The sequence below is a fragment of the Leiobunum rupestre genome, chromosome 7, assembly GCF_980474605.1.
Source record: "Leiobunum rupestre chromosome 7, qqLeiRupe1.1.hap1, whole genome shotgun sequence".
Classification (NCBI taxonomy): Eukaryota; Metazoa; Arthropoda; class Arachnida; order Opiliones; family Sclerosomatidae; genus Leiobunum; species Leiobunum rupestre.
The window spans coordinates 51,275,276-51,347,364 of record NC_143390.1 but is presented as its reverse complement, the minus strand read 5'-3'; the positions used below and the strand labels follow the sequence as shown (position 1 = coordinate 51,347,364).

The 72,089-nt window shown below is 36.3% G+C and overlaps 1 protein-coding gene and 2 long non-coding RNA genes across 3 annotated transcripts; 1 reads left to right on the top strand and 2 right to left on the bottom strand.

Moving 5' to 3' along the window:
- Positions 1–18,633: 18,633 nt before the first annotated feature.
- LOC149936876 (uncharacterized) lies at positions 18,634–19,035 on the top strand. Its single transcript, XR_016472361.1, has 2 exons — positions 18,634–18,758; positions 18,820–19,035. It is a non-coding gene; the product is annotated as an uncharacterized LOC149936876 (long non-coding RNA).
- Positions 19,036–19,383: 348 nt separating this feature from the next.
- On the bottom strand, positions 19,384–20,242 carry LOC149936875 (uncharacterized). The gene is made up of 3 exons (XR_016472339.1): positions 19,911–20,242; positions 19,699–19,848; positions 19,384–19,607 (listed from the first exon to the last, which is right to left on the bottom strand). It is a non-coding gene; the product is annotated as an uncharacterized LOC149936875 (long non-coding RNA).
- Positions 20,243–31,641: 11,399 nt separating this feature from the next.
- Positions 31,642–57,248, bottom strand: LOC149936874 (uncharacterized). Its single transcript, XM_090153737.1, has 7 exons — positions 56,923–57,248; positions 44,513–44,642; positions 43,110–43,250; positions 36,516–36,692; positions 33,107–33,431; positions 32,715–32,879; positions 31,642–32,084 (listed from the first exon to the last, which is right to left on the bottom strand). The coding sequence occupies exons 1-7, from the start codon at positions 57,246–57,248 to the stop codon at positions 31,642–31,644; spliced, it is 1,707 nt and encodes a 568-aa protein (XP_090009863.1).
- Positions 57,249–72,089: the final 14,841 nt, after the last annotated feature.

The following is a 72,089-nucleotide window of genomic DNA, read 5'->3' as shown; positions in this document are numbered from 1 at the left end:
TTTCCACTTATTGAAAATCCAGATAAGTATGAAAAAAATGACGTAAAATTGAGAAAATATGTGGAATCTGGGTGCTATTGGCAATGTAGCGCTGTATGCAATATTAGACCTAGATCTATTGAAAGGCTTATTGACATGTTCAAGGCTATTGGTGGCAGTGGTATGAATTATTTAGATCTACAGATGAATGTTTTTGTTCTTATCAAAATAGAGAAGGTCATCCACTTCATTGTATTGAATCGCTGAAATGCCTTACCTATCTGAGAACGTGAGAGAGTTAGCGCCGCATTATAGTAGACCACGTACTATAATGAAAATAATTTATCCAATTAATTTTCATTGTGACTTGCATGAGAAACTTCGCATTGCCATTGACATTGGAAATATGGATTTTCTTAAGATGGTTATGGCTGTAACAATAATATCCGATGGAGTGATGTAGTTGAACCTGTAAGACCTTTGATAGATGAAATGGAACTGTTATCTAAGTACGGTGGTCAGTTAACCCGATGCTTTAAATATATGTACGAGTTTCATGATACACCTTGTGACAGTTGTGAAAAGTTGTTTAAAAAAAGCAAGCAGAAATCAGTGGGCAACATGTTTAGGAAGCAAGTTACTGGCAATGATGAATTTATGCTTTTAATAGCTGCCTGGAAATTTGGTGAGACTCCTATTTCGAATTCCGTTCAAAGTGTATAGAGGATGATATTGGCGATGGTGATATTACAGAAAGTGAATCAAACATAGTGCCTTCAATGTTTGAAGATAAACTTTTATGTAATTTATGTGCTCAGTACATTAAGTTGGGAAAAGTTCCACCTCAGTGTTTCTTGGCTTACAAGTAGACCTTGTGCCTGATGAAATTAAAAAGTAAAATTTTATTGATAAAATGCTAATTCAGAAAGTTAAAGTATTCCAAACTATTATTCGTTTGCAAACGCTATTGGGAAAGAAAACTGTTAACCATTCTGGGTTAACAAGGGCAATTAGAAGTTGTGCAGTTTATTTACCTCTTCCTTTGCGCAAAATGTAGAAATGATTCCCCAAAAATTTACCTGCTAACCAGGAATTAGTGATTATAGTCAACGGGCTTCCTACTAAAAGTAAAACCGTTTGGCTGTCATTAGTGGATTTAAATTCAGTGAGAAATGCTGCCTTGAAATTAAAATATATTAACCCACTTTACAGAGATGTAAATATCAGTTGCATTGCAACAACTGCTGCTTCAGAGGGAAGATCCTAATATTTCACTTTTGTAAACCTCTACTGTTAGAGGTACGCTTGACGTACGATTTCATGGAAATGATCAACAGGAACCAGTGGAATTTTTGATGAATTTGTTTTAAAAATTTGAAGGTGAAAATGTTCTTATTGATAATTTATGGTCATTTCGTACTATTCATGCAGTATCAAACATGATGTCCAGATTGTCCTAATGAGAGAGTTTATAATCAGCAACCTCAAGATGGTAATGTTTTCATCGTTTATGTACTGGCTGATAAAAAAAATTAGATTTTAATGAATTATTGGACTACTGGGAGTTGTTTGAAAACCCTAGCGTTCAGTGCCAAAATGAAATGAAGGAACGTCGAACGATTTTGTATTCTTCTAGGAAATATCTAATTTTGAATTTGGCCAGGTTTACTTACCGGAGGGCTGAACGAATTAAAATTCACACTCCAATTAAAGAGTTTAGTACTGATATAGTAAAAATTAATGATTTCTTGTTCAAAACAAAAGCTGCTATAGTTCATATTGGAAAAAATTGCGCAGTGGGGCACTACATAGTTGCTCTAAAGAATCCTGGATCTGGAACAGGGTGGACACTTTGCAATGACAGCCAAATAAGCCAAAGAAAAACTTTTTTTTTAACAATTTGACTGATGCCTATTGTTTATTATTAGATAAACTATAATTTCATAAATGGCTGCATGTATTGCAAATTATACTCGGTCGAGAAACTTCCATGTGGCCTGAAAATATGTATCAAAAATTTGGATTCCCTTGACATTCTGAAGTTGCTGATGGCAAAGTAGAATTCATATCAAATTAAGTGAAATTCATTGGTGATATTAGTTAGTTTCCAAAAATAGTGTGCACAATATATAGCTCCCAATAGTTTTTAGTCTTATAGATAGACCTATTTTTTAAGTTATGGGATAATACAAAATGGACTGGAATATTAGCGATGCTTGAGACAAACCCCGCAATCATTTATTCTTTTTAGAAAATGTAATTTATCAAATTAGAAGAATTTATCAAAAATTGGTAATTTAATTACCTAAATTAAGTAGCAGAGTAATAGGCTTATGGTTAACATATAATTTTTACTTTTGCTATTTGGTTTTTTAATGTAATAGAAGCCCCCTTACCCCTATATTGTAGTTTCTTATAATGCAGTTAGGTTTTTAATAATCTATTATTTTTATACATTTCCAAATTATCTTAAATTATGTTGAAAGTCTACAACTAGTCTGTAGAACTGCGAGATGCTGATAAAACGTTTGGCTTACTTTGACTAGACAACGATATTTCACTTCAAAAATACTGCCAAATATTCGTCTACTATATTCTACTGTCAAAATCAAGAAATAAAAATATTTCGTACATTACTGGATTTACAATGAAAAGCAGCTGTCATTGGACTAGTGCCGTATAATAGTCTAACCCTTGCGACTGAGGGGACCGTATAATACAAAAGATCTTGTTAAAACATTGTCTTGGTCGAAGAAGTTTTAGATATCATGTGGCTGGAGACCAGTTTATTTCCAATCAGTCCTCGATAATTCACTGTCCAAATACTGCCAACTATTCGTCCACTATATATATTATTGTCAAAATCAAGACAGAAAAAGGTTTCGTACTACGGCATTTATGGTTTTACAATGAAAAGCAGATGTCATTGGTCATTCGTCTAATTCATTCGATTGTGGGATGATATCAATTGGCTGCAGAGAGCGGTTTATTTGAACTCAGTCAGTCCTTTAAAATTCGCTGTGCAAATACTGCCAAATATTCGTCTAGTATACACCAGTTGGATATAAAAAGAAAAAAGGTGTATACACTCTTAGAAAAAAGGGTTCTAAAAGGGTGTCTTTTAAAACCCAAGGGTTCTTTGTAGAACCGTTAGGGTATTTCTTGACAGAAACGGTTCTTCTTAGAACCTCGGGGCTACTCTTGGAACCATAGGGGTTTTCCTGGAACTTTAGGGTTCTTTATAAAACCAATTTTGTTTTATGGAACTTTATGGGTTTTGTCCGGAACGCAAAGGGGTTCGCGTTGGAACCTATAGGGTTATCATGGAACCTTGCGGTTTCAACGTGAACACGAATAGGTTCTTCTTGGAACCTAGGGGTTCCACTTGCAGTCCCGGGCTTTTTATTGAAGTCAAGAGTTTTAAATAGAACTCCAAAAGGTTCTTTAAAATAAGGATTTATTGAAAATTGCAATGGTTTTATTTTTGGTTGTTAGAGTATATTACGTTTCCTGAATGGTTTATGCCAAAAGTGTGACAATCCCTGTACTCTCGTATACTAAAGGTTTAATGAATGCTCGACTCGAGATCGACCACATAAAAGACTATTTATTGTCGCCCTTTCTGGCTCTTTTTTTAGTCTATGGTATTATATCGTAGGTAGATGGCGATAGCATCTCCACAGAACGACGAAAAATCATAAAATACACTAGCTTTGACCAGTGCTACTTACAAGTTAGTTCCTCCGTTCCTCACTACATGGCGTTAATTCTTTGTTTTAACCTCTTCCCTCCCAACTTGTACTTCGCTCGTAACTTTCATTACGAAATAGGTCCGATTGACACACCTTTGGTAATTATGTCACTTTTGATTATATTAAATGCACTGTATACTACTTTAAAATATCTAATATATAAGTTTCTATAAAACGCCTGGCAATCTTCGTATGCTACTAGAGTTACATTTACTCTGTTCACTTCGGTGAGTTCAGTTTACAGACGACAATGGCACACGATATGAGAAGAATGTTTCGTGAAGCCGAAGTGTGGTGCACTCTCGTAATCCAAAGCGTCTGGGAGGGAGATAATGAGAATGACTGCTAGAGGACGACCACCAATTACCCAACTGGTGGTTGTTATGCTTCCGCCTCCGGTATCCCTTCCTTATCCCCAAATATAACCCCGTTTGCGTGGCCCTGACATATATCTCGAACTTGATTAATTGCATAGCGGTATAGTGGAATATTGTCATATCTACGCTATTAACGTTTCTCTAGACACCGTGCTCTTCTCTCTTGACTAATGGATCTTTAACATGGAAATTTACAGTCACTGTGGAGCGATTTATTAACGTTAAATATAACTTTAAAAAGATTTTAGTAATAAATGAAAGCGGAAAAGATTTAATTGACCGCACTTGACGAGAAGATCTGCGCACGCCTTTGAGATAGAGACCCCGGGAGGGAAAAGAGCGGTTGAAATGTCTTGAAGCTGACCGTTGTTTCCCTTTCGTTTCAAAACGAAATCCTTTTTTTTACCTCTCCGAGGGGACATAGTCCTCTAGGAGGGGTATTACAAACACCGTGTCTGAGAGGGTGTGTGTGTGTGTGTGTGTGTCTGTCTGTCTGGGCTGCGAAAGACAGACATTTTCGGAGCAAAGTAAAATCGCTGCGTAAACAGTTTCTTAGAATCAGGGAAAAGGTTTTTCCAAAAACACTCTCTTTTTGTCATTGGGTGTATTATAATTTTCTTTTGCGAATTGTGATTGTACGTGAAGAATCTTCGACGTTTGAGACGGACCGAGTGCTGATGGTAACGATAGACGTCTCAACGTCCAGATGGCAGGGTTTCCCCCAATTGTTTACGGTATTCGTCTTAGTATCAATTTGCGATCGCATCGGGCGGGATTCGAACCCGAGCCCTCCTGCATGACAGGCGAGTGTTCTACTACAGAACCACCGATACAAGTTGCACTTTACTGAAAGTTATAAGCTCAAATTAAGCGGAAGAGTATATTAATAGTTTTTAAAGTCTACATTTTTTAACGTTATAAAATTTAAAGGTCAAATCTGGTTTTAGCGCAGTCAGCAGATAAGATGGTTAAAGGGTAGAAACCGTGGGTGGTTCACCTAGTTAGTTTTTTGTAATTTATTATGTTTTTTCAGTCGTATATTTTTCGGCCGTATTCTGCATGACCCCGCAAGTAAGAAGGGATACGCCTATCTTGCTTCGGCCCTACCATTCGACGAGAGCTCACTGATTTCCCTCTTCTTTCCCCTCTTGCTTGGCCAATTGAAGGGCTGCTTTAGTGTGACGTATTACTTGTTTTGAATTCCAAACTTCCGGTTAAAATTTTCCGACATTTTTAATATCATTTGTAAAGTGAATTTTGCCGAAACTGCAATGGGAGTTATTGCTGCTGTCTTGGGAATTGAAGCGATAGGCTTAGCGGAAGAAGTAGAAATTTTTAACGAAGGTAGCATGGAATTGAGAATGTTGAGCTAAGCGCATCATTGGAGAAGCAGGTATTTAATATGTACGTTACAATCGTTGAACATAAGGTTTTAATTGGCGTTTTTTTTTACAGTTAAGGATCTTTTCAACGTGTTTTTTTCTAGTAACCACGAAACTGGGCTACGTTCAGTAACGCTCATCAACACATGCGGCTTTCCGGTACAAAATTATAAAATTGAAGAGCCAATGGTACAATACTCTTTGTAAATTATGATTACATTATTAATTTGGAAATACAAATATTTTTATTTGCAGATGCGTACTACCGAATGAACTCTGCGCACATCAATAATACACATTCGCATGTATATTTGGGTGATATCTTTGCACGTTGGCTTAGTGTCCTAACCCACAAGGGCTGGGGCTTAAAAATACGTCAATACGAATGATATTTACCGTAATGTTTTTTATTTACTGTTAGGGCCGATGTGTCGATGGAATATAATTTTATCCTGCTGTCTCTTGCATAATTTTTCGAACTTTGAAAAATTTCACCCGTCCTGTTACAATTGGCAAGAATATTTTTCAATCAAGAGCACTAAACTCAGTTAATTCATTAGCATTATACTTAAAGGTAATATTTATTTTATCACAATTGCTTTTTACTTAAATTTTTTTCCCTACTCCAGAAGCTTCATTAATCTTCCGAATGTCTCACTCTCTCTGGATGCAGTCAGACTGAAAAGGCTGAATGTAACAATTAACAATTATCTCATCCCATCATTACCACTCTTTATATATTGCAGATTTTTCACAGAAAGCCCCTATTCAGATGTAAATACTACCATGTACTCCTCCATACGACAATTATGCAATAATATGTAGAAGTGTTTTCTTTTAAGTGGTTCATTTTTAAGTATGTCTGGATATTATCCGCCACCAGTATTGTTATTTCTTGCAACAGTTTTTAGGTTGTTCCATTTTTGTAAAATCAGATGACGAAATTTTGTGGTCTAGCAAAGCAGATTAACCACGAGTGCAACTGTTTCCCATCGATTATTCTGCCTATAGTTATGAGCACTGCTTTTAAGCCACTGAAGCTCTTCACATTTGGGTTCCTTAAGATGGGGAATAGAGGCTTCCACTTCCTCCACAGTATAAGAAGGGTCTTCATCACCCATTTTTAAACAATTGCTTAGTGCTTACGAAAATATCTCACAAAACCGAACTGAGTCAAATATTTATTTCACAAATTTCTACACATTTTCCAAACAATACTAAAAAACTCTCTATTTTTGTGATTGGGAGAAAAAAACCTGTAGGGATGGCGAATGGGTGAGTAGTTATTTCCATAAGTTGATTTAAGAGCCATCCCTATTTGAATATAGCCAATTATAGCAACATGAAAGGTGTAATTATCACCACCGCCTACATTTGGCTGTTGGAAAAGAGCTCCAGCCGCTTAGTAACTACTGATAATACTATCACTAGTTCGTTACTCCTACAGGTTCCTATTTTGATATGGCTTATAGGTGCATAATTTTATATGGCCTACAGGTTCATAATTCTTCCTAGAATATAATTCCATAAAGTAAACGAACTAAAGAATATTCGTCACTTGTTGGTAACTTCATGAAGCTCTTCTTCCGTTTTCCCCGCGCAACTGAGTAATCAAAGTTGGCTGTAAATTTATGTAAATTTTATTCAATAAATTGTACACTAAAGCTGAATATGTAATAAAAATATTGTCAAAAGTAATTATATTTTTATTCTGTTTTAATTTCAAACAAGATTACCATGGAAGGCTATTTTTAATTATTGTTATTATTCTAAAAGATGTTAAAGTTAATGAAATTTAAAATAGATGGCATTGTTTTAGGGCTATTACTTTTGGTTTGTAAGAAGATGGCATTACAAAAGTTTGGAATAAAAAATGAAAAATAGATGGCATTGCAAATTTTCTTCCCTAAAATAACACTAGATGACACTGTACGCTTAATTTTGGAGTAGAGGGCGTTTTAACGTTATTTCCGGCACATGGGTCATCAAGAGTCACGTCACACTAGTGACGTCGCTGCAGCCCATCAATTGGCCAAGCAAGAGGGGAAGAAGAGGGAAATCGGTGAGCTCTCGTCGAATGGTAGGGCCGAAGCAGGTAGGCGTTTCCCTTCTTACTTGCGGGGTCATGCAGAATACGGCCGTTTATCTATTGTGTTACCTATTGTTTAGCGTATTTAGTTTTTAAGCGTAATGCTTCATTTATGAAGAAAATTTCGAGCTGTATACATCGTGCCCTTACATTTATGTTGGTCTGGTTTTTAACTGGGTCGTCATTACGACGAATTAAGATGTTTAATGCAGTTCATCAATTGGGTTTGTTTGTTTTTATTTTTAAAGAGCCCTAACTATTCCGTCTACGGTCATTTATTGTACGTTGTAAGCCGTGTATTGCTAACGGTAAGGTTTTTTTTCGATTTTCCTTTCACATAATTTTTTCAACTTTCAGTATTTGGGTTTATTTATTCTTGATTTCGAAGTATTTGGATTAACTTGTTTCTTGGTTGAATATTCTTTTATATTTTTCTATTGGTAATTTTTGTTCTTGTTTAGGACGTCTAACTCGCTGTTGTAACTACTTAATTTATATTATTCTGAATAAATTAAACTCGGTTGTTTCGTCTCAATTATTTTAATTATAATTAAAATTTTATACTGGGCGGGATTGAACCGGGATTACATTTTTAGTAAATAACTCTGAATTGCGGAGATATCTTTAAGGGTCGTCTCGAGAAATTAATACCACTAGGGACAATTCTTCCGAGGAGACGTAAATTTGACTTGCCAACTTGTTTAATTTTTCTTGTGTCCAAATTCCCGTCTACGGTCTACCATTTTTGTTTCGCGGTTTTTGTGTACAGTTAGATCGGCTCAGTGGCGTTTAAAGTTGGTGAAAGAATAGGCGATATAATAAAGTAACGTGGCCTTCCCCACCAAAGAGCCTATGAATTCATCCGTAGGCTTTAACTGTACTATTTCGTTATCCCATTTTACTAAGTTGAGCAAGCATATCTGACTTTATAATATCGCCTATTGAGGGGACGAAGAAGCATTTTCTTCTACGAGGTAAGTAATTTCCTACAAATCAAAATTTTTAAAATCAACGACACTAGGGCTAAACAAGCAGAAACTATAGTTGGTCTTGAACTGATTTTCATACTGTGCGAAATAAAGTACCGTCGATTTTCAAACTTTTAATAGGGACTTGGCAAGTTGGCAGCATGACGTCACACCTTTTGCTATGGCCGCCTGTTGTAACGCTAAAAGGAACTACGACAGCTAAACATAACCAAACGCTTTATTCATAGAACTCAAATTAAGACTCGCCCCTTTTAGAGGGAACGGGGAACTATATATATACAAGTTAAAAAACAATCATGTTTGTTTCGATTACATTCGGCTCAATTTATTGGAACCGTTCCAACACCTCCCTTTTTTTTAAAAAGTTAATCGTATGATGTTTTATGAGGTTGGATGGTAAGTGGAGCCGGTTTCCGTCGCCCCCCTTTCTGACCGCCGTATGGGAGGAACCTGAGTATCATCCTCCGGAATGCTGAATCTGACGTGACGCTCTCCGGCAGGAACAACTATGGGAGGGTGTTCTGGTTCTGGTATCGGCAGATCGAACGTGTCCATGAATACTGAATAGGAACGGTCGTTAGAGCCGGAATCTTCTTTATTCTGGAACCCATCTAGGCGACGATGAAGTTGGTTTACATGGAAGGTGTTTGCTGAACCATCATCCATCTGAACAATGTACACGACTCCACGGACGGCCTGAATTCGTCCGGGGTACCAAGTCTTGGAATTGTGCTGCCTGGCATATACGAGATCTCCAAGGGCGAACTTCCGCGGTTTAGCGCCATGCCGACGGTTGAACTGTCGTTCCATCTGATGGTCCTAGACTGCTGCTGGAGGTACAGGCGGGTGTAAGAGATCTAAACCAATTCGTAGTTTCCTCCCTAGAAATAGCTCGGCCGGACTTTTCCCATCGATACGATAGTTCGGAGTTGATCGGTACGTCAGCAGGAAAACATTCAGCATGTATTGAACACTTCCTTCACCCCTAAGTTTCAATAGGGATCTCTTGAAGGTATCAACAAACCGTTCGGCCTGACCGTTGGACTGCGGGTGGTAAGGCGGATAAAACATGTGCTGGCAAACATTCCCGAAGAGAATTGGGTTCCGTTATCGCTTACGATCACTTCCGGATATCCGTAGCGAGCGAAAATGTTTTCTAGCGTAGAGATAGTGGTTGTTGCCGTGGTGAATTTCATGTCAAGATCTCCGGATATTTGCTATAGGCATCCACGACGAGAAGATACTGGTGTCCATGGTGAGGACCCGCGTAGTCGAGGTGAATTCGCTGCCAAGGCCTTTCAGCTTTAGGCCAGGAATGTAGAACAGCCTTCGGTGGTAGTTTAGCTGCCGAGATGCATTTAGTACATTGCGCGACGTACTGTTCGATTTGAGTATCCAGGAATGGCCAGTAAGCATGAGCGCGGGCTAAAGACTTCATTCTGCTGACCCCTGGATGTCCATGATGAAGAAATTTCAGAACCGTAGGCCGCAGCTTGCTTGGAATGACAACCCGGTCTCGAAGGAGAATGCAATCTTGCTCGATAGTGAACAAATCCCTGCGCCGATAAAATTGCTCCAGTTCTTTTCCCTCCCGTAACGCTTGTAGGTCCTTGAGGGAAGGCCAATTAGTTTTTATATAGGTCATTACAGTCTGCAAGAGTGGATCTAGACTGGTCGCTGCTTTGATTTCCTGGAAAGTCACGGGCAGTTGCCGAACTACAGCTTGGATATCGGATACCACCTGCAGGCTGGCCAGGACTATGTCATCCTCGGGACAAGGTTGCGACGAGATTAACCTGGACAAGGCATCTGCCTGTCCAAATGACGTCGTCGAGCGATATTCGATTTTGAAGTCGTAGGCTATCAGAATGAGCGCCCAGCGTTGGAGTCTGTTGGCTGTGTGCACAGGAATTCCCTTCTTGCTACCGAAGATAGATAGAAGCGGTTTATGGTCCGTGAGCAGCGTGAAATGGCGACCATAAAGCATTTTGTGGAATTTCTTAACCGCGAAGGTAATAGCCAGACCCTCCTTCTCAATTTGACTGTAGTTCTTTTCGGCAGGAGTTAACGCTCTGGACACATGACTGACGGCCTGGATTGTCCCATTTGTTAAGCGATGCTGGAGGACAGCCCCAATCCCGTAATCCGAGGCATCGGCTGCCACGATGATATCGAGTGTTGGGTCGTAATGCGTGAGCAAAAGGTCAGATTGCAGAATTTCCTTAATTTTCTTGACCGCTTCGCTACATTTGGAAGTCCAATTCCATTTCCTCTTTGTCTCCAGAAGTTCGTCTAATGGCTGCCGAATAAATCTCATATTAGCGACAAAAACTTGATAATAGTTTACCATTCCCAGGAACGATCGAAGCGTTGGAATATCGGTGGGTGCTGGCATATGAGTTATCGCCTGCATCTTCCCTGGGTCGGGACGTCGGCCATCACTGTCAATGATAAACCCAAGATATTTAATTTGCTTCATAAAAAACTTGCATTTCTCGAGGCGAAGGTGGAAACCGAAATCTTTAATGCGGCCGAAAACTTCCTGTAGATGGCGCTTGTGTTCTTCCAGGTTCCGGCTCACAATGATAATATCGTCGAGATATGCCTTAGCAAATTCAAGCCCAGCGAGCATGCTTTCCATCATGGCCTGGAAAGCACCGGGTGCAGATTTGACTCCAAAAGGAAGTCGTTGGTACTGGAAATTCCCCTTGTGTGTGGAAATCGTACAGAGATCTTTTGGGTCATCATCCAGCTCCACCTGCAAGTATGCTTCGGACAAATTCAACTGCGAGAAAATTTTACCTCCATTTAGAGTGGCGAAAATATCTTCTGGGAGCGGTAATGGGTGCTGATTAAGTGCTATGACGTCATTTAACCCCGTAGAAAAATCTGCACAAAGACGAATAGTTCCATTAGGTTTCCGGATACTCACGATCGGAGCGGCCCAGTCACAGTGTTCGACTGCCTTCAGAACGCCTAACTCCTCAAGTCGCTTTATTTCGGTCTCGATGGTTTTACGAGCGGCGTAGGGGACTGGCCTTGCCCTACAATAGATTTGAACGCAGCCAGGCTTAAGAGAGCCTAGCCTTTGCTTTTGTACATCGCCCAAGACCATCGCTGAAAACGGCTGGAAATTCGTCCTTCAATGAGCGAATGAATGCGTCTTCTTGGACCTTTTCCGATTGTTCGGTCTGAGTGCCGCAGAGATTAACCGCTGGATCGGTCGGTCCAACGTGACGGAGACTATAAAGCAGACCAAAAGAATCCAGTGTCTCGACTCCAAGAAGATTCAATGCTCCCTCACGGGCAACATAGAAACTGTGTTGAACCTCCCTTCCTCCTAGCTTGAATACTGCTGTTCCCTTCCCCAGGAACGTGGCAGTCGTCCCATCAAAAAGGATTCCCTGTTCGTGACAATGGTTTAGCTTTGGCTTACCAATACGCTCATACGTTGATTGATTGATAATGTTGCCTTCGGCGCCACTGTCCAGGTAGAACGTGACGGGTACGTTATTCACCAGCATTTTGCGTGTAATGAGCTTCGAGGAGCGCATTGAGTTAAATCGAACCGTGGGGAAACGAATGGAATTGAATTTATTCGTAGATCGTTTCTTCGGTTGTGGTCGTCGCTTTTGTTGATTCTCACATTGAGAAGCGAGATGACCAATTCTGGAACATTTGTGACACGTAGTCTTGGCGTGCGAACAATCCTTGACCCAGTGCATCTCTCCACATCGGAAACAAGCGTATGGCGGTGGTTTCGCAGACCGGGATGCTGAACGCGAGCGACGCTTCCCCGCTGGTTTGGACGAAGGTTGCTCGGCCTCCTGATTGCGGAATAGCGTTTCCCTGGAATACGATCTGTTCCGTTCTTGTGGCGACGATGGTTAGGACTTCTTCGATTATCTCCTTGAGTTTGATGCCAACCTCGGCGTTCAGACGCCGCAAGATCCTCGTTCGTATTGATTCATCTTCTGGCCGCGACAAACCACACAGGGCAACTAGGATTCCAAATTGGTCTTCGGTCAAATCGGCAAACGTGAATCGCTTTAGCAATAATTTGACTCGGTTGAAGTACTGGCTGTATTCTTCGCCCTGTTGCCGCTGAATACGCATAAAATTGAAACGTTCAATGAATAGAGTTTGCTTCTTACCGAAGAGTTTCTTGAGGTTTGTTACGGTCGTGACATACGGGAAATCCGTCGCCTCTTTGGGCATACACGACTTGTAATACTCGCTAAAAGCTTCGTACGAAAGTTTCGAAACTATGTATTTGACTCTGTCTAGGTCGGTAAGATTGGGAGCGCTGATGTCCAAGATATATTCGAACCTCTTCAGCCACTGTTCAAACTTGTCGCCATCACTCTCGTCCCATTCGAAACCTGGGATGTCCAAAGAAGCTACCGTGGAAGTTGCCGTAGAAGCGGACGTAGTGGGAGTCCCGATATTCTGAGTCAATAAATTAATGAGAGCTTGGTTTTGTTGCTGAGCCGTCTGTTGTTGCCGCACGAGAACGTTGAGGATAGTTCCGAGATCGGAGGCTGCTGGCTGGGGGTCTTCTGGTTTCGGCATTCTGCTGAAATCCCATCGCTGTCACCACTGTTGTAACGCTAAAAGGAACTACGACAGCTAAACATAACCAAACGCTTTATTCATAGAACTCAAATTAAGACTCGCCCCTTTTAGAGGGAACGGGGAACTATATATATACAAGTTAAAAAACAATCATGTTTGTTTAGATTACATTCGGCTCAATTTATTGGAACCGTTCCAACACCGCCTAGCTTGTTTTCTTTTTTTTTCTTCAATTAAAAAAAGCATAGGTGAAATACGTCATGCTGCCAAGTCCCTATTAGTAATTTATGCACAAATAGCCGCAACCAATTTTATTGAGTATTTTTTTTAATTATCGTGTTAGTATAAGATTATACGTAATTAGGGCGTTAAACGTACAATTTTTAAGTAGCCCATTTTAAATTTTGCTAAATAATTGTGTAATAAAAAACGCTCTCTTTATTTCGGAGGGAATTTGTTATCAATGATGGATGACTCAACATCATTGGTAAAAAAACTCTTAGCTCATACCAAACATCTGATCTTTTTCTTTTAGGCTGAACCAAAGCACGTCACACCGACGCTTTTGAAGATATCTCAAATTTATAAAAAGGAATTATTTGTCTTTTTGCTCCGTATTTTGTTTTCCAGCTACAATACCCCAAAATATATTGTAAAATGTTGGAGTACTTCCAAAAGGTAATTTTTGGAATATACCCCAAAAAAATGTCAATTGCTGTCTGCAACGTTGTTAGCAAATTAGGTACATGAAAGAAAAATAAATACTCTTATTTTCACTTACAATAAATTTTTTTCATGATTTATCCTGCTAATTGGAATAAAACTCATAAAGAAAGTAGGCTGACAAAGCTAAGGTATATAATTTAAAGCAAACCCAATATAATCTTATAGGATTTGAAGTAGTATTCGTTGTGGTGAAGGGCGGAACCGTACTCCTGAAGGTGCTAAATAAAACTATAAAGTGTTGAAATAGAATCCCTGGAAATGCTGGCTTTTCAAAATTAATACGTTGAGGTGATATTTAGAACTGTGGAGGGCTTAGAAATGAACCTCACCACTTAAGCGGAAAAGTTGAACCTTTACGGGTTTAAACATTAACCCCTAGAGGCGCTTGCTAGAACTGTATATGCTTATTAAAGGACCTATGGGGTGTTGGGTAGAACCGTGGTGTGCTTGAAGAAGAGCCCTTGGACGCGCTAGATAAAACCGTAAGCGGCTTAAGCTGGAACCCCTTTCGGCGCTAGCTGGAACCGTGATGATGGTAAAATCGAACCCAAGGCGGCGTCGGGTAGAACCATAGGGGTACGAAGAGAGACACCTGACGGCGCTTGATGAAACCATGAAGGGCTTAAAATTGAACCCCTGATGGTGGAAGGTGGAACCCCCTTCGGCGCTAGATGGAACCGTGATGGCGGTCAAATCGAACCCAAGGCGGCGTCGGGTAGAACCATAGGGGTACGAAGAGGGACACCTGACGGCGCTTGATGAAACCATGAAGGGCTTAAAATTGAACCCCTGATGGTGGAAGGTGGAACCCCCTTCGGCGCTAGATGGAACCGTGATGGCGGTCAAATCGAACCCAAGGCGGCGTCGGGTAGAACCATAGGGGTACGAAGAGGGACACCTGACGGCGCTTGATGAAACCATGAAGGGCTTAAAATTGAACCCCTGATGGTGGAAGGTGGAACCCCCTTCGGCGCTAGATGGAACCGTGATGGCGGTCAAATCGAACCCGAGGCGGCGTCAGGTAGAACCGTAGGGGTGTGAAGAGGGGCCCCTGACGGCGCTTGATGAAACCATGAAGGGCTTAAAATTGAACCCCTTCGGCGCTAGATGGAACTGTGATGGCGGTCAAATCGAACCCGAGGCGGCGTCAGGTAGAACCCCTGCTAGTGCTAAATAAAAACATAAGGGGCTTCGATAAAAACCCTTGGTGATGCTAAATGGAACCTTTCAATAGGTTCTAACTAGGCCAAAAAAGGGTTCGAAATAAGGGACATTTTTGGAAACCCTTTTTCCGACCTACATGGAGCCTTTTTTTCTTAGAGTGTAGAATTGAGCGATTGCAGAAATTAGAATTCTAATGAGCTTACAAAATTGGTACACTTTTTCTTGTGATTAAAACCTATTTAGAAAAATTTGTAATAATTCCTTATTACAACGGTCTGTTTTGTCTTTTGACTGTCTGAATTTTTAACCATGGCAGCAAACTAAAGAAATTTATCAATTACACCGCAACATGAAAACGTTCTCTTTTATTTTACAGACTCTCGCATTGGAGTTTTACAGAGGCTTTTATTGGGACATATATTTTCATTGTTGAAATCGCGCATTAGTATTTTAGTGTTAGTTTAAAATGTTACACCCGTTACTTTAGTTATATTAATAATTCCAAGGTGCCACTTGTTTCATTTCTAAAAATTGTTCTAATGAAACAATCCAGTTCAAGACAATACTTTAAGTAAAGTAATAATAATAATATTTAGCTAAGCTAATGCTTTAGGTATCTCCGTTGGCTTTAGTCGACTAGTTAATTATAAAGTCAAGTGCCTAGGTTATAATGCTTACAAGTTGTTAGTGTATAAATGCAGGATTTTTTTTAAATTCTGCCTGAAAGTCAGTGGCTTTTTTTGAATAACGAGGTGGCACCAAAACATTTATTTAATATGGTATATTGTTATAATTAAGTTTAAAATTATTTTAATTTATAGATAGAATACAATTAAATAAAAGGGAGGAATACGTTAATATATGCAATTTGCGAAATAATATAAGAATTTCCCCCAAAATGTATTTATGCTTTGATTTGAAAAGTACCTTGGTACTAATTTTGAAAACTATTTTATTTTTGGAATGACAAAATATATAAAAATAATAATATATTTCAATATTGAATCAGGAACTGTTTTGATTTATAAGTATAAACATGAAAAAAGTTATCTTTGAAAGAGATCAATTTAAATGTTTTATATTTCATAGTTTGATAATTTTTACTTAATATAACTTTTGTCATCTGCTTATGTTATAATTTTATTAATAATGCCTTAATCCTAATGTACGTATTTGAAAACAATTTATTACAGTTTAAATAACAGTACATTAGCTATTTGATGTTACTTGGTGACAAAATAAATAACTCATAACAAAATATAACCTTTTATAAGGAGATTTTTTATTTTAAATGGAAACCCTGTTTATTATTGTTTACATTAAAATCTAGTACAATGGTCCTGAAACTTTTTTATTTCATTTCTCAGTTCAGAAGAAGGGACAGATATTATTCGCTAGCGAAACGGGTATAGGCGGCGCCACAGTCGCTACCCCTGCAGCTTGGTTTGTCTGCGTACTTTGTTGATCAAAACAAACGATTAATATGGCGGATTGTAGGCGCCGAGGTGGCATAAATTGCCTTTTTGTAGTAATACTGCCTTTAAAAATATTACAATTCGAGTAAATGGTGAGAAAAGAACGTTGGAGTTATCGTTTCACAATTTTCCGAAATGCAAAAATCTTTTTAATGTGTGGTTAACTAATATAAAATCAGGGAAGATGCCTAGTTAGTGGGCACAGATTTGCAGCGCCCATTTTAAAGATATAGACTTTTTAGAAAGAAAGGTTGAGACACAAATTTTACTTGTTATTACTGATTTTAAAGTTAATATTATTAAATATATATCATAATAACTGTCATTTAGATGAAGAGAATTCAAGAGCTGTGACGTACGATTATCTAGCAAAAGAAAAGGAATTAACTACTTGATGATAAAACGTCGGGGCTATATATCGCAGTTTGAAAAAGTTTATACGTTGGTTTTGTTGGTAGTTTTGGACCAAGTCCTTGAAATTACCAACACTTCATCAGAATACTTGCAAAGCTCCCAGTCATGGTATACACGAGCAGTAAGTCTCTGTGAAGCCACCATTGCAACATAGAGAAATCGAGGGATCCGTTAAAATTCGATTTAATTTGAGCGGAAGCTACAAAATTTGCAAATAAAATATTACTTGACGCGCCAGATTCAAAAAGTGCGCCAAAACCAAGTAGAAAATTAATTGGAGTTGCTTCAAGATCAAAGAGAAAAATTTTTAAAAACAAAAAACTGACAAATGGTATGCTTTTCGAAACAACCGGGACTAGAGAAACCGATGTGGTTACCATTAATCAAAAATTAAAAGCCGAATACTTCGAAGTTATAGATAAATTCATTTTGGAAATGAAGAAAAGATTGACTAACAATTCGAGTGTTTTAGAAGGATTGTCAGCATATGATCCTAAAGACACTAATTTTTAAAATCAAGAAACCATAATTTCCTTTTGTGAATCGCACTCTAGATTTGATTTTAATTTCAGCTCCTTAAAATGCCGAATTTAAGTAGCCAAAAATTTATTTAAGTTGGAAGCTATTGAGTCGGCTTACGACTGCTATAAGTATCTCATAAAAATTGGAAATGGTTTTAAAGATCTTCTAATACATTTTTAAATAGTAATAAGCATTCCGGTATCCAGTGCCACAAGTGAAACGAGTTTTAGTGCTCAAAATTGAATACAAACATTTTTAAGAACGTCTATGCTTGAAAACAGATAATGCAATTTAGCCCTAATTTCTAATAATTGAGATTTAAGCAATAGTCTCAGAGACAATAAGATGTAATTGGTTGACGAATTTGCAAAAAGCAATCGCCGGCTTCAATTTAAAGGGAATAGAACCTCCAACGCGTTCTTTATGGTAGACCCCATCAATTTCCTTTATTCCCTTCACAATCAGCGATTATCAGCGCCGCAGGTGTGAAAAGCCATGGGAGGCAGCGGACAATATTGGAACCCTAGGAGGGCGACAGAAATACGAGAGGTTATATTCCCTTTAAGCTGTAAAATAAATAGCGCCTATATATATATATTCTAAATTTTTCTAGCCTAGTTGTAACTTTAAATTTTTTTTAAATCTATGTTTGAATTAATTTCATCTGGGGTGTGATTCTACTCTTATCGTTAAAATTTTAACGAAAATAAAACTCGTTACAAAGACAATTTCAACGTGACTAACGAAAAAAATATCATTATTAATGGTATTCGCTAGCGAAACGGGTATAGGCGGCGCCACAGTCGCTACCCCTGCAGCTTGGTTTGTCTGCGTACTTTGTTGATCAAAACAAACGATTAATATGGCGGATTGTAGGCGCCGAGGTGGCATAAATTGCCTTTTTGTAGTAATACTGCCTTTAAAAATATTACAATTCGAGTAAATGGTGAGAAAAGAACGTTGGAGTTATCGTTTCACAATTTTCCGAAATGCAAAAATCTTTTTAATGTGTGGTTAACTAATATAAAATCAGGGAAGATGCCTAGTTAGTGGGCACAGATTTGCAGCGCCCATTTTAAAGATATAGACTTTTTAGAAAGAAAGGTTGAGACACAAATTTTACTTGTTATTACTGATTTTAAAGTTAATATTATTAAATATATATCATAATAACTGTCATTTAGATGAAGAGAATTCAAGAGACGCATGAAATGCAGTGCCATTCCAAGCAATAATTTACCATGTAGACTTATTACAAATCCAATGTAACTAAATAAAAAGAGAGGACCCTACGTTTTGTGAATCGTTTTAAAGGTGATCTGTTTTATTATATACTGCAAAATAAGGAAATGCTAATGAATTAAATTAATTTTAGGTCAAGCCGTTCGATTGTCATTATCGCTGGAAAATATTACATTGAGGCCCACAAAATTATGCGTTAAAAGGGCATATTTTTCTATTTTGTATTGGACCCCAATTTTCCTATCTTTGCCACCCTGATGGTTCGGTATGAGTTTTCGAGTTGATTAATAACATTTCGAGCTATTGCCGCAGATCCCAATATGATTAAAAATAATACTGTAAATTCAAATGGTTTTTATTTTTAATACTTATTTGCATATGTTAACATTTTATTCACTTCTATTGTAATTTCTAATTAAGTGGTTTCTTCAATGAATTTAATTGCTTTTAACTTTGAATTAATTCTATAATACATTTGTTTTTGCCTTTTTAGTTAACATGGCTTTGAGTAGAAAATTCATAACATAAATAGTTCAGTTCATTTGTTATCTACAAATACTAATTGGCCAAAATTTAAAATAGGAACTAATTTAACATATTAAAAATATAACTTTCCTTGACTAGAAGTGTAAATTTAATTATAACTTTTTTTTAACTAAAATCTAAAATAAAAATTATATATTTGGACAACGTTTTTTTTCAAATATTGTCAGTCTCTCTTAATATCAATTAAAAATAGCCCTTGAGAGAATAGACAAAAAAATGAAAAGGCCTAGCTGAATTTTTCCATAGTAGCCTCTACAGTCGTTAACCAGTAGATTCCTTCCGTTCCAACTTAGTTATTTTGTGCCACTGCCTCTTCAATTGATATTATCTTCGCTACAAATGGACTCTCCACAAATATTTCATCCCGACTAAAAGCTAGAAATAAATTTTTGAGACTAGCTAAGTGACCAAATAAGGGTACATAAACCTTTTTGAGCCAGCCAAATTTAACCCTCGCAACTCTAACCATTTTATTACCGTACAATACCGAAGGCACAGTTAGTTCTTTTCCTTCATTTTACCCCACTTCTAAAGTCAGAAAGTTGGGATAGCTCTCAGTATCTTTATATATAAAATAGACCAGCAATTTACTGCATGTTTGCAAAAGCCTGAATTTCTAGAATAATAAGTAAAACAGGTTACATTAAAGAATTGGGTTTTAATAAAAAATATATTTACCCACTATTGCATGAACAATGGACACTTTCAATGCTGTGTTTTCCATCACCAACTTCAAATTTTAACTTTTGTTTTAAGCATCCGCACACCTTATTCTATGGATCAAGAGTAGACTACTCTCCGGACCAATATACTTCAAAATTTCAAGCATGGAGCGATTCACTAATATACCAAATAAAATTATTTAAAATACATTATACATTATACAAAATGCTGAAGCTACTAGTCTATGAAATTAGAACAATCTGGGCTTGTTCTAATGTGAAGATAATAATAAATTTCCTACATACCTTTAAAACTTTCAAACTGATCCCGTGTATGAATTCTCCAAGGCCTACTCATAGTGTTATTAAACTCGAATATTTATATTTACGAATTCAATACCTATTGACAGTTCAAAATTAATAAATAAATGTAGTATATACAACTTTGTTAATACAAAACATTCGAACACGCTTTAAAAAATATGCTAAAATCGTTAGTAAAATGTTTTAATTGATGTTATAAAACGTGCATTTTCGCATAACGCCATTACCCGTATCCATATGCCCGTATCACCCAAATATAGTTCTAGGCAATGTGACTAGGTGGCGCAGCTGTAGTTTTCGGTGGCGAATAGGAAAAAGCTCAGCTACACTGAGAAAAAGGGGATATATAGGTTACCCTGGGCATTTTACTGCGGCTAAGAAGGGACAGGTATTAGAGAAGATAGTACCAATTGAAAACGTCCTATTTGGCATCATACCTAATCACATTTTATTAAGTGGCATCGTACCAAGGGACATCGCCCTAAGTAGAATCGTATCTAGTGGCATCGTCCTAAATAGCATAGCACCTAGTGGCATCGCCCTAAATAGCATAGTACCTAGTGGCATCGCCGTAAATAGCATAGTACCTAGTGGCATCGCCCTAATCTGGTACTGAAATCTGGTGTGTATTGAGAGGAGAGTTTTGCTTTACATACTAAGTAGGCAAACTTTACCGCGTATCGGTTCAATTTAATAAATAAATATATTTTAGTTTCCCCAAACGTTCTTGGTCTTTTTAACCTCTTCGACGTTGTTCAATGTTTAACGTTTAGTGTAGCCGCGACCGCCGCCGTATTTTACATAACTCTTTAACGTGTAGGGCTAGAAAGCTTATTTAAACGTCAAACGACATTTGACATTTTGTATGGGTTTTGCTTGAAACGAACATATATTTCTTAAATTAAGTTAAATTTGATAGAAAGCTATATTTTTGTTCAGAATTGAACCCGCTTTACGTTTGTTTTTAGTTGCATCATTTGATAAGAAATTTTTTAGCTCTCGCTTTACCAATTTCGTCAGTCGCAGAGCTCAAACATGCCCCGTTTCATGATTTTATTTATACTCTTAACACCTAATTATGTTTATATATTTATTATTCTGGAATAATTGAATTGTTTAGACATTAACTAGCGTTGGCAGTAGAAATGTTTGCCCAAATTTGTTTTGAAACTTGGCTATTTTAATTGCCAAGGCTTTTTGCGAAATATATTATTGGTGTCTTTTAGACTGAACCAAAATTGTTTAAAATATTAACGCAAATACCTTATTCATTATCTACGGAAAATATTTCGCTATTTGGGTGAAAAACATTATCACAAAGCGCGAAATATTTTTTGTAAAATTGTAATACGCATCTTTTCGAATGAACAAAAATCGGTTGAGATAAAAAGCAGAAAAACACCGCCGATCATAGCCGCAGATGGCAGAAAGGGAAAAGATATATTTCGATCAAAACGAATACATTTATGGTAGTACTTGTACACAATCTATCAATTAGATTTAAATCATGACTTTTATTTTTATTCCGTCACAGAATGTAAAATGAAAATAATACACTTTTCAAATTACTTAATTTAAATTACAATTTTGACCAATTTTAATTGACGATTCTATTGAAGATGTAGAACTACCTGTAAATATAATCTTGCGTAAATCAGTTCGGAGTTATGAAGCTACAGTTGGCTGCTCGAAAAGTCCTCGGACATAAAGAAAATGTTTTATATCAAATCGTTGCCTACGTTTTCATAGGCCCGTGTACCCGAATTTTCCAATTTTTTTCATGGCACTTACGTACGCCAATTTTAACCGCTAGGTTCTCTTGTAGCTGGACCTGTTGCCTGGCAACGGGTCACCAGCAAATAGTAACAAATGAGGCGAGGCGAGTGGTTGTGTTATAAACTTATAAAAAACTTGGAATGTAATTGTCGTATTTTATAATATTTCGAAAAGCATTACTTCCTAGCTTATAAGAAAAAGAAAGGTTATGACACATTTTATTGTTAAATGCGATATTAATATAAATTGTTTGTTATATTTTCCAAAACCCGAAAATAAGTTAAGCCTAACAAAATGTTAATATCATGCGTACAAATATTGCCATGCTACGCATGATTATTTATATTGTTTAGAAAACAAGGTTGGCTTTTCAGTACCGAAATGAGAGAAGAAATCGTAAGAATCAACTTGGAAATGATGGAAAACATGTCAGTTTTCACTCGTTCCCTAAAGAAGATAATTTTAAACCGAAGTGGATGGAATCAATATTTGGACAAACTGGCATGAATGGATTCATGTAATTAGATGATTCCCAAGGCGATTCAAAGGTTTTCAGTAAGCACTTCAAAATAAGCGATTTCCGTGCATCTTGTACTAGAAGACGTTTGCATCCTAATGCTGTAGGTCTACCTCGAATTACAAATCCAATTTTGATGAACTGTGATAACATTACAACAACAATGAAAAGCTGTACTAGATTTATAAGTGTGACAATACATGAACCTAAGGTTGTTAAATGTTCAACTATTTTTTATGAACATGCTTATAGCAAACCCATTAACAAAATAAGGATTTTCTACTTGACTCAAGCTCAATACCAACTGTAATCATTCTCCTAAAAAAAATTGTAAACTAAATGACTCTGTTCTTCAGTCAACTCCTTTTCAGAATAGAAGTATCACTCTTGAAAAGCAAACTGTGCTAGAGTATGCAGGACTTAAGTCAACTCCAAGGAATATTTTAAGTCCTTTAGAGAATAACAGTATTATTTGTAGAAAGCAAACTGTGATAACGAATTCAAAACTCCAGTCTACACCAAGGAATATCTACAACTCAAACTAATAGTATTATTCGTAGAAACCAAACTGTGAATTTATGACGAATTTGTGCCTATTGTTTCACAGTTTCATTATCAGCAATACAAATCCATGGGTAATGCAATAGTTCCATTTCCAACAAGTAACATTCTAGTCAAATCTTGCATTGCCGGGGAAAGATTGAAAAGTTTAAAGGGGAACGGTCAAGCTTTAACAAGTTAGATAGCCCTATAGCCCATTAAAAACTAAAATTTATGGCGAAAATCCATAAAAAAATTTTGAGTGGTTAATTCTTAATGAAATAAAGAAATTTCGGGAAATCGAAAAGCGCGCGTCCGCCACGACACCTGGTGAGAAGTCGGTAAGACAGAAAAACAACGTAAAAGCGCGCGCTGCTGAAGACGCAAAAAAATTGTTTTTCACGCGCGGCGCGTTCCAGTTATAAGAAACCTAAGCCTAAATTGCGCGATTTTAAAAGTTAGGATAGTTCGCAAATCGCTCATACGGGGTTAGGGGCGCTGGCGGCAGCCCCTAAGATGGCGGTGAAAATTCAAACCCAAACACCTGGCTTTTTTTTCGTTTCAACTTTTTGGGCCAAAAGCTATTTTTTCAAGACAAAAAAAGGTACGTGTTAGTATATTGAACGTCTTGTTAATCTTGTGATTCGGAAATAAGGCCATATTTGGAAAAAGGTGGCCGTTACCCTTTAAAGAAAGCTCCTCGTGATGATAACAAGTTGGCAAGCCAAAATATACCTATCCTCGGAAGAGTTTGCCTTTGGGCGTATTAACTACTGAACACGGCACTTTACGAGATACCTCCGCAATTTAGAGCACCGGCCTAAACACATAATCCTGGTTTAATCCTTATCGGTAGAATATGGTTTATTATAATTAAAATAAATTATTAAAACTGATAACGGTGATTCTTTTTTTAATGAAAAATAAAGAAAACGGGCTGAAAAACAGTATTTAATTTCAAGTTTATATATTTCACCAATACCTGCAGACCCGCACGATAAATTTACGAGAATTCATTCCCGTTGCCGCTACATCGAAATTTTATTTGGTTCGAGATTGCCAAAACTGTTTTAAAAGGGTGGAAAAAATAGTAAACACAAAGATAAAAGTTTATTCTTCTTTAGATTAAGTTAGCAATTTAAAAAATTCAAAATTACTTTACCAAGACCACAATAAATTCAAATTAGAAAAATACTAGTACGTCCTCTCTTACAGTACGTCGCTCAACACAGTCAACAAACAAGCACTCCAAGTCTTTCAATCATTCACATTCGCGCACACACAATTCAAACGTTCATACTTTCGGGAGTGATCATCTTGTTTTTTCTATATTTTTTTCAATTTTCTACCCTTAGTATAGCCATCTAGGGGCCAGCTAATAATATTATTTTGTATAATTAATCTTGCCTATTCTGGCAGCCCCGTAGTTTGTTTTTTTTCGAACCCCGAGCAGATATGAGGTTTTTTATTTGAGTATATAAAGCCAAGTCAGCTTAACTTATGCCATCAGTTTCAGTCAGTTTTTGTTTTAATCGTTTCTTCAAGTGTGATCAGAATGTGGTATACAGAATTCGGTGACGCGGTTCGACGTGAAGGTTAAGGTACACGGTATTGTGCGGATATTTCGCGTCGGATTCGTGGTTGTGCGTGATAATTCTTGGTGTAAAGAGTTATGTGCAGTGCGTTCCTCGGTTGAGGACGGTTACTTGAAGAACGATAAGTACTTTTAAACTTTTGTTTCCCTCATATTTTCTTTAATTCATTATTTTTGTTTGATTGAATTGTATTGTATAAATTTAAACTCTTGTGTCCCGACCTAATTTCCTGCGGATTTAGCAGACGATTACTTGCCACTCCTTTTGTTAAAACAAAAAACCCCGTAGATTGTATCTTTTGTTCACTTGTTAAATTCTTCAACAATCTAGTCAGAACCCTCCATATCCGTCATTAAATAAATAGTCTGGTATATTTAACTATTTAATTCAACGTAAATTTGGCCAACCAAAGCCACTCTATTTTTTTCATTATCAACCAGAGTATGTTTTTTGTATAAATAATTTGTCCTAACCCTAAGGCCCACCATAGCCACGAGGTAGTAAGGGATTAAGTTAGGTAAGAAGAATTACCAATATTTTGTATAATTATCAAGTGACGATGATATTACTAGGTACAATAATAACGAGTTCTATTTTCATAACTCAAATTGATTTCATTTACCTACGCTGTGAAAATAACGACTCTAAGGATCCCGAATAAATAAATTTCCCTCGAGTTTTGGGCCTTGGTCAGATTCTTACGGTTACTATTGGAACTTTTTAATCTTCCCTCCTTTCGTATCTCCCAGACTCTTCAACCCCCCTCTGAAAGTTAGTGTCGTAATAATACTCCAAACAATTCTACCTTAATGTAGAATCCCGAACCATTCATTTTGAAACTCAATTACCCTTAATTTACCACTCGAACCCTGTCCGGCAGACGTCCGACTTCTGACATTAACTTACATAATGACTAACGAATAGAAAAATATCTAATAACCCAATCGATCAGGCTTCAGAGCCAAAATAACGAACATAAAAATATATAATAAAAACCCAATCGATCAGGCTTCAGATAAAAAATAACGAATAGAAAAATATTATAATAGTAACCCAATCAATCAGGCTTCAGTGCAAAATTAACCAATCGAAAAATATAATAACGCAATCAAATACTTAGAAATCAAGCAAAAGTCAATCCAATCACCCACACCAATAGAAAATATAATAGCAAGAAGCGAAACACACCTTACCATTAACAAAGCACAAAAAAACACTTGACTGAATATTGCAGACTAAACGACAGCTCCTATATCAATAAACGTCAAGCCACCGCCACCGCATTAATACAACTATATCACATTTTAAGTCAATTAGAAACCCCGTAAATAAATTACGAACTTTCGACGTAGTTATAATCAAACCGGGTTAGCTTCAAGACACGACGTATACAATTTAAAGGTTCCACCAAAAATGATCAATTTCGCGGGAAAAGTAAATCGATTTTTATTGGTATAGTTACTAATTATTAGTAAAATAACTTCAATGTACAATTTTCAATCATACACTAAATCCCGTAATGCTCAGAAAAGATCGAAAATGTAGGACTTTATCAACCATTAATGTACTCTTCCGCTTAAGCGGAGTTTCTAAATTTCAGTGAAGCGTAACATGTATCGGTGGTTCTGTGGCAAAACACTTCGCCTGTCATGCAGGAGGGCTCGGGTTCGAAACCCGCCCGATGCGATCGAAAAATGATACTATGACGAAACCCTGACATTTGGACGTTGAGGCGTGTACCGTGACCCTCAGCACTCGGTCCGTCCCAAAAGTCAATTAGAAGAAGTTGGAGTGACAACACCCACAACCGGCTCAACACCCACGGACGTCATAACACGCTACACATAAACATTACAATAACCAAATTGCCGAAAAAAAAAACAACCGATCCCAACCCAACCGCAAATTTATCCGTTAACGCTCACCGTCACACGTTGGTTTTGCCGCCCTTTAAACTACAAACACGGTTTTTCGACTTTGCCCCGGTAACGCGTTTTGGACTTTGCCCCCGTAAAGCTTTCGCAGCACACACACACAGACAGACACGGTGATTGTAAAACCCGTCATACAAAAAGGAAAAGTAAGATATCTCACTAGAAAGTATTAGGAAAAGGTAATGTGCTTAGGGCAGTGCAATTTTTTTCTCAGCCTGCAACTGCAGCTTTAAAAGACTGCTGGCGCTTAATATGGAAAATAATGAAGAAAAAGAAGATCTATAAGCTACTATTTTCTTCATGGAGGCCATCCGTAAATGGTTGGAAATCCATGACATTTCTTAAAAGTTTTTATTTTAATAAGAAAGATCTTCATACATATACAAAAAAATAAAAACGAATTAAAGCCGAATTAAATACGAATTAAAATAGAATTAAAAACGAATTAAGGCAGCGAATACAAATAGTCTACAAGCATTGCGACCGAGTGGTCCGACATTTGAAAATTTTGCGTACGGGATTTTTTATAAAAGTGATTTTCTGGTTTTAAGAATGATTTTGATAATTTGGAACTGATTTTCACTCAGATATCCGTATTTTCAAGTTGATTTCGTCATTTCTAAAATCATTTTTCTCTAGAGTGTACAGGATTTAACGAATGTCGGACCCCTAGATTGCGACTCTGAACGGATATCGCGATTCAACGGGACGTGGCTCACCAGTAGCTTCGTGCGAAACCCAAGACCGAAAGAACGAAGAGTTTCGTTTTAGATGAGATAAATTGTGGAAAAACGTTTTCATAATTGAAGATTCTATAGAACATATTTTTGCTTCAACAATTACAATTACAAGTGAAATTAAAGTTTGTTCCGGTACGATATGAGCTTTGAACCATGGACGAGACGAAGGTGGCGTAAGACGCGACTGCCACCAACAGACCACCCACGAAACTGGGATTCACGACGGCGCAGTTCAGAAGGGTAAAGTGCAAAGTTCCCGAACGGAATTTCTCCCGCAAGTAGGATTCCGAGATCTGCGTCTCTGGAGACGCCGAGTGCAGCCAGGAAGCGGACCTCAAATGGCAGCCTCGCATCAACACGGAACCCGCATCGGCCGTCCAAGATATCGCCACGAGCGTAATCAGACGGCTGCTCAGCGAGACGAAATAACTGCACGTTTGAAAATTCCATTCTTTCGTTTCTTGAAATTTGAAGAAGATGTAATAGAATGTTCCGGCGCATTCGAGCACCCACAAACACATCATCCGCTTCATTAGGACGTCCAGTTTCGACACCGTCTCAAAGAAACGAGTGTGTATTTTACTGATACGCCAAATATCGGAATTGAAATCGGTTACGATCTCCGCCAACATTTTCACCTTCGAGCGCAAATACTCCATCGAAAATACTATAACAGCGTAATAGAAAAAGCCCAGAATGTGGGCGATGTAATAATACAACAGTTTATCGAGAGCAACCACGATGTAACCGAGAGTAATATACGTCTTCAGGAACCAAAGATCGTAAATGTAAAACTGGACGTATTCATCCAAGTCGAAATCGCGCTTCGTTAAAGAAATGATCAAACCTTCGTTTATTCGCATTAAACAAGAAATGAAGAGGACAATTTGATAGACTTTCATCAGCACCATTCGATTGGTCACCTTCAACCTCTTTTCGCGGAGCACTTCCACGCAAACTGACAAAATGTTCTCCTCAAACAAGTAATTGTTGGCCAAATACGCCACATTGATTACCCGAATTGCGATGACGCTGTTATATAAAATTTGCGCGTATTCGGCGTTTGTAATCGCGAAGTAAATGAAGGAGCACACGCTATGCGCGGCGCAAACATTCACCGCAACAACCGAGATGCAAGCTCGTGCTCTAAACTTCCTTTTGGTCGGTCCGTGAAGTAGTCCTTGATACTGCAAGCATTTCAATATAAAATATACCATCCAACAATTCGTTAATTTCTTCATATCCAAAACAGTTCTATAATGAAATTTTTATAATTAAAAAAGTTGTCCTCAAATAATTTGTTCTTCTGCAACGAAATATTTTAATTCTTTCGATAAAATTTTAAACTTTATTGTACATAAAATGATTGGTTCTAGTATTTATTGAAATCGTACTTATACTCAGTTTAATAACTATATTAAAATATACTTATCTGGTAAATTGATGGGATAACAAGTTAATTTGAAAAGAAAGAAAAAGGAAAACCAGATAACGAGTTTAATCGAGATACGAGATAACGAAATATTTATGCTTAAGAATTTATTTGATTTGATAACATTTACGAAAATGATATCAACCAAAGTTGATTCTAGTATTATATCAGAAGTACGATTTGGATCAAAAATCACAATCTAAAATGAGGCTTATTTCATTTAAATACTGTGCATGAAATTCCAAATTATTTCGATTTGTTCTAATTTATTTGTTACTAATAAAATATTTTAAATTAATAATAATAAGTTTTTTTTATTGATTTATTGCGATAAATTAAAATGTTTGAAAACGAATTACGTTATGGATGCATCGAACGTACTTTTAGTGATCGTTGATTTGCCGCACTTAGAAAATTTTCTTTCGGATAAAAAAAAAAGGATTCTAAAAGGGTTAAAATGAATTCGACCACTGGGCACACGAACAACGCAACCACAAGTCACACGTCTCCGCAAAGATATTATTATTAAATAAAAAGAGTCATCCGATAGGCCCGCAATAAATGACTTGGTCTAGATAAAACACTTCACGTTGCAAGATATATAACGCGACTTCTGATTTGCCGTATAAATAATCAATAACTGACGCGTATGAGAATGGCATTTGCACGCAGAGCAAACGTTGCCTATGACACTAGAATCAATAATACCTTAAACCAAATAGCTTTGACGGAAAAGTAACACAATTTAGATTTGTAAGATAGCCTACGTTTTCACTATAGAGGAAGGTTTTATACGCTAAGACTCGACAAATACTAAAATAAATAGGGTAATTCAGCTACCTGCGTAGCATGCAGGGTTGGACAAATTCGGAATTTTTTATAAAATGTCCAGACGAGCGGAATAATTGGGTTATATCGGATATTATTGGTTTTATCCGGAATTTTCAATTGTAGGCTAGTTTTTATTATGCTAATTATATTAAGGCAGTCCCGGACTTAGAGATCCTGGGCCCCTAGGCAGATAAGTGGTCTGAGCCCCTTTTTAGAAATATAGTATATATAATATATAATATAATAATATACATAAATTTGGTAATTGTAAAACAAAATCTTCAACGCAGTTCAACTTAGCAATCTCTAAAATTTTAACGGTACTTAAGGTCACTGGAGGGTCCCTTCCAAGGATGGGCCCCTAGGCCTAGGCAAAAATACGGCCCTGTATTTAGGTAAATCAATCACCCGAAACCTTGCAGGGGGGACTGGTCGGATTGTAGAAGTAGCTTTGTCTGTAAAACCTGTAACTCCTTCTAGTTTTCTGACCTTTTTCTGGTGCCTAAAGGGGTACCTTGGTTAGTTCCCTAGCTGATTATCAAAGGTCGTCGATATAATTAAAATTATGAAAACATTTTTCGTTTCTGTCTAGTTGGTTTTTTTGTCTAACGATTTCAAATTTTTACACTACAATACTAACATGTATATAAAACCATATTCTCCCGAAATAACAGTCTGAGAAAGATAGCTTTTGAAAAATCAGCGAGGGTCGGTGTGGGGACCTGTTTCGACAACTAACATTAGCACGAATTATTTATGGCTCGTTATCTGCTTCGTGGTATACAGGGTGTTCACTAAAATACGAGACAAGGCCAATATCTCCAAATATATTTTAGCTAGGAATTTTAAACTTTAAGGGCGCATAGAACGTGCAGGGGTCACATGACAACGGAAATTTCCATGACCTTAAACCATGTCTTCAAGGTCATGTAAAATGTTTCTCAAGAACCATTAGATAAACAAAGTTGGTTTTAAATAGAAAAGTGTCCCCCTTCACATTTTAGGTGTGAATAGCTTTGATCCTTCCTTATTTGACCAAAAACAATTCGAAAGAATTTAGACAAAAACATGAAGGTCGTGATGAAAATAATGTACCAGAGACCAGGTTGCAGGGCTAATGTGTCGAAAAATATTCATACTAGAGTATAAAAATTTGCTAGACATACTCATCTGGTATGCCGTCTTTAGAATTTGTAATCTCCGATGACCTCTAACTTATGGTCAAGGTCATTCAAAGTTTATCTCGATAACCAATGGATTTCGGGAACACTCATCAGACCGCTACGAGATCGTACTCGATAGCACTCTTTGGAGAACACTATAAGCCAAATATTTCCTTTGTTTTTTGTATTTTCTTAATATGGCAGTCAGTCTTTTACCAAAAGCACGTTAAGCTTTTATATTGCACAATAGGTTAAATATTAACGTTTTAGAAATGTCACAAGAGGGCCATTCAAACATTTCGTAGTGTGTAGACATGCGCTCGTCTACCACCAAATCTAAATTAGCCTTTTTAGTTTACATAGAGCCAAGTAGCGGCCAAAGTGAGAAGTTCCTTAACTGCTGAATTGTAATTTCTATACTAGGCACAAAACGTCTACATAGAAGGCAAATATCCAGCACTTAAACTGAAAAAGCTAATTGTCGTAGTTGAAGTTAGCAGTACCGTCATACGAGTTCGCGAAATGCAATATGGATGTTCCTTTTCTTTAGCAATGACCTCACCAAACTATTTGAAAATAAATAATATCAACGCACTATGAAAATTTAAACACAAAACATTTAAAAAAGTTAAACAGCGAATTCCCGTAAGTCAGTGCGTGGTATCGCTAGATAGCGACTTAATCTATTTCACTTTACTCGTTTATTAAACAAAACACCGCGATCAATTCGCGAATTTCGTAGTGGAAGGGTAACAATATAAGACGACTTAATCCGCAGTCAATGAAATTGCGAACCACTGCTACGTTTAGTCACTTTAGAATTCTGATTCAACCAGTATTTTTTTTTAATAATCAAGAAAACTTTTATTCATTATAGATTTACATATTAAATTAATTAGGAACCTGTATCGGAAATGACACCGTTATATTGATAGTGAGTTGGCGTCTGCAGCCTGTAACTGATCGGATAGTAATGAGTGAAAGCGTTTCGGTGTGAACTGATGTAAGGTTGCGGTTGAACGATAGCGTTGCGTCGAGAATCATGGAACTGTCCGGCCATTTGAGGCTGCTGAGGGTACAGGGGCGCCTTCCTCGGAGGGACAACGAGTGGTAGGACATCTTCCCTGATGACGGAGCTGGCTTCGTATCGATGATGAGCGTAAGTGTCGGGCACGAAAGCCGGGAATCGGAGGGTTGAAGTGGCGTTAGTCTCGATGGTCACCGTGGCGGATGTCGCCGCTTGCCTGATTCGTCTGACGTGTCTGTTTTCCAAAGTACTCGAGCGAATGCTGCTGGGATGACAAGGAAGGTGGAATGCTGATCGGTCACCAAGGGCACCTGCAATACAGGCACTACCATTCCATCATGACATAAACGAAACATTGGACCACGCGTAGACCCAAATATTTATAAGCCCCGGTGACGTAGAACGAAAGCTTGGTGCGATTGGGAGGTTTTTTGGTATTTTGTAGTCTGTAATTTATAAGTGACCTTGATTGAAGATCTTAGTTACGCCATTGATCCTTCACCCCTTGTCGCGGACGTCGAAACTTGTGGGCCTCAACTAGCTGAAATGGTGGTGTGCGCCCCCTAAAACGAGCCACTTCCGTTACGACGAAATTTATCAAACTATAAGCTAAACAATTTAAGCACGGTTTCGGGAGCAAAAGTTCCATACTAATTTCCATTGAAAAATCAAGAGTTTTCGGTTCGTCTTTAGATTTATATTTCAGTAAATTTAAGCAGAAATTTGCCCAACGTCGGGGTGAATTTTAACATGTATCTTTTTTTATTAATAATATATAATTTGTCAAATAAACCCCTCATTGCACACGCATCTTTTATGGCCTGGTAAAATGAGAAAATGAAGGTTTTTCCCTGATATCAATGTTCACATTGAATTTGAATTTCCAAAAAAATAATGAAATAATTTAAACCGTTTTCTTTCTTTAAAATATACTTAATTACCATTAGTTGAAGTTAAGCTTCGACTGTGTTGCACGAATCGAGTCTCGTAGGAGACGAACCTCGGATTTCTTCTTGATCCAGGACTCGTTTGGTGATTCTTGCAAGCTCCACAAGCGCACATGCCCCGAGGAGGTCGGCCCACTCTCTTGCTCTCTTCGTAATTTGCTAAAGAATAGGGAAGTTCATGTTACGAACAGTGATGGGCGCGCTCCTCTCATTTTGGGCTGTTTTGGTCATTTTGAGCGAAATTGAGCTTTAAATTATCTTTTTTAAAGACCCAAAACAATTTCCCCTCTTAAAAAAGATCAAGCGTGAGCGGATATCACACGAGCAAGCGTGAGCGGTGCGGGAACCGAGCGATTCTTTAATAAAAGTGCCCATCACTGGTTTACCTGCAAAGCTCGTATCTTGGGATTTCAAGCACTTGATGACGCTCTGAAGGCCTTCTTTGAGGGGGACGTGGGAAATCGGTCCGACTGAAATGGTGTGTTCGCTGCCATCCCTGTTGACGACTCTGCACTCTCCGTCCAAGCTACTCATTCGGTCACGACTAACTGTTGAAGGACCCTCCAACGAAGTCCCCGTAAATTTACTGAACAGAGAGCTGGAATAGTTCGAAGCAGACGACGAGAATACTGTAGGAAACACCCTCCGGGCTATAGCGTCGTTGCCCCAAATCTTCCAGAATTCTTTGACGCACTTCTCGGAACTTGGATTCTGTGTTATGAGAAAAATGCATAATGTAAAAGTACGATTATCACCATAAGGCTGTAATCACTTTTCTTAAGCGTGTCAGTTCCTCAAAAATTATTAATGATAGCAAAAGTATATACTATACTTTTACGAGATAAATATTCATATACTTGGAAACCAAAAGTGACATAATTACCAAAAGTGTGACAATCCCTGTACTTTCGTATGCTAAAGGTTTAATGAATGCTCGACTCGAGATCGACCCAGGGTTGGCAAAATCGTTGTTTTTTTCAAAAAGAACAAAAACAATGTTTTTTATGGTTTTAAACAATGTTTTTTATGGTTTTAAACAAGGTTCATTGTTTTTAACTGTTTTTAAATCAAACAATAAAAAACACATAATAAACAATAAAAAACTATGTTTAAAACACGTTTTAAACTATTCATTATACTTATATGAATCAGACTCACGAGTAAACTCATTTAAAGAAATATTAGGTATCATCAACGTATTATCATAAGTGGCACAATTACCCTAAGTGTGTCAATAAGATGAATTTTTCAATGATACCTTGTTTAACGAAAGTGACGTAAATGACGTCATTTTTTCCAGTAACGAAATTTACGTAATGTGTTTGCGAAGCGGCGTCTGCGGCGCGAGCACTAAAAATACCATAAAGGGTACTTGAACGGAATTCGCGAGTCCTACGTTTCTTTGGTCTGTTTAGAACAAACTCAAAATTGAAGATTTTCTGTAGGAAAGGCTCCTATTGGCACACTTAGGGTAGTATGGTTTTTAATATAGCTATCATCCTGCAATTTTTGGTTGCATAGTACTAAGAAAAGGGAAAATAGCTAGTTATCCACACATTGTTTTTAGGTTTGGTTTATTGAAATGTGCACGTCTGCAGTCATAAATCATCACAAATAAAAAATGTTATAAAAAATAACTTATATACCTCTATAATCTTAAAATTCCATCACGTCATAAAATTTCAAAAAAATCGAGAAAGGGGAACGAAATCCCTCGATTTTTATCTAGGAGTGCCGCCTAGTCGGTTTTAATCCGATCTGTCCAGACCGGCCGTGTTTCTTGTTACTTAAAACCCGGCACAACCCGACTAAACAGCAACCCTACTTTTATCTCGTGCATAGGTAGTGTCCCAAATAGATGTATATTGGCAGCTATATACATTCTATTTAAAAAAAAAGAAAAAATTCAACGCGTTCGTAGGATTTTTGTACTGGTAGGAAGTTTATGAAATCATATCGAGCCCTTTCAGAGAATCTTAAAATCCAACTACCCTTTATCAATACAATTTATCTTTCTTAGAGCCTTGGAATGATTTTTCTACCTTTTCCCTCATATTGAATAACCAAAATCTTACAAAAACACGATGAAAATTTACCTTATAAAAAACATGTTTAAAACAGATAGTTTAAAACGTTTCAAACAAATTGTTATTTGTTTAAAATAGTTGTTTTAAACATTTTGTTTAAAATTTGCCAACCCTGGATCGACCACAGAAAAGACTATTTATTGTTGCCTTTCTGGATCTTTTTTTAGTCTATGGTATTATATCGTATCCACAGAACGACGAAAAATCAAAAAATACACGAACTTTGACCAGTGCTACTTTGTTCCTCCGTTCCTCACTACGAGGCGTTATTTGTTGGTTTTAACTTCCTTCCCTCCCAAAGGCATACGTTCCCTTCTCCCCTCCCAACTTGTATTTCGCTCGTAACATTCATTAAAAAATAGGTCCAATTGACACACTTTTGGTAATATGTTACTTTTGTGGAAACTTGATTCCACGCAGTCTCCAGTTGATTTTTCCAAACACGTTTGGGAATAAAAAAATTGTGGGCCGAAGGGACACAGCACAGTCATATATTGATTTTCCTCTTCTCGATTCTGTTTTGCTCTTTTAACAAGATATTTTACAGCTCAAACTCTCTCAAATGACGGCTCCCTACACTTACTATTACCGTTAACCTCAACAAGTGGTTATAGAGGACTTGGTTTATAAATAGTTATATATCCCTACGCAGGGTAATTTACATTTTGCACCATAAGTAATTTTTGGCCATGATGGAGTGTACAAATACGAGATTTGGCGGGAAAATCGCTTCGAGCCTACGAAGGTACATGTTCCATTTTATCCTTATCTAGTATTAGATTTACTCATTAACTCCTGCTAATAGTTATGCATGGAGTGCACAGAACTAACGTCATGCCGAAAACGATAAGCGACGAGGCCAAATAGGGTGTTTTACACCTAATGACTTGGTTCGAAGTTCACCGAAAATACTTGGTCATCCTAGAAATATGACTCAGTAAGAATTAAATACGTGGAAAATAGATGGCTAACACTTATGAACAAAACGATTATAAACTCATAATCTCAATTGCCCCCGCTTAGATTGAATACTAATCATCTTTTGCAACGTATTTCTGTTAACATTAATATATTTTTGTAAAGATATCATTGAAAGTCAAAATTTAGGCCAGAGATTCCAACAGTAGACCGGTTTCGCCCTTTTGGGGCTCATCAGTACTGTGTAGGAACTCTGGCTTTACTCGGAAATCTGCAGATATCAGTAAAACTAATAAACATTCAGAGTGCCCTATTAGAAATGTTGGAATCTCTGGCCTAAATTTTAACTTTTGATATAAAAATCTTAACGAACGTTGGAATTAAACGGAAGCCTGAGCGTAAAAGATGTCTGCTGAATAGCGACCGCCATGCAATAATCGGTGAAGAATTTCACTATAGCTTGCAATGGACTGCTCACATATAGGGCACTCTGAATGTTTATAAGATATTGAAAATTGTTAAAAATATTTTAAAAAGAACTGCTACTGCATTGGGCATTAAATTTTAAATTTTAATACTTAATTCTTCTCAGATGCTACACAGTAGGGGCAAAGATTTTCTTATGGGTATTCTAAGAAGGATTTTGGTGTAGATTTTGTTACTAATAATAATAATTATTATTATATGAATATTAATAATCAGCTAGGCTAATACCCAAGGCACCACTGTGAAAGGGAACTAAATGCGTGTGTTCCGTAACTTCCGTTACATTTTGCCGACGTAAACGTACTTTGAAAATGGAGTCGACTTTCTTCAAGTGGAGTATCGTGCAGCCGGGAGCTTGCAGCAAATCCAAAACGGAAGTGAAGTATTGCGGATCTGTCGTGGTCAGTTGCTGGGCGGTCTCCTCTATGTTCATTTTTAGGAATTCTCGGTACGACAAAAAGCAAGGACGAACGTATTTTTTCTGCAAGAAATGTTTCCCGAAAAAAACATGAGATTCCGCTATGACACATCCAACATTTCGACTATATTTTGAGAAATCTCTTAAATTCCTGAATTCTCGAATAGTTCAACAGGCGAAGAGATTAGTTATAACAAATTATAAATAACTAAAAATTTTATTTATTAAAATTACTTTTCACTGCAAATCGTAAAAACGCATTCGTGCTTTCTAAAAAAGCAAAATTCAAAAAACTTTTTTCGCCGAGTTGACTTCCTTTTTAGTCTTTACCCAGAAATTTTCAAAAATCTACCTATTATAGTTTTCGAGAAAAAATGTCAGAGCAAAATCAGAAACCCTGTATTATTAATTGCTTCTATTAAAAATCTTATGGAACGAAAATTTAAATTAATTGTATCAGGAAACTATAGAGGTAAACACTTGGAATGTCTAAGGTTCCATTGGGACGTTGATACGAAAGCGCGTCGAGAAAAAGGCGAGGCTTAACTACGTTAAGTGTAAGACGTAACACGACATTTCAAATTCATTGGCTCGAGGTTTGACGCGAAAAGAATGCGTCGTCATGGTAACAAATAGGCGATCTTCCCGCGCAAAAAAAGGCTTATAAAACAATGGATTTAAAAACCTCAATTTGTTATCGTACTTAATATTTTGAAGTAATTATAATGTTCTTCGCGAAAGAAGTGTAGTGATACCTAATTTCAGGTATTTGTATGGTTATGAAAGAGATAATCAGGTAAGCTAATAACATAGAAATCTTATACTCCTACCTAGAATGCTCCAGTCTACGGGAGAACCTGACGCCAAGACATTTTGTAGCAACGACTAATGATTATATAGTTATATAGCTCTCGTGAGCTCGTGCAGGGGGCCGTGATTCGATTGACGTGGGCCAATTAAATGCGGGTTCTTAAGGTGACGTAATCCATAATCGAATTATTCTTTTCAGTAACTCAAACTAGATGGCAACGAGTCGTTGCAGTAGTCACTCTTTGAATCGTGATTGGCTGATACTGACGAATCCTCCGAAAATGTAATTCGCCCATTTGGTATTTATACGGAATCATTCTATGTTATAGGATTTCTATGGCTAATAATATAATAACCATGACTAGGCTTAATGACGAGTTTTCGTCGAATGAGGGTAGCGAGGCGCGAAAGTTTTCTCGTGAGTTTTCCCGCTTTAAGACACGCCCGTTTTTACGAGCTTCATCACGGCCGTAAAAATCTTCCTTGGACATTCCAAGTGTATACCTACATGTATATAGTTTCCTGATTGTATCTAATAATAATAAAGCTTTTCACTTCCAAGTTTTATATTTAAAAAAATTAGTGTTAGCCTATTCCCTTACAGATCCGAATACAATTGTAAGAGATTTTCCTGATATAATTAATGAAGTAATTTTTATGGAGCTACCAATCAGAGCTTCAATCGCTAAATAGTTGAAAAAAAGTTTAAATAATGAACATTAAAACAAGATAAGAAAAACCCCAAACCAATGTAAAACCTAACCCTAAAAATAAAGAAATAATTGTTTTTCCTTATTATTAAATATTACAATGCGTAAGAGGATGGTGGCAAGCCTTTCATGCCACGCGAGCCAACAGCTCGCTGCACTAACTATTAGCAGTGCCGGCCCAAGGCAAGTTTTAGGATGGAGCGAGATCCGATTATGGCGCCCCCTTGCTTGCCCCTAATATAAAAATATTTTTCCTTTATTTTTCTATATCACTGAGGTGCCCTCTGAGACTTGGCGCCTGGAGCGGCCACTCCGCTCGCTCTATGGTAGGGTCGGCCCTGCCCTTAACTCAATGAAAAGATGAAAAACTCGGGGGAAACGCAGAATGAGTTGATCCTAGTTTACACCCAGTGCCACCTAGGAGCAACAAACACAGCACCCCACACAAGGAGAAAGCAAACCCGTCAAAAGTCGTGCATTTTCTTGAGTACATTTTTCATTGGTTAGACGCTTTAGCGCCTGCTGCCGTCGGAAGGGGAAAATTCGGGAATTGTCTTCCCCACCGTCCGTAATACGTTCAGCGTAAAGGTTCGTCCAATGAAATTTGTACACAACTCTGCGTTAGCGTGTTTAAAGGCTAGCTGCGTTCTCCTTGTGTTTGTTGCTCCTAGGTGCCACAAGCTGGAATTGAACCCGGGTCCTTTTGCTGTGAGTCGAAAGGGAAACTATTTAAGTAACAGTAATATTAGAATAGCGTTCTATCCAATAAATTTATAACAAATCTGTTCGATAAGTAACATAGAATGGTTACAATCTAATCTACATTGGTCAAAGAAAACGAAATTTAATTTCAAGAAGCACCAAATTGGTTATCAAGGTTTTTGGTGAAAAAGAAAATGATATGTTAAAACTTGTAATTCAAAATACAAGAGCAATTACCTTTAGCACCGAGACGTTATTGAGCCTTTGTAAGGAGCTCACAAGGTATTTCTAGAGAATACCACCGAACGAAGAGATATGACATAATAAAATGCTTCCTTTTTTAAGATATTAAGTAGTGTCTTTTTCCCGAAGTAAATGATGTTATATGAGTAGCCAGATTATCTTACGTCATAGCGTCGTCTGCTCCGTCGTCTTATCGCCCACACGATGGAACAGACGACGTGATGATGTAGGGGAAGTAAGTGAGTCTTCGCGAGAAGGGGGAACTTAATATCTATCATGTGACTATTTCTATCCCCTTCGTAACGAAGAGTAGCCATGGAAAAGACACCTAACCCTAAATTACGGAACATTTACTTAAACAATTATAATAATAACCATAAAAATTAATATATTAGCCGAGTTAATTTAATTTACGTTTAATTCAAAACTAAACCTATTTATTGAGTGTATCATCTCTACAAAGCTAATCATACTATTATAAAAAATTATAAGTTACTAAATTGCAATTTAAATTATTTATAATATAGGTTCTGGTATAAAACTGTTTGTAAGTAACATTTAGTAAGGCTCATACAAACTGCCAGCCCCTTGAAACTTTATTCGACTATTCTGAATGTGCTTTGTTCATCACAATAAAGCTATTCAAATTAGCGACCTGGCAGCCTGGGAAAAGCGTCTCTTAGCAATCCCTTTACTCAATAGGCGATTCTATAAAGTAAATTTGGTCTTAACCAACTTGTTAAAATGGGAAAACAAAATCACGTGACCACCTTTTCACAGCCAATTTCGATTCGGTAACTCGTGTTCATAGTTGGCCGTGCGACGTTAAAGAAAAACATTATTATTTCCAGCTAATTAACTTACACTTTTCTATTACAAAATGTTTGTAATAATAATAATAAATATATAATTTAGACGAATCGATCAAAATTTAAACCACCATTAGCAATAAAAATGAATAATAGTTCGTATTTCTTAGGATAGATGGCGCTGCGGGTCTCCACAAAGTCACGTGACTACCATCTTTTCAGCCCCTCTGGACTTTATAGTTTCGCCTATTGGTTTTATATATATATTTCTATAAAGCATGTTTATTCGCTTATGTTTGTAAAATCATAAATGAGTTTTATATATTTTACGGTTATAAATAGATTTCATTTTGTACTTCTGGACGGGATAAATAAACTGTATTGAATTATATATTTAATTTAGAAAAAGTGACATAAGCCCTAAAAGTGTGCCAATTCTATCTTCGCGCCTGCTAAAACATCTCGCGAGGGCTAGTCTCACATTAGACTATAGATCCTACTATAAAGTAATGGATTAAAAATTGGTCTTCAATGGCACTGTTACAATTACTGTGCCTAATGGAATACAGAGCAAGACTATTAATTATGGACTAATAATTTCCATACTTCGTTAGTCTTAGACTAACGAAGTATGGAAATTATTCCTCACACTTCGTTAGTCTTAGACTAACGAAGTATGGAAATTATTCCCCACACTTCGTTAGTTTAGACTAGTATGGAAATTATTCCCCACACGGGCCACACCTGTTTAAGTTAAAAGATGGCTGGCCCAAGTTTTCCAAATTTTTCGTTGGTCATTGTCAATTTCTATAGGCCTCACAGATAAGTATACAGATAGGGGAGCTGTAGCTCCGTGGGGAATTCGACTAATATTCGGAGAGCTGAAATAGTGGCGGTCAGTATACACTATACAGATACCTCAAAGATAAAAATAATTCAACTTTTTATTTAATTCTCGAAATTTTCCCTCTTTTTACACAGCTAACGATATAATTTGAGGGAGTCCCGTGGACTCTTTACCCCCTTCTAAAGACATTTTTTTAGGAGTCCCGGATTTTTTTCAGGGGTTTTTGACGCGTGGACTGCCGTTATTTACAAGTCTGGTGGAAGCTACAGCTTTTCCCGTCCGGTTAGAGATGGTTTGATAGACTAATTTAATATCAAAGATTTTTATTTATTTATTTAATTAATTAACTGCAGCGCATTTATTAGGCATAATGCGTTTAATTTAACTTTTAAGAAAATACAGGCAGAATGAAAGTAACGCGTTTAAATTGTAGTTTTATTTTAAAATGCTACTTTTCTACCTTTAGATTTAGCAAGTATATATTTATTGTCTCCTCCCAACTGATTTGGTTTAATAAATTCGTTTCTATAGCGAGTAGAGCTAAAGAACTAAGTCTTTCTTGCGAAATAGTTGAACGCTACACGTTTTTGATTTTGAGATCCACTAGGCTTTTTTTGACATTGATTCACTCATTGTCAAAATCTCACTGTCCGAATTAAATAATTATTCTATTAACCATTTAACCCAAATTATTTGCTTAGTATTCGTTATCTAAAAGACTGACTGACATTAGCGCGACGGCCCAGCCGGACCCGAGCAAAGGATTAGGTTGGGTACCTTGAGTTAATAAAAATTCGGCACAATTGGAAAACTAAGGTGCATTTTGTAGTTCGGGTTTCAAAATACCAAACACTTATATCTTAATCCAAACCCTACAAAGTTGATTTCAAAATGTCAGGAAACGATTTTTTCGATGCGCTTTACTTTAACATAAGTATTATTTCTATCACGGAAAATATTGCAATAAGCTTAGAGAAAATCCAATTCTAGTAGTCGAAGAATTCGGTAAAAAGGCAAAGGTAGAAAACCGTAGAACGTCTCTCATTATTTCCTAAAAATAATTCTTTGTATAATACAATAAAAATATATTGATATATATTTTGTGTATACCACTTAGGGGCCCATTATCTGACTGTTGTCTGTTGACTCACTGAAACTCTATTACTCGTTACCGATCTTAATGTCCAATAACCGTAGTTAACTTAACAATTACCTAATAAATATTGAATGCCCATTTAACACGCGATATATTTAAAAATTACATTAAAAAGTTTAGGTTGAGCTCGGAAATAAATAAACTTTTTGAAATTATGATTTAAAGTTTACTTACATTTGCAAATCCAAATAACCAACAATTACTGTCTATATTATAACATTAACTGTTATAAAAAGTTTAATAAAAAACAATCAAAATACAACCAGGGCTAACATTTACAGCGACGAGTAGACGATTCCCAGATGACGTAACTAATAGTAAGGAAGTATAACGCGAGGAGAGACACGATTGCCGTGGATGGTGCTGGGTGTCGGAACATTATCGCCTCAACGCGAGTTTGCTCGTTGCTGTTATGCTAGCCTATAATCAAAAAGGGGCTACGTTCTTCCCTCTCAGTCACTAAAACTAACTGTTAAAAAAACTTTCTAGCGCCAAAATGAAGTGTGTAACAATGCCATTATTCAAATTTCAAACGAGTAAATTTTATTTTTAGATGTTTTTGTGTTTTCCGAATTCGCTATGGGTATAACAAGATTTCTTCGGCGCCCCTATTTGGATGGCGCCCGGGGGCAATTGCCCCCTCTGCCCCCCCCTTAATCCGGCAATGACTGTTAAAACGTTTTTTTCTACGTATATACGTCGGTTTTGGCGCCATCTATGGGTTTCGGTAGTATTAGTATTGATACATTTTCCTAAATAAATTTAACCTAAAAATCGCTTGGCAAGCAAAAATATTTCATTGACAGCGGATTTCAAAGCTCTATGTAATAAGCTATATATGAAATTTGAAGCACAATCTATTGGAAAGCTTGTCTCGGAAAACATAGTAAAACATCGTTCTGTAAAATAATTATTACTCGTTATCTATTGCTATAAAATTAATGAAAATGTTTTAAACAATTGATAAATATTACCATCGTGATAGAAAAAAGGACACAAGTTTATGATCTTATGTCGTGACTTTTTTTGGTGATCTCAACGCGAATATTAGAAATCGAAATTTAAGAGGTTTCAATTTGCAGTGTTTTTTAATATGGTTAGTTACTTAGCAAAATCTAAACTTATAATTGTAACATTTAAAAAAATTCTTAATTTATAGAATCAGGTATATTGAAACAAAAAAAACAAATCTTGGAATGATACCTTAATAAATTCCACTATTTCAGCGGTGTCACTTGAATAATGAATTTGAAGCAGAGCGTCTCCGTGGTATTCCATTATTGTGTCTACACAGATACCGATCACTGTTTCCAAAATGTTCACATCCATATCTACCACAAAATACTGCCGAAAATATTGAACTCGTTAGTACATAAAGATTCAATTGTGGTGTATCATGTAAATGATTTTAGTCAGCCGCCCACCACCGTTGAATAAAAGTTCCTAGTGCAAGTTCCCAACTTGATATTCTTTTCCAAAGTTAATCTAATATATTAAATTTTTCTGATTAGATGGCAACAAGAATGTAGTTATTTATACTTATAATAATAAGCTAGGCTTAGTATACCACCTGCATTATGATAAAGCCTTTGTTATTAGAGATGGCAATGAATCTATCCGATTCTTAGAAAAAACGACTTTACTGGAGAGCGGGGTGCCATCTATTAATGGCGAAGGAAGCTTAAATTCAAAATAGTGAAACAATAACGTCGTCGAAGAACCATTATAATTATTATAGTTAGATAATTTTAGTGGACTTTAACTTAAATTATATATCACATAAAAAGCGTATTGTTAAAAATTACAAAATTCAAGTTATTGACAAATTTACAAATAAGCTATTCAACGCGAGGGATAATTTAATGTTCCGCCTTTTGGGTCAAAATGTAGCTTAAGTATCTTGTTTTGATTTCGACGATAGTGACGTTGAAAAAAGAGCTAATTCACGTCGAGCCGACACTTGCTTTGGCCCAAGTCATCTACCGACTTTTAATACATTGCGTAGTTGGGTGGTGGAAACCCCTTCATGCCACGCGAGCCAACAGCTCCCTAAACCGAGGGGTAAGACACTCTGCGAACTCGGTGTACACTGCCGTACCTTTGACAGTGCTAAATGGAACTCGCGAACTCTTAAAAATATACACCTTTAACAGTGCTAAATACACGAACTCGGTGTACAGATTATCTGAGACTGTCTTACCCCTCGCCCTAAAGGCCTAAACTTACCCTTTTAAATATGGCGATTTCAATTGAGTACGCGCGTGTTTTTAAAACCACCTTAGCACCCGCGTACAAAATTCAGTGATTCTACTGGAGATTTTTCGGAATCAGTAGTATTTTGTATCCAAGCCTAAACTCTATGTTGGGGATAGCGGCCAATGAAAACCAAGCGTAGTCAATGACGCCAATCATTCAAATTGTTTTGGCATTCTACTAATTATTTCTCATTCACTACGAAAAGGAAAGCAACGGAACTTTATATTTAGATATTTTAAACGTAAGCGCTTCGTTTAATAACCAAATTAAGGCGCTAATGAATCATTTGCAAATTAACAAATAAATTTTTGATTTTATATAGCCTATGCATAAAAAAGTTCAATTCTTACTGGTAAGCTGCAAAGTGCTGTAGATGAACGTTGATCCAAAATTATTTTCAAAATATTTTGAAAATGCCTCAAAATTCCTTCTTCTGTATCTCGTTGATAAAGCGTAAGTTGCACCACTGGGAGAATGTTTCTGAAAAGTTGACTTTCAAATTAATACAATGGCTTAAAGTAAACGCTATAAGAACAAAATATTTTATAAACCTGAAGCATTTTTTTAAAGATTGTTAGAAAATTCGTTCTACTTAATAGGAGCTTTAGGATCAAATATGTTTGGTTTTTGGTCGATTACCCTGACTAAGCAATGAAAGACGCTACAATCGAAACACTTTATAAATATATATATTTTTGATTAATATGACCTCTAAGGCCCTTTTAAGGGTACACACCATCAATTTTCGGGACATTATACCTACGCAACAAACCACCAAACAGCTCCAAATAAAATTCAAAACTAAACGAGCGAGTGGCAAATATTGAAACCTTGTATTCCCTTTCAAGGTCCACAACGCCGTTTGGATAATCTGGATGAAAAACCAGTAGCTCATCCTCTGCACGTAATAGCAGATCCAGGCAGGTGATACTGTTGCGCCTTGCCGGAGTGACTGTCTACGAGAGCCAGGGGCGTAAGAAACAGGGGAGGCACGGGAGCGTCAATAACCCACCCAAATATTTACAACTAATTTAATTGCCTCTACAACTTTTTGGTCGGTTAAAGGAAGTATAACCTTTTCATTTTCTAACCAGATGTTGTACGTAAAGTGAAATACAGGGATTTTTGACGGATAATCACACTAAAAGTATCCCCAATTTGGTACTGCTTTGATTTCTCATATCTACTAGAACCCGTTTCGTGACTTTAAACCCACGTACCTCATTATTAAGAAATTATATTTGAATAAATATCCAAACTATAATGAAAATAATTAATTTATAGCTCAGATATTGTTGTTTATATGTAAATTAAGGGTGTATTTAAAAAATGAACACTAAATATGAAACAATAAAGGTTTCAAGTGAGAAAACCTCTTTAGGGTGGGCACGCTTCGCCTAATAGAAGAATTGTGTGTTTCTACTATCGTTCTAGACTAGGGCTGTTAATTTTCCGGAAAAATAAAATGCGGAAAAATTTCCAGAAAATTTTCCGGAAAATTTTCCGCAAATCGGAAAAATAAAAAATTTAAACATAAATTACTTTTCAAGGGTTTTTAATGTTTTAAACTTTTTATCGATTTAAAATGACTAATATCAGTAAACCTACTACAAAACATTAATACTGTTACATTTCAACCAGTTTAAACTAGTCTATAGGTTTAGTTTTACTTTTAGATTAGAAAAAATGAGGTGAAAATGCCGCTTTATTTAAATTTGCAAAAAATATATTAGGCAAATCATGGAATGAAAACGTTTTTAATATTTTTCGGAAAAATACGGAAAAGTTTCCGGAAAAAAGGCCTCGGTAATTTTCCGGAAAATTTTCCGAGCGGGAAATTTTCCGACTTACAACACTATTCTAGACTAGCGCCATGAGCGAGAAAAGAGAGAAGCTATGGCGCACCCTACAAAACAAGGAGTGTTCTACTCCCTTTAAAAACGATAAATTGACTAATTAAAAATATTAGAAGCTAAATATAGATTATATTAATTTACAGTTCTTAATGTTTTAAGAAACAATGGTTTTGTATCATAATATACTTGAAACTTACTGAAATCCTTCCTATTTTGTGTTAAAGATCACGTGGTCAGAAAGTGTATTTACCGGTGCTCCAAGCAACGACGCAGGACCGACGGTGTACGATAATATTAAAGCAATGACCCCAGCCACCGTATCGTTCAAAACGGGATCCACTAATTGTACCCGAAAACAATAATAATAATTATCAACTGCAACTAGCTTACGCCATTAGGTTTAACACTTGAGAAAGCAGTGATAGACCTTGCTCTTGATATGACATAAGTAGCGGTGTCGAGACTCGAGAGTAAAAACTTTAGACGGATTAATTTTCGAGCCTGGTTTGAATACTACTACCTTAGCTTTAGAAACATTATTGGAAACATTTGTTCTATAATATTTGATAAACATGAGCTTGTAAATATTTACAATTAATAAAAATTAATTAAATTATTTTATGTAAACATTTATTCTGTAAAATTTGATCAGAAAAATTTTGCGCTGGTATTTCCCTCTCTGGTATTGGCCAACCATGTCGATGGACCCCTTCCTCCAAAATTTAGCGGGCTGCTCGCGAGTCGCGCCGAAAAGGTCTACTCGTTGCTCGTCGGTCAAAATGACCCCAGCCGCGTCTCGATAATAAATCTTATGGTGTATCAAATTTGTAAAATGAATGTTGATTAAAAATATACTTAAACTTTCTTTTAACCTTTAAATGTTGACACTTATTCATTTTTATAGAAGCAATTTTATAAACTTAACCCCTTTAATATTAACTGTCTTAAAAAGTGTATTGTATATCGAATTTCTTGGAGTTTACATGCTGTTGCAGTATACAGCAGACAATGTTAATGGATGAATATAATCGGGAGTACTTAGCTAAATAGGAACGGAACATAATTAATCCTTTAGGGTCTTAATGAACAAGACCAATAATGAAGGATGGAAAATAAAGTTGTGAACAAATCTTTTTTAATAGCTAGCTAGACGTTAAGCTCTTGTTCCGCTTTGTTGAAAAAGGCGCTTGAATCAAAATTGATTATTGTTAATAAACATATTCATTTTTATATTGTATTAATTAATGTTGTATAAGTGTAGTTTAGAATATACCTGTAAAATTTATTCTCAAAATTTGTGCTAAAAATAATTCTTGAAATTTTCTAAATAGTTCTGTAAAAGGATTGTGGAAAAGCCCCACATTTCCTTTCTTTTATATCGCATTTTCTTCAAAATAGTTCGTATATTGTAACAATGCTCGGGATGGGCACTGGCGACGTATAGTCCGGTTGCTGGCGCTTTGGAAAATTTCGGGGTAAAACCCGGCTATGCGCGCGCTCGTGGCCAGCCCCAGCTTGATCCCCTCCCAGAGGGGGATCTTATAAATAGGCTGCTCTCCTTCAGAGGGCACTTAAAAAAACTGTAAATCGTCAACGGGTTAAGACCCAAAAATAAAGATGGTAGAAAACTAAAAAAAAGTTTGTAGTCATTAATAAAAATAGTATAGTTATAGATAGGACGTGACCTGATATTCAACTTAAGTTTGCCAGTAAAAACAAATAAAATTCTAATTAAATATATATATTTAAATATATATAGGTGATTTAAAATAAATATTATTCGAAAAATTACCCGTTTTTTAAATGTTTTTGGTTGTAACAGCATATTTCATATTACTAGGAATCCATAACGCTCCATGGAATGAATATCTCCCCATATCCCCCGCGGTAGTTTGTGGCGGAGCATTATGGCTTGGTCCAAAAACGGTTATACCGCCTTAAAGGGCAACGCAAGTGACCATGCAGGGGGGTAAATTATCTTATAGATAAAAAGAACGACTGCGCATGCGCTATCTGCCATAGCCTTTCCCTCTGTAAAAAAAGCAGAACCACATTTTCCGAATTTATTTTGTATAAATGCGCCTCTCGCGGTTTTTACGCAAAATCCATGCATTCTTTATTCGCGAAAATGGCCGAGGAAAGTGAAGTCTCCGTGCTTACCGACAAATCGGATCCTAAATTTCTACAAAATAAATGTAATAAAAAAAGATAAATATTATGTCGGGGTATAATGATATGGAAATTGTTAAGAGAGACGGGATATAGGAGAGTGTGTGGTGTGGAATTTTCTTAATCCAATGTGAGACTAGCGGCAGAGATTTACCGCGTCCAAGGCCTAATGTTTCAACTTCCATTATTAAAAATATTCAATTCACAAATAATTTTATTCCAAAACATTGTTAAATCGAAAATGTCAAAGTCCAACTCTCGGAAACTAGCCCAGTTCTTTTCTCCATAATAAATAAATTAAGCTAGGCCTAAATTCCTGGGTTCGTTGATTGCGAGCTAACTCAGCGAAGAAAATCGAAAAATTCGCGAATGAGAGCGAAATTGCGCTGTATAAAATCATCCTTGGAAAACCTACTTACGGCTTGTTGAAGAAAACATAGTTCCCCCCCTGCATGACCACTTGTGTTGCCCTTTAAATGACTTGAAAGCTCTCGCGTTTGATTCGTTACTAAAAATATACAGGTTTTTTTAGTCGTCTGCTAGTTTTCACATCGGGAAAAAATGGCAAAATCCATCGGCATAGTTGATGAGGTTTTTCCGGTATTAGAATCTGTGGAAAAACCTGTGGTTTGTAACCAAGTTTCAAAGAAAAGAGCGATAAAGATAGTCTATTTTCCTCCAAATCTTGAACAAAGGCCTAACAGCTCAGATTTAGAAGCATAAAGTGAAGCAAATTGCTATCAAAATCCTGTGAGTGTTATCATAACATCCAAACAAATTAAACACAATACTATCATTTAAGTCCTTTATAATTTTTTCTTATTCTTATTTCTATCAGAACTTTTAACAATAAAATCAACTCCACCAAAGGCCCTAATTAGCAAACGAACCATTATTCACGTGGTTTTATGAGAGGAGGAGCTAACCTTGGATGAATAATAGGACTACTATTATTAATCCAAGAGCTAACACTCGGCTTATAAGCTCCGTCTACTATGTTTCGCCACAACGGCGGGGAATCAAATTCGTTATTCATTCCAAGTAGCGTTATGGATCCCTGTTATTACCATAAGTAAAATAATACTTTACTTAACTTGACACTTGTAGCCTTGCTCATGCATTTTTTATTACTACATCCTTTCTTCACCAGCAATAAATCAGAAAAACGACTAGCAACTCTGTAACCCGGAAGTTGAATACTCTTTGGGATTTGATTTTCTATTGGTCATCGAAAAGGAGTCAGAGTTCAAATTTAGCCAATCATATAGCGCTACAAAATATTATGAGGTACGAAATGTAAGAAATAAAATGGCCGTTATGGTAGTCGGATTATTAGGCCTAACTCTATCGGAAAATTATACCTAAATACTAAATATTATTAGGGTCATTTTCAAAGTTTCAACTGAAAAAAAATATTTTTATTGCGTAATTAGCAATTGTAAAAGTTATTCCAGTTTGAAAAAGGTTAATTCTTACATTTTAATTCATCAATTCATTTTTATTTTGATCACAGCGGACAAAACCAGGCATTCATCCAGGTACAAAATTATTCAAATTATAATAGTCAAAATCTGGAAGAAATTGTAATAAAATATTCGTAAACTAAATGAAAAACCTTGTTACATTAAGAACGTAACAAGCTGAAGGTTTTTTAACGTCTACAGTATTTGGTGCATAACATTGATAAACATCAATGAGATGGATCTTCTCAATATACAACACTAGTGATCCACAAATTTTGAGTTGTTGGTGAATTTCTAATATAATACCATTTGCCCAATATAAATATTTAATATTGTTGGGGAAAATACATACAGTTTCTTTAATTTCTTCCGTTGTTAAAGTTTCCGCCTTAAGCCTAAAAATGACTGTTTTCAAAACCGCGGGAATCACGTTCCCGGAAGTTGGGTTAGTTCATGCCGCCGCTACCGAGTGGCGCTATTTCGAGAAAAAAATTGACGTCACTGTGAAGATAGGATGTAGTAGAACATTTTACTAATGTCATACTTAGGGGTATTATGTTACTTATGATATTACTGAATACCAAAACCTTGATAATTAGTTATCAGATATCATTTTTTATTAAAACATCACAAATAGCTTATTGTAACTATTTCTTGAATCTTATTTAACATTTCCAAAGAAATGAGATGACTCACTCCTTTATAATACCACAGTTATTATAACTAACATTTATTTTAATTCAGAAGTTAAACTTTGGATTAAAGTAATAGTTAACATTACCAACTGCTCTATTTTTCTCAAGATATAGATTTTTACAAAATTTTATTTTATTTTCCGTATAAATATTATGATTATAATATCACAGTTATTAAAATATAACTAAGTTATATTATTAATTAATAGTTAACGTTACTAACTTTTTTCTTCTTTACTAAATAACTTACATTTTTTCTATTTCAGTGGTATTAAGATTAGGATTGAAGTTAAAGTTCAGAAATTGACTTTTATATTTTTCCAAAATTTCTAAATGTCAAACCTTTTTTAACATAACTAAGATAAGAATGACTCCATAGAAATGAGGAAATTAGCTTGAAAAACTATCACAGCAATTTCAGCAAAGCTTTGGCGATTGTGGGTAACGGTATTAACAAAAACTTTTGGATAAGATAAGAAAGGTTTGTCATGGAGCTCCACTAACGACCTAAGTTATAATTTTTGCCCTTTTTTGGATTCCTGTGATTTAATACTGTTAAGGTACTTCATTCTCATAAATATTATTGTTTTAATGTAACTGTTGATAATGTTTAAACGACACCAATTATTAGTTTTAAATATTGTTTTGCTAATATGATCAACAAATTGATTTTCATCAGTGACTTATTTGGTAAATATTTTCGAAAAATGCTTTCTTTCTTACTTTTTAACTTCACTGAGAAAAAAATTAGATGAAACCACAAGTTCACCCAATATAAATGATCATTTCAATCATTATCATTTAAGTTTAATTAATGATTATATTTGAAACGTTTCTTCGCCACCCAACCAGCCATATATTCTAAACCGTTTTCTTCTAATAGACCCATGTTGAAAGTTGGGGGGCCGAAAATTAACATTTTTACCTGGCAACTCAGCATTTGGACGGAACATCCGTTTCCTTACTTCCGCCTGTATATTTCAATGGCGGTCACGTGGTTCAAAACGTCACAAACAGGATGTTCCGTCCAAAGGTCTCACTTAAGCCTCGTCTGCGGCCCCTCTTTTGTTATGGGTCTATTGAGAGAAATCATTTTCATTCGAGCTATTATTTAGAATTTTTCTTATTAATGAGGTGCAGGGCCGTGCAGAGGTATCCTGGGGCCCGGGGCAAAGTTACTCGCGGGCCCCTTCGAATTGCACCCCCCTTGAGCTTCTTCAATGGGCCCTACAGCAACGGACCCCCTACCAGTCCCTCGTGGGCCCTTTTCGCCCGGGCCCCGGGGACCTTGCCCCCCCCTGCCCCCCCCCCTCATCACGGCCCTGATGAGGTGGATATTTCCAAGGGATGTTATTTTTATTAGGGGAGCTTTTTGCCAAAGCATTAGAAATATTATCCCTTTTGGTAATGTTTTCCAGAGATAATTATCAAAGTTCTCACTGAAGCCATCTTCCTCAAATTCACTGGAGGTTCGTTTTAATGCTCTAGTTACAAATACCAATTTCAGAAGAATATTTTGAAAATATTCTTCTGAAATTGGTATTGGCACTCAAAATTCCTGGATTGTTTCCCAGAACTATGATTTTAAATCTGCTTAACGCATTGAGGGGGGTTCGATGGTCTCTTGTGTGAACTTGCGATAAACTATTCTCAAAGTAGTCTTGATTTTCTTTTTGGGTGGTGGCGTGTAATTCCGGACGCTTCTAATTCCAGATACTTGTTTATATTTGTTTATTCTTAATTTTCATGGCCGTAGGCCTTCTTAAAAGGATGTAGTTAGGCCCCGGGAACCGGGCTATACGTAGAACACAATTTCAAAATCGCCTAAAACGTTCCTGATTATTAAACGACAGTCCTAAAACGCCCGATTAAGCTAATGCCAATTTGTGGGAATGCCGCCCCATGCGCCTCTCGATATAAGCTCTCATCTCGTCCAAAGTGAACGTTTGATAAAAACCTTTATTTCTGCTAAAATTTAAACTTTTTTCTTACAAAACTAACATATGCGGGGTCATTTTGTCCTAAAATTTAGTTATTTACAAGTAATTATAAAAACCTTTATGTAGCAGCTAATTCCGGACACCTTGAAAGGTCACTCGTTCATTCGTAATTTATAGAGAATAAAATTGAATTAAACGATATTAATCAAGACTGTTTAGAACTTTATTATATCCGCGATAATACAACCACAAGTTTTCCCGCACTTTAAGAGCGGACGACGCGTTATTTCACCTCCCGTTCGCCCCCTCATTTCCCCCCAATTAACACGGCTAGAAATAAGCCTCTCCTTAACCCTAAAACGTCGCCTCCCAAGCAACGCGCGAAGTTGGAAATTTGTCGTTCGTTCTACGATTCAATCTCTCTATTCACGATCATTAATAAAAAAAAATAATTTCACGATCAAACTAATCTAAAATTTTTTGTTTATTTTTTGTATAGGCCCTACCTACCTAATTCATATTATTTGTTAATTAAAAAAGTTATTTTGGTAAAGTTATCTATAATTTTAATTACTAGTTTTTATTTATTATTACAATTTTTTAATTTGGAATTTTAATATATTTTTAATTTGGAATTTTAATATATTTTTAATTTGGAATTTTAATATATTTTTAATTTGGAATTTTAATATATTTTTAATTTGGAATTTTAATATATTTTTAATTTGGAATTTTAATATATTTTTAATTTGGAATTTTAATATATTTTTAATTTGGAATTTTAATATATTTTTAATTTGGAATTTTAATATATTTTTAATTGGGAATTTTAATATATTTTTAATTTGGAATTTTAATATATTTTTAATTTGGAATTTTAATATATTTTTAATTTGGAATTTTAATATATTTTTAATTTGGAATTTTAATATATTTTTAATTTGGAATTTTAATATATTTTTAATTTGGAATTTTAATATATTTTTAATTTGGAATTTTAATATATTTTTAATTTGGAATTTTAATATATTTTTAATTTGGAATTTTAATATATTTTTAATTTGGAATTTTAATATATTTTTAATTTGGAATTTTAATATATTTTTAATTTGGAATTTTAATATATTTTTAATTTGGAATTTTAATATATTTTTAATTTGGAATTTTAATATATTTTTAATTTGGAATTTTAATATATTTTTAATTTGTAATTATTAATATATTTAAATATGTTTTATATTTATATTTATGTCGTGTATTATATTTCAATTTGTGTTATAATTTTTTAATTTGTATTATATATTTTTAATTTAATTATTTAATTTGTGTTTTAAATTTTTTTAATTAGTGTTTTATAGTTTTTTAATTTGAATTATATTTTTTATTATAATTTAAAATTTTTATTATAGTCTAGGTAATTTTTAATTATGTAAATTATAATATTTTAGAGAGTGTCCAGAATTAGAAGAGGACGGTCGGACAATTAGAAGCCTGTGGTCGGAAATTAGAAGCCAGTTCTCGGAATTAAAACACTCTAGGCCAGAATTAGAAGCGGGTACTAGCTTCAGGAAAAAGGTCATAGAAATATTAATATCAGATGCTTTTCACTCGAAATAGGTTTAAAAGACGCGCAAAAGTTCAAACTATGGAATACGCTATAAAGTATTCATATCAAATTAGTTATTGGGTTATGTTTCTATCGATTTTTAAAAAGTGTCCGGAATTACAAGCCACCACCCTATTTACAATTATATTTGGTCTAACTTCTATAAGTAAATCATTTAAACACTGTATTGAAATTATTACCGCCTTCTGAAATACTTGTATATAGGATTTCCCTTTACAGGTCATGTTATTAATTACCGTATAATACACTGCAAATTTGAGGTACGTTTAGAGAACATGTCGAGAACACTTATGTGCTCCCATGTGATCTTGTAATGTGTCTATGTGAACTCAAAATGTTCTTAAAAATCATTATGTGTTCTTCTTGTAAACCATAGTGTTATTAAAGTGTTTAAGTGTTCTAAAATTGTAGAATTAAAATTTTCAGAACACTTTACATTTCAAGAACGTTTGGTTCGCATATCAAGAAAACTATTCTTTCAAAGTGATCTTGAGATGTCTCTAGTTTTTCATATTACACAGGCATAACGTGTTAAGGTTTTGAACACATTTTAATGTTCAAAACTTTTTGATTCAGAATATTAGATTTTTCATTTTAAATACTTTAAATTTAAACCACTGGCAGCTCTATTACATTATTTGGGTGTTTTGATCTAAAATTAGTTGAGAAATAGCAAAGAGTATAAAAACTACGTAACCTAGAGATATAATGACGGTCGAAAGCAGTAAAGGAAGTTGTAGCAACCGGGGGGGGAAGTCACTCAGTGAATTTGCACTTCAAATTTCGGTACCGCAGCGCCACTACGGCAGTTTTAAGTGGCAATCATTTTGATTTAGTTCAACATTCTTGAAAATTCCTTAAGGAATTGGTTACCTTTAGGACTTGGCAACGTTAGAGAACAAACGCCTTATTCTTCACTTTTTGAAAATAAACACCGAAACAACGAATCAACAAATTCTAACTAAAAAATCACGAAACAGTAACCAATTACTGTCACTTTTTTGAATTGACAGATATTAGACAATTAAATATCCAAAATGCCAAATTTAGCACCTCCGCAACACCGTAACTGCCATTTTTCTCCGGTTTTATTATTTATTGTACTAAATACTGCCGTAGTGGCGCTTCCTCCCCGGTTGCTACAACTTCCTTTACTGCTTTCGACCGTCATTACATCTCTAGGTTACGTAGTTTTTATACTCTTTGGAAATAGCACCTAGTTTACAGTACTTGACCTTTCGTAATGGGTGCTATATCTTAACTACTCACAATTGTCAGTGTGGGGCTGAGTGCGACCAAAATAATGATAATCTAATATTGCTTGCAGTTGATAACAAAAAGTATAGGAAAAAACAATTTAGTTTGTAATGGTCAAGTACTGCCACCAGGTGTTATTTCTCAACTATTCAAAGTGCAAAACACCAAAATAATCTAATACTGCTACCAGTGGATAACAAAAAGTATGAGAAATAAACACAAATCTGGTTTGTAATGGTCAAGTACTGCCACCAGGTACTATTTCTCAACTATTCAAAGTGCCAGTGACCAAAATAATCCAATACAGCTGCCAGTGGATAACAAAAAGTATAGGAAAAATACAATTTGGTTTGTAATGGTCAACTACTGCCACCAGGTGTTATTTCTCAACTATTCAAAGTGCGAAGCACCAAAATAATCTAATACTGCTGCCAGTGGATAACAAAAAGTATGAGAAAAAAACACAAATCTGGTTTGTAATGGTCAAGTACTGCCACCAGGTGTTATTTCTCAACTATTCAAAGTGCAAAACACCAAAATAATCTAATACTGCTACCAGTGGATAACAAAAAGTATGAGAAAAAAACACAAATCTGGTTTGTAGTGGTCAAGTACTGCCACCAGGTACTATTTCTCAACTATTTAAAGTGCCAGTGACCAAAATAATCTAATACAGCTGCCAGTGGATAACAAAAAGTATAGGAAAAATACAATTTGGTTTGTAATGGTCAAGTACTGCCACCAGGTGTTATTTCTCAACTATTCAAAGTGCGAAGCACCAAAATAATCTAATACTGCTGCCAGTGGATAACAAAAGTATGAGAAAAAAACACAAATCTGGTTTGTAGTGGTCAAGTACTGCCACCAGGTACTATTTCTATTGCAGTACCAGACTTTCTAGCCTTTTATGTAATCCACTGGCAGCTGTATTAAATAATTTTGGTAGGTCTTTTTGGGTTAATTTGCTGTACCTTGGGTAACTTCTGTTTGACCCTGGGGGGGGGGGGGGTTATTATTTGAACCGAGTCGACTGTATCTTAGAATTATTGGTGAAGTTTTATTTCCCACTAAAATTCCTTTCTGAATCAAATTAAAATAGGTTTTTTTATTTAAACAAATATAATTAACATTTTCTTAAATTAATCTCTATTTGAAATTTAAATAGGTTTTTTTATTTAAACAAATAAATTTAAAATTTCATTAAATTCATTTTCATTTTTATTGGTAATTAAATGTAAATAAAATTCCTTTAAATTAATTTTTATTTATTTGTAATTAAATGTAAATAAAATTCCATTAAATTGGTTTTTATTTTTCCAGGAACATTTTAAGTACACTTCCAAAAACCACATCTGTAGAACACTTTAGGTGCTCTTAAATTGGGAATTTAAGAGCACCATACACTTTCAGAACATATTTAGTTCACTTTAATAGCACACTTTTAGATCATAAGAACATTTTTAGTTCATATAATGTGAACGTTTTAAGAACGTCGAAAAGTGCTAAGAACATGATTAGAGCACTTTTAGGACACTTTGTATGTGTTCTTCAAACACAAGTGTATGTGATCTTAAATCGATACCGTTTTAGGTGATCTTAATGTGTTTTTATTGAGTTCTTTAAATGTACCTCAAATTTGCAGTGTATATAATTTTGTTCTATAAGTTGGATACCATATCCACTTTTGTTAAATAGTATACTATTCTTTTGCCAGAACGAGTAAAATTGATAAGCGGATTCCGCTGTAACTAACCTTCCATTCTGAGGTAGAAGCGTAATGTACGTCTTGAATCCATGAACGACCTCGAGACACTCGTCAAAAAAGAGCGCATTCTGGAAGTCCCTGCAACTTCTTTGGCATTCCGCTCCGCCGCTCGCGTCTCTCGCCTGAAAACTTTCTTTACTGAAGAACGATTCGGCGAACGCCTTGATGGCTTCCTCCATGAAAGGAAATATGAATGTAATGTGTTGCTTTCCGGGCCGAATCGAGAAACATTTGATCGCTTGTTGGACGTTGTCCGGAAGACACCCGATGAGTCCCATGGTCAACAGGTTGACGTCTTGGTCTTTAGTAAACATTCTTTAATATCTAAAATGAAAATTAATACGCTGTCTTTATTATGTGTTTTATGCACGTTGAAGCTCCACCCAATTTTATCCGCGACATACATAAAGAGCTCACCCTGACACGTCTTTTCCTTTAAGGTGGATAGGTCGTGGTGGACCAGTTTTGGGGCCAGAACGATATCTCGATTTAAACCTACATGACTTTTCCCTCTAGGGCTATTTTAAAGACTTAGTTTACAAGACTGAGACTCAGAAATTTGATGGCTTTGAAAATATCCACAACAGAGTTGGAATCTTTGAAAGAGTTCTAGAATCGTTTGTACGACGAGCTCGTACATGTATTAGAGCCGGAGTTGTAAAGTTTTAAAACTGAGGCATTTGTAAATTCAATTCTTAGTAATTATCATTTATTTCGATTCTTTAAAAAACTTTATCGAAGTGTTATTAAATTCATTGTCTATTAATGACATTAGCTATGGTCATTATCGTTTCACCATTAAAAAAGCGAACTGGTCGCTGCATTCAACTTTCAGTTAACAGTGACGATTAATCTTCTTTTAGATTGCACAGAGGCAACCGTCTGCTTACCAGGTGAAAACTCAGTAGTCTATGAGCTTCTCGCGTTGCCCGCTACGTGGCTTTGTGCAAACTGAAAAAACTTCTTGAGATCAAGGCGCTTGGCCTCTTGCAAATTAAACCGCTTTCATAACGAAAACTGTCGTTTATTTCGATTAAATAATGCCAAATTGCATCTCATATCCCTCCATACAGGTACTTCATTGGCAATTAGTGTTTTCACAGCTGTTAACATGGGCCGGTTATTAATCTTCCACCAAATGGAGGTTAAATACTAGCTTTTCATCTATGTACACGATTTTTGCAGGGCCTATAAAATAATAGTTCATTTATTCCATAAATGTTTGATAAATCAAACAATTTAGTGTTTTTTTTTCTGAAAAGGGTTTCAATAATTTGGAGAAATGTTGTTTCTAGCGAACTGAATATTCAAATGAAGTTGTTCCTCGTTGGAGAATATCGATAAACGTTTTGCCGTTTCGGGAGCGAACTCGTCCAAACTCGTATCTAGCGTGCCTATCACGTCGCGCGCGTCCGTCATCAGATGGCAGCAGGTGCGCGCCACTGACTTTGTTCTCACGAAACGCAGTAAAAATCGCCTCTGATTGCGGCTTAGGGCTCATCAAATACGCCGCGCTGGTGAACACAATGGCCCGCCGGAAAAATAAAAACTCTGTCGGCTACACGCGATCTCTTTCGGCTCTGAATACAAATTGATCACGAAGGACTCTCGACTTATTAAACCAGTCTGACAGAAAAATTAAATACGAAACTTCCCCACTTTCGAAGCTCACTGTTATACGAAATCTTGATGTCTTCATAATTTTAAGTTTGGATTAGCTTTTCAAAATTTCTACATACCATTTTAATAGAATCAGAAAGTAGATAATTCCGTGCTTGTGTAAAATTGAAATATGTAAATTGATAGGCCCGATGCAGTTCACAATGGGTGCGATTTTTTTTCTGCCATATCACGGGTGTGTACACCGCATCTGAACTTAAACGTGTTATTTTGTTTTTCTAGGCTAGTATACCCGAGGGGCTGATCACTCCCCGTAATCGGTGTACAAGCCTGTAGCTTTGACTGCACTAAAATGATTACGTAAGTGAGTACAGATTTAGCACTACCAAAGGCTGCACTCATTTCCATATTTATGTAATAGGTGTACAGATTTGCAGAGAGTGGTTAGCCCCTCGAGTATACCGGTCGGCCTAAGATATCTAGCGACTTTCAATGCCTTTAATTCAGGTGGCCGGTTATACGTAGAAGCCCTTCATGCCACGCAAGCCAACCGCTATTACCGTTAGCCTGTACAAGGTTTTATGGAAAGGGGAAACCGGAAAGAATATCTCAGAGTTTTTCACCCAGCGCTCGAACCCGGCTCCTCTTGCTGCGAGGTGAAAGTGCTAACTACTCCGCCATCCCACTTAATTAACTTGGTTTTAGCAAGGTTTTCTTTTTCACTATTATTGACACAGCCGTTGTTGCGTTGACTTGGTACATTAAAATATATCCTTAAAGGCGGTCTTCATGATAAAGTTTGAGATGGTGAGCATGGCACCAACTCAGAGCGTAACGGAGAAAATTGGGATGACAATAACCGTCGAAGAAACGAAGATACTCCCTAAAATTGGTAGTTATAAAATAACGTTGATGCAAATGGCCAATGTTGTTCATTGAGCCATATTATATTTAAAAACGAATCAATTAAAAGCACCGTAACTCTAAATGCCTGTTCACACGAGCTAACATAGTACCCAACTTTGTTGGCGAGCGAAGTTTTTGGTTCACACGTTCCACGTAACGTTGTCGAAATTAGGTGCGTGAAATGGTGAAAAAAAATTACTGGTAATGTTTTTATATATCCCACTACTATTATATGACATATAAATTTACATTAATAAATATATTTTTAATTATTGTTATATATTTATTTATTGTAAATGTGTTTTTTATATTTAGATATTTTTTGTTTGAAATGATATATTTACTTCAATGAAGATTTCAAAGTGAAGAAATAGTTTACAGCCCCTCTCAATACGCTTTGGTCAAGAAAATCGTATCCCAAAAAGTGCCGCTTCCTCTTGTGGCATTAGATTATGTTACAATTTTTTTTTAATTCCTGATTTATGAAATTAATTTAAGAATGAATTTCTCGAAACTGGAATTATCAAGTTGCGACTTTTTAAAACTCCGGTAACAACATAGATAATGCAATTTCGTACCCTGAGTTTTAAAACATCGTAACTTTAGCTTTAATGTGTCCAAAGCTAAGATGTTTTAATTTGGGTGAAGGTCAGCGCACTTGCCAATTTCTGATATACGAAACTCAACCCGTTCGTCACAATCACTGTGTCTTATCACGCCATCTAAATTGAGCGTAATAATCAGCTAGGCTAATACCTAAGGCACCACTTTTGAAGCCTTTAATTCAGTTGGCCGGGTTACAATGCGTAGGAGGGTGGTGGTAAGCCCTGCATGCCACGCGAGCCAACACTAACTATTACCGTTAACCTCAACAAGTTTTTATGGAAGGGAAAACCCCTTAAACCAGTGGGGAAAGAACTTGCAAACTCAACGCAGAAGGAGTTGTTCCGAGTTTTCACCCAGTGCCACAAGCTAGGATCGAAACCGGGTCCTCTTGCTGCGAGGCGAAAGTGCTAACCACTCCGCCACCCCACCTAACGGCCGTTAGTGGGAAAATCTTAAACTGACTAACGACTTGTGATTTATAATCTGCTTAGGGTTTTATGAACTTCACGGGTTGGTGTGAAATGGCTCTTTGTTTACTGAAAAAAGCAAGAATAAATTTTTTATTCTTAGGTAGCTCTAAAAATATTCAATTTCCCCTAAAACAAAATCAATTCATCCCTGAAATTGACGACCTCCAAACATAGATATAGAAATAGAAATGAGACTAGAGCCTCTGCGCTATCCGGTAATCTCAAGGAAAACAGGCAAACTAGAAGAGGGTCATGAGAGTGGAATCGCTTCTAATCCACGAAGGAGTGCGCCATCTATTAACAAAAAATTAAATAGATGGCGTGCTCCCACAAAGAATACGGGCCATTCCACTCTCATGGCAGCCTTCTTACTCGTACATCTCACCACAATCTAAGGGCCCGGTGCAGAGACGTTTTTAAGAATCGCAAAAATGCGATTCTTCGCCAAATTACCAGAAAGGGGGCGTGGTTTCGGAAAATCGCGAGCTTCGCGCCAAATCGGTGTGCAGAGACATCGCGATCGCAAAAATAAACAGGAATACATCCTGTTTATTTTGCGAGAGGTCTACGGCAGTCGCTAGCAGCCGAAAAGCTCGCTAAAACAATGGCGGATTGTGGTACGCTGAAAAGGTCACAAGAACCCATTTTGGGAAAACGTTTTTATTCCGATTCGAAATATTCGCCACCACAAAATCTGATAAAAATGACGTCATAGCGTTACTCTTCTTACCTTACTCCGAAATTCCGTTACAAGCGAAAAGAAACCACCTTACGTTGTAAAAGTCGCTAGTTGACTTGGGCCTATGGTGGTGCATTGAGTATTAACCGAGATGATGATGATGATTATTATTATTATTATTAATATTTTATTATTAATATTTTTACCGTGGATCGTCTCAACAATATTCATGGGGAAAGGTTAATTACGTTTCTTTCTTTTGCAACACTACGAGCCTAAACAACCACCTGCGACCCATTAGCGCATGCCACGAGGAAGAAAAATACTTGGGAACAACTAGAATTCTAGTAATTTGTGAAAGCTGTTTCAAAAGTATACAGAACTCTTTGTTGGTGGACACACTTATGTTTTTAAGAATGCGGGCAACAGATTTTCCGTGACATTTTCAAATCGAGAGTTTTGAGTCTACCGTGTTCTTGGATTCCCGCGATTCAAACCCTCAAAGGTCACCTTCAACTCGGAGCCTCAAATGAAAGTGACCTTTCGGGATAAAAACACCGCAATTTGAAGTGCCGCAAAAGATCTAAAGACGAGGACAAACTTCTTACACAGCAATGTTCAAAAGGTTAGAAAAATCCAATGGCTGGTTAGGAAAACACTCATATTTAACGGTGAACGCTAGGTAGAGAAGGTCACTCATAAAGAGAAATAACAAACTTTCTTCGAAGTCGCTTCATCAAAGATGCTGGTTTCTTTACTCCGTGAAAACTTGTTGAGGTTAACGGTAATAGTTAGTGTAGGGAGCTGTTGGCTCGCGTGGCATGAAGGGCTTGCCACCACCCTCCTACGCATTGTAATCCGGCCACCTGAATGAATGGCTTTAAAGGTCGCTCGATGACTTAGGCCTAAGGTGGTGCCTTGGGTAATAGCTTAGCTGATAATGATTACTTATGATTAGTTTTTAGCGGCGTTTCTGTGGTGGCGGAGTCACCAATAGGCATAATAACCGAAGCCTTTTCTCTGGAAAAAAGGTTTTCATTTCATGATTAGCCCAATATCAAAAGTCTGATAAGTCTTCGTAGAAATATTGTTCGCCAATTTTATTTTCGCGTCATTTTCGCCTAATTTTTTTAATCAAAAATTAAAACTAAACCTCTAGACTAATCGATAATAATAATGTATATTTTTTTTATTTTTCCGATTTGCCGTAAATTTTTTCGCATTTAATTTTTTCTGAAAATTAACAACTCTAGTTATTAATTCAAAACTCTAGTTAATCCACCACCGAGTTTCTGAATTTTTTTTGGGGTTTGATCTTACATTAAACCTGAATTAATTTCATATTTATCAATTAAAGCACAACCCTAGCCGTTATAGATAAATCTATATACATCCATTTTAAAAATTAGGAAATGTTTATTAAGGATAGAACAACCTAGTTGAACAACTTAGTATGAACGCCCATGAAAAAGGTTCATCAGTGTATTACAATCGGCTCCAACCAATTTTTCAATAACAATGCAAAGACGTTTCTCTCAGTAGCGGCGCTAAGGGTGGGCTGAAGTGGGCTTTAGCCCCCCTGCATTTCTGAGAGGGGCCACATTTATATTAAAAGGGTCAAATATTTATGAATTTTTTTTATCTCTAGAAATTTGCTTTATTGCCAAGAAATGTTTTTCTGGAAAAAAATCTTTCAAAATTAATATGTTTACTCAAGAAGATAGTAGACCATCTACAGATAGGGGAAGGGAGGAAGGGAGCGGAAATTGAGATAAAATTGAATGGACAATAGAAAGAAAAGAAAGGGTCTTAAGGGTATTTAGGGAAATACCCTGGGCATGCGCGTTTCCCCTCCAGGTCGGATACAAGGTCACAAGGTAAACGTGACGAGAGCCGCAACAATAAAACGACCTTGCTCTTCTCGCTTCCTGGAAAATTTTGGGTTATTTCGATTTCACCACTTTTGCGAAATACGGTCAATCTAAGGTTCCCGCTAAGGGCCACAAAATTCTCAGGGTCACAAAATAATTAGCCCACCTGTGAAAAAACATAGCGCCGCTACTGGATTCTCTGTTTCGTATACAAACTAGTATAACAGTATTGCGACTGGGTTAAATTGTTAACCGAGTGTTTTGATATTTGAAGTTCTTAGTTTAGCTTTGCATCAATTTGTCTTCCAATTTCAGTTTCTTTTAAAGCTTTTCTTATTTTTCCTAATTTCATTTGAACAGACAAATCAACTTACTTTTGCATTAAAAGTTGACACGTTGAAACGGTTGACAATTCAGAGGTCCGTTATCGAAATACGACCTCGTACGACCTGTCATAAAGATTACTGGATAATTACCTCCGCTCGCGACTGTAACGAAACTTATCGCTCGCGAAGATGTAGAATGTATTCCTTTACAGCGCAGCCGAGAGTGATTTCGCGGACAAGTACCGCGTGAGAATGAACGAGTTGCGGCGAGTCTCGCTACAGAAAAAGCGGGCCACGGGCCCAAGGCAGAGCTATATATACCCGGGAGCTGGCTGCGTTACGTTTCAAGGAATCGTTATGTTCGAAATAAGCCCGCCAGAGAACAGACTTCGTTTTTCCCACGCTGTGACGTCAACATTAAAGCACTCTTCTCCTCAACCTTACGCGCGTACCCCTAACCGATACCCTTCACTGCCAGTAGCGTTTCTCATTCGACTATACAATAGTACGCAACAAGTATACCCGTTCATCCTAATTAAGCTCCAAATAGAACCGCGGTGAATTGATACCGAATGAAGGCCGTTGTCAATCAAAACGCGTAATTATGTTTTTCTTAAATTGCCTTTTTATATTCGGACAGCGAATGTTATTGTTTTTGATTGGAACAACAAAATATTTCTACGTTTACAGTTTCCAAAATTAGAACTCATAGAATTTTCCAACTATCTCAGATTAATTTTTACCATTTGCAGATTTCTTTAACATAATTTATCATTTGTTTCTTATCCGAGATATCAAATCAGAAAAGTAAACGTTACGTATATATAAAATAAAAATAATAATAATAATCAGCTAGGCTAATACCCTAGGCACCACCTTAACTTTCTGGCTAAGTCATCTAGCGACTTTTAATGCCATTAATTCAGTTGACCGTGTTACCAACACCACTATAATAATTAAGGAAATAACTTGTAAACTCAACTTTACGTTTTGCTTTTTAAAAAAGTCACTTTATTCTTATCTAGAAAATCCGAATTTTAAATTATTTTAAAAATCTGTTGAGGATAATTGTTTAACGGATTTTTTATTTTTAATTTAAAGGCAGATCAGTTAAAATATTAAGATCAGGTTTTGTATAAAACAAGAGTATAAGAAGCTCTAGCGAAAAAATATATGCATTTTAAAAAACAATAATCAAGCGCCGGTTCTACGTCTGGTTCCCTGCACAATCTCAAATGATTATTTTAGAAACGTTTTTCAGTAAAATTTAACTCGTGAAACTTATGATAACTATTTAACGAACCACAGAGAGTAACAAAGGAAGACCAAAAGATATTTTGAGTTAGAGTATATGAATTCGAAACATCTAAAAATAGTGTAAGAATAATAATAATCAGATAGGCCTAAATCATCAAGCGACTTTTAAAGCCATTAATTACTTAGCATACTATCAATGAGTAAAACACAAACCTTTTTGTTGGTGCATGCTTAATAAATTAAGATAACAAATTGGGAGTACAATTTTCATATCTCTTCATTTATACACAAAGAGACGCGACTGTGGCGTAGGAACTTATAAGAACCGGCAAAAGTCAGGGCTCCTTAAACTCTAGTGTCAAGTAGGAGGATCCCGCGGAGCTGCAAATGTTTTTTTTGAAAGCGAAAATTTAAGATGGATTTAAAGTGATAATTTAAAAAAAAATAGTACAGAGTTTAGTAAATTTCTAGAAAAAATCCTGTACAAAACCTATATTAATTCTAAACTAAAGTTGTAGCGCAGTTCATTAAATTAGCGGGAGCAGTGGCGGAAATAACGACTCTGTGGGGTCTGTGGCGCGCGTGAGTCCTTGAAGAGTAAGCCCCTCGTTCTTAGAAGGGGCTCAAAACGAGTTTCGCGGGCGGGCAATAGGAACTTAGCTACGCCACTGACAGGAAGTGTTCACTTTTAATAACTTTGTTTTCTCAATAAAACCGACAAAATCGTTGTAGTGGTCAATTTCAATAATTGCCCATCCCAGTAATATATTTGGTAGGGGTATTGCCCTTCTGTCTCACTGGTTGTTAATCTCTTGTAGTATATACATGATAAATATGGTGAGATAGAGTTGTGATTGAAGAGGCTTTTTAAAGGATTAAAAAGAGCAACCACCTGGCAGTAAAAAGGACTCGATGGGAAGTAAAAATAATCCTGGGAAATGGGGAGGCTCGAGAAGGCTGCAACGGAACCATTACTCTTTCATTTGCCGAGACCTTCTTTCGAGTCGGCCACGAAGCGGGGATTGTGGCCCAGGTATTCAGGCTGTTCCGGACGTGGGAAAATGAGGGATTCCAGCAAATGAAATCCTCAATTCATCAGCCCGCTTTATGAAGTTTTATCCCGATTGGCCTTCTTTGCTCTTTTCTGTTGTAGGTCTGACTGACCAGATGAAACAACCACGTAACTCCAGCAATATAGAATATCGGAAAATGTAACAATATATTTTTAATAACTTTTACTTAGGTAAAACCATAAGTACATAATAATTCCCGTTATTCGAAATAATTGCTGAAAGATAATACAAGAAACTGCTAACAGTAAAAATGTAACATACGGAACTGATATACTTACGTGAGACAATTAGAAACATGTGGTAAGACTCATTATATTTAATTCTTAAGTGGTTTTACCTGAAAGGATAATTGAACACCGCCATAATCGTCGGAAGAGGGGGTAAAGGGGTACATTACACACCCCCGATTTCAGTCTGGGGTACAGTCGATATATTTGTATCCCTCAAAATTTCACTCATAAAAATTGTACAAATCCATTTCTTTCTATAATTTTCTAATTACATAAGAATTATAGAAAATTTAGGGTGAAGGAGGAAACACGAAAACCACGAGAGCTAATATATGTTTGAACAAAGTACCACGAGGTTCCCCACGGAGTAACTGTCCGTACAATATTATATTAACAAATAGATTTTAGTTATTTTTGGGTGAAGAAAGGATACCCGAAGAAAAAAGCAAATTTCTACTGCACTTATTTATCTAAATTCCAAAAAAGTGCAAAGTTTATAAATTTTTAAAGAAATTAACACCACAATAGCTTAATAACCATACACCTCGGTAAATTTAAATACCATTTTAAATCTTGAGAGTTTTCTTTGAAAAGAAGAAATTTTAATTTTGTAATTCCTTAATTAACTTTGTTTGATGTATCGTAAACTGAATTTCAAGAAATCTCCGTTTCCAATTTTGGCAGTCAATAAAACCAATTATTTAAGAACATCTTAAAAAGGTAGTAATCGTTAAAAAAATTGTCTCAATTAATTATCAAGATTCACGAAGTAGTCTATAACACATTTTAATTAAATTTAAAAAATGTTCTTATTTTGGGCAGTTGATACGCATCTACTAACATCTGAAAAAGGCGGTTATCTCTTTTAGTACGATTTTGCTTTTAAGTGGTTACTGTTTGTAGGGTAGGGCAGAGCGGCATCATTGAGCCCCTCCTGTCCCCTTCGCTAAATGAGGAACGAGGCGATGGGAAACGAACATCTTGATTCCGAAATAGAGACGGCCAACGCTTCAGTTCCGAGTTCAACAGTCTACACGTTTCTCTTTCTAACTCCGCGAGCTATTCTAGAGACTGGGCGAAACCATCCAGAAGGGATCATTAGTATAGTTTCTAATACAGAATAAAATACCTTTAGAAGTTCTATTAAAAGAAGTCCTATCTTGGATTTTCACGTGAACTATTACGATAGTTTAGAGAAAAAACTTTGTTAAATTATTAGTATTAGCCAGAATGCATTCAGATTTCTCAAAACATGGAAATATCGAGGGGCTGTTAACTATCCGAAATAGGTGTACAACCTCGTAGTTTTGACTGTACTAAAGCGATTACAGATTAAGCACTACCATAGGCTGTAATCGGTGAACATAATTTAAGGAATTGGTTAGTCCCTCGGGAAATATAGCATAGCCTTTCTTAACATCCTCACATCGTAAGCTTTTAAAATTTAACCATTTCTAATAAACCATGGCTAAAAGTTTTAATATTTATAGTTATCGTAACGTAAGTTCGTCCGCTCTTTAATCTGTATGAAAAACAATTGTGCGAGAATGGTGTATTAGAGTTCATTTATCGTACGAGAGTTGTATCCAACTTCCTGTAACAGGGGCTTTTTTACGCCTCCGATATTTTAGGGCTCAATCTAGCTCGAATTTATCCCGAGGAGGAGATGTAAAAAGTACCGTTGTAACATTTTGTATGAGGTCCCGAGGTTGTTGCCAAACGTAAAGTTCAAGGTGCCATAGCCCATTCTATAAAATCCAAGCAGAACCGACCAAACATTTCACAAAGACTAATCGACCAAGTTTGTGGGACTGGAAACTTTATTTTCCGTCTTTGTGTGGGCCAGACATATTATATTTTTAAAGGAATTTCTATAGACTTTTTTTCGAGCATAGTTTTGCCAGATAAATAATTATATCCGTCAAAAATCTGGCCAAAATTTCACACCCCTCATACTTCAAAGCTGATTTTATAGAAGGTCTATACGCTTAGGGGCCTCAAGTGATATGAACGCGCCCCTGTTGGTTGGATTTCATTTAGCGCTATCAGCCCGGTTTGATATTGAAATGATAGCGCTATCCTGTAATCTAAATTAGAAATGTGAAATGCAACCGGACGCGGTAAATTGAAGTAGCCCATTTGTTATTTGTTCGAAACCTATCTAGATATCCTTTCAAATTTCAGCTTCTATATCGAGCCGTTTCTGCACATAATTGTCAGAAATTCGTCAATTCAAATTTACACATTACTAAAATGTATGAAATATTATTACAGTTACAGCTACAAGTATTGGTCCAAGTCAGAGGTTCAACCGCTTATTTACGCTGATACGATATGGTTACAACGAATACACCATCATGCTTTGTTTTAAACTTAGTATATTGCCAAACGAATTAGTAATGCTCAAAATTCAATCTTGAACTTTAGGCGAAAAAGTTAAAACTATACTTGATTAAGGAAAGTGCGCAGTGCTTCGGCTAATTGGTGCCATTATGCTCAAATACAACTTCTCTGAGTTTGGTCAAATTTCATAACGTAACAGGGAAAGTTGAGGTGGCCAAGATAAACATTTACAATATACTTCTGAGAATAAAAATGGTATGGAATTTAGTTAAGATATAACGTTGTTCTTTTATACAATTCTCAAATTTATATAAGAATAGGGTGATTGTCGAGCTCAAATATCTCGACGCCCTCAATTTCACCTAAAACTACAAAATGTCGAGCAAATCGGTCTAAGAGTGATTGAGATATCGTTGACAAGACCAAAACAAATGAATTTTCTTCAAATTGACCCTAAGGATACTTGTAATACATAACTAAAAACAAAATGTTCGCGATTCTAAATTATGTAATAAGTTAAAGGGGAACGGTCAAGCTTTAACCAGTTAGATAGCCCTATAGCCCATTCAAAAATAAAATTTATGGCGAAAACCGCATCAAAAAATATTGAGTGGTTAATTTTTAATAAAATAAAGACATTTCACGAAATCGAAAAGCGCGCGTCCGCCGCGACACCTGATGAGAAGTCGGTAAGACAGAAAAACTAGGTAAAAGCGCGCGCTGCTGAAGTCGCAAAAAAATTGTTTTGCACGCGCGACGCGTTCCAGTTATAAGAGACCTAAGCCTAAATTGCGCGATTTTAAAAGTTAGGATAGTTCGCAAATCGCTCATACGGGGTTAGGGGCGCTGGCGGCAGCCCCTAAGATGGCGGCGAAAATTCAAACCCAAACACCTGGCGTTATTTTTCGTTTCAACTTTTTGGGCCAAAAGCTATTTTTTCAAGACAAAAAAAGGTACGTGTTAGTATATTGAACGTCTTGTTAATCTTTTGATACGGAAATAAGGCCATATTTGGAAAAGCTTGGCCGTTCCCCTTAAATACAAAAATGTGCAATTATGGTAAAAGAACCGTCAATTGTAAAAAAATGTGGATGTCCTATTGCAAAAATTCCTCGTAAATTGATGTTGAAGTTTCTAAAAATACTTTTCGTTGTTTAATGCAAGAGTTTTGGTACATTCAAAGTGATAATTAAAGTTTGAAACTAAATACCAAACTCCTTCCAATAACAAACATTATTGCTCATTCATATTCCTATATTTGAAGAAATTAATACAATTTACAGCTTAGTAGCAGTTGCGCGAATATATCTTGTTGAAAAACAAATGCTTTTTTTTTCTAAAACAGGAAAATCTCTTCGCATTAAGTTTGAAGAACTCGTCGCTGTAATATTAGTGAGGGGAGAATCGCGGCATATCCTGGGATATTGCAACGTTCCCGGTTTGAGAACTCTGGCAGCTGTAGCACTTTCGCGAATATTGACTTTGCAATTTCCCAACGATGTTCGCTTCGCTACAAACCCCGAGAGACAGAGAAAAATCAATCCCAAACAATTACTAATAAACAAAAAGTTCCTTGGATCAAAAACAAAGTCTCGAAACAAAAAGCTTTTTCCGTGATCATTTAGGAAACCGTGCCAAGCTCCTCTCGCGGGAACGCCCTTCCAGGCCAACAATATTCGACGAAATGCAGAAATCCTGGAATGAACTCCAGTCTATCAATATTTCATATAGCTTCATCCTATTGCACCTGAAACAGCTCTTCCAATTCTCCACTTGCTATTTCTCCCAAAATGACTTAAATGGGATTTTATTAGGTTATTATTAAACTACAATACAAAAACGGAACAACTCCTTCCGCGTTGAGTTTACAAGTTAGCTCCCCACTCAGGCCCCTCTGTACCATTGGGCTAGGTAGGGCTAAGCCCTAGGGCGTCTCCCCAGAGGGGCGCCGTCTGGCCCTTAATTGTTAAACTCATGCTATATAAAATATATAAAAGGGCGCCTAATATAATTAGCCCAGGGTCGCCTGAAAGCTAAAGACGGCCCTGTCCCCACTGCAGGGCCTCCACTCAAATCTTCAATTTTTTTATAGGAAAAATAGGATTATATTTAAAAAAATATAGGACTTTATAGGACTATTTTTACAAAATTATAGGATTTTATAGGACTATAAATGCTATTTAATTTACCAACTTAATGCATTTAAAAACAAAATCTATATTTAGATAAATAAATCTTTGATTTTCACTTAAAAAATAGAAACTATTTACCATTTTATCACAAAAAATATACTATTAGCTTAAAGGCTTAGGTTTTTTCTGCCTGTCCCCCTTTAAATTAACTTAGTGGAGCACAAATACCCTGGTCGTAGGCCAACCGCTGAACATGTTGGCCTAATTTAAAGGGGGACAGGCAGAAGAAAACCTAGGCCTTTAACAATAACAAAAGTATAATCTAGAATGACTTGGTATAGCTAAATCTAGCAATTTAACTGAGTGGTTGGATTTGCAATTGGCAAAATATCAAAAATATAGGATTTTATAGGACTTTTGGGGGATTTTGCTAAACATATAGGATGTTATAGGACATTTTTGAAAATATAGGATTTTATAGGAATTATAGGATATCTGGGGGCCCTGCCACTGGTTAAAGGGGTTTGCCCCCGAGCTCTTTGGTTAACCCTTCCATAAAAACTTGTTGAGGTTAACGGTAATAGTAAGTGTAGGGAGCTAGTGGCTCGCGTGGCATGAAGGGCTGGAAACCACCCTCCTACGCGTTGTAACCCGGCCACATGAATTAATGGCTTTAAAAGTCGTTTGATGACTTAGGCCTAAGGTGGTGCCAAGGGTATTATTAATAATAATAATAATAATAATTAGGCCCAAATCATCTAGCGACTTATTATGCTTTTAAACAGGTGGCCGGGTTACAATGCGTAGGAGGGTGGTGGCAAGCCCTTCATGCCACGCGAGCCAACAGCTCCCTACACTAACTATTACCGTTAACCTCTACAAGTTTTTATGGAAGGGGAAACCGAAGAGCTCGGGGGAAAACCCCTTAAACCAGTGGGGAGAGAACTTGCAAACTCAACGCGGAAGAAGTTGTTCCTAGCTGATTATTATTATTATTAATATCCTAGTCTACTTCACCAACCCAATGAAGGGTGGACGACTCGGAAAACTTAATTTGACTTATAGGAATCCTACCAACAGGTTAAGCTACCCCTTAAAAACGTGTATTAACAATTTTTCGGAGTGTAGACGTAGTTTTATTCTGAATGAGCGAATCTCAGCTACAAGTTCAGCCGTTCACGTTTTCAGGAAGGTGGCTTAACCAGTCCGTAGTTTTATTCTGTATGACCCAATATCCATTGGCGTGCGCAGGCATTTAAAGCCAGTCGGGCCAACTTATTTTTTACGCCCTTTTAAGCTCTTGCGCCCTCTATCATTTTTTGTGTGCAACTTATTAAATACCACGGCGCTCCTGTGTGATCGTTTTCCTTATTTTATTTTCCTTTGTTTTTGGTGTAATTCTACCATTTGTACAGTGTTCTTCGGGCTTTTTATTGTTTTTCTTTTTTGTTTTGTTTGTTTTTAAATTGCGCGCCTGGTGTGAAGGCCCCCTCTATATACACCAAAAACTTGCAAAACTTTCCACGGCGCTCCTGTGTAGTTCCTTTTGTTCTCAATAGATGTGGCTAGAAATTTGTTTTTAGAGTATAGTAGAGTATGTGACGAAACAATAGTCATTTTTATTTTAAACTAGACTAAAAAC

Coding starts and splice junctions, on each gene's coding strand:
- LOC149936874 (XM_090153737.1), bottom strand. CDS start 57,248: ATGTTTACTAAAGACCAAGACGTCAACCTGTTGACCATGGGACTCATC. Junction 44,643..56,922: donor CTTCTACCTCAGAATGGAAG/GTTAGTTACAGC, acceptor TCAACTTTTCAG/AAACATTCTCCCAGTGGTGC. Junction 32,085..32,714: donor AAGCTTAACTTCAACTAATG/GTAATTAAGTAT, acceptor CCTGTATTGCAG/GTGCCCTTGGTGACCGATCA.